This window comes from Pyxicephalus adspersus, chromosome 2 (genome assembly GCF_032062135.1).
Source record: "Pyxicephalus adspersus chromosome 2, UCB_Pads_2.0, whole genome shotgun sequence".
NCBI classification, from domain to species: Eukaryota; Metazoa; Chordata; class Amphibia; order Anura; family Pyxicephalidae; genus Pyxicephalus; species Pyxicephalus adspersus.
The window spans coordinates 148,573,309-148,645,397 of NC_092859.1; the positions used below are offsets into that span (position 1 = coordinate 148,573,309).

Below are 72,089 nucleotides of genomic sequence, written 5' to 3' on the forward strand. Positions count from 1 at the left end.
AAACTGACCTCTGCATCCACCTTGACAATACCTCTTCCAAGGACGCTGTAACTAGGCCTATCCAGATTTATCTGCTCTAGAGCAAACATTTCCAGCAGAGAAAGTTTACTGTAAGTGATATAAAGTATGCTACCAGATCACGTTTTACAAGCCACCATAACCCAGCTCTACTTTTATATTTAGCAGATCTTGTGTTAAGACCAATTCTAAAATATTGACAATTGTAGCCATCCCAACAGAGGTTATAGAAGCTTTAAGGGGAACATATGGACTACACATGCAAACAGTGCAGTGTTCGTCCCAGCCCCTTTTAGATGGGCACACCATCTGGCACTTTTCAGCAACCACCCAGCTGTTTTTGGATGATTACTGATGAGTTGGGTCATAATACAGGGGCTGCCAACAGCCTATTTCTTCCCACCCAGCTTAAAACAATTTCTGGGTTTAGCACTGTAGTGTATGGTTTAATATTTGTGCCTTCCCTGCCCGCTATATTACCTATAAGTTTACCTGTGGGTATTCTCTATAGTATTGGCCGCAGCTTCCTCCTACCAACTTCAGTCACTTTTTTCCATTGCTTGAATGCAACTTACACATCGCATGGATGCTACACAGTCAGGGAGGAACACTCGTCACCCCAGCTATTGGAGAAGTTTCTAAAGTCACCAGTAAGATATCCCCCCTTCCTAGTGTGTGATAGTTTCCTCCTCTTAGATTGTAAGCTCTTCAGAGCAGGACCTTCTGTTATTTGCAAGCCCTATTTTAATGTACAGGGTTGTGTAATATGTTGGCGCTATACAAATACGGTTTTATAATAAAAGGGCAAAAAACTGCTGTAAAGATTGGTTGTGTTGATGGGGCCATTAAGTGCTTAAAAACTTTTAAGGCTTAGTCTACATAAGAGGACAGCAAAGTTTTATGGCCATTTATGGGGTGGGCGGGAGCACACTAGGCTGACCCGACTTAATGGCTCCACCCACCACCAGGGAATGCCCCCGATTCGCATTCCCTATTTACCCCGGTGGTGGAAGTATCAATGCTGGCCGCAGTAAATAGGGAAGCAACTGCAAGGGGGTGGCACTGGAGCTCCGGTAGTTCCCAACGCCTCCTCCAGAGCCGCACGTTGCCGGCCGGCATTAGGCCGGATCGGCCAGGGGGCGTTAGGCCGGAGCAAACTACCGGCTAGGCCTATCTTGTCTAAAGGCCAATCCCTGGTCTACATGGACGTTTTCCCCAGCATTTACCCTGAGTCCATGTTTGAAATCCCCATGCATTTAAATGGGCTAATCTACACCAGCACCTTTACGAGCTTCATCTTAAAAAAATTAAAACGCTGGGTTAAAGCGGGAAAACCCAGATAAATGCTTCCATTGATTTCAATGGGGCGTTTTTAAGCATTTAAAACATTACCGAGGTAAAAATGTGGGAAAATGTGGCATAGATGTTTTCCAGTGTTTTAAAGACAAGCTTTAAAATGCTAAAAAAGTGCACAAAAATGCAGTAGGAACGTTTACATGTGTTTTTTTTAAACGTCTGTTTAGACCTAGCCTAAGGCATCAACTGAAGTAATGAATGTCGTCTGACGTATGCACAGGCTCATACACAAGGCGTCCAGGATTTTATAACCGTTCTCAAAGTATGCCAATCTTCATGACCTCTAAATTAATTTAGTATGCATATCTGAAGATAACACTATGTGACGATGTCACGCGAGACCTTTACACCATACTGCACCAGGATATAGCTCTGTGCAATTATTTTTGGCTCCCTAGACATGTCTGGGTCTAAACCTATATACCAGGCTATGGACAAGTCTCTAAAGGTCAGAGATTCAATGACAAGTGTACCATGGCCTAAGCCAAACTCCAGTCCCAATGTGCTCAATTTGAAAGGTCCACTTCCTTTTTCCTGTAAAGGGTCCCTTGATGTGTTCTGTATGTGCAGAAAAGTTTAATGCATAAAGCAGGACACTGCAGGAGCTGTACTTTGGTTTACGTTATAGGCTCCGAAACAACCAGAGCAGTGATCCCATATCACATCTCAGCCTCCCTCTCCAGGTCATTAAAAATCTAAGCCTTCGGCTACGAAGCCGTCAGATAATTTTCATCTGATAATTGCTCAGGGCTGATATCAGACGAGAAATCTGAAATGTACAGCGTTTGTCGTTCATGGATCCCTCCTGGCAGATCCATGGACGATGAACGATATAGTAATGAAAGTGAAGGGGAGAGAGTAGTGGGGTGCCACTCAGTCGTTCTTCCCCCTACAAAGAGCAGAACCGCACCATATGTACAGCATTCATTCATGAATTGTTTAGTCTTGTCGTTGGAAAGTATCGTGAAAGATTCTTTCCAACAACTATTGTGCCTAAGTAGCCATATACTGTATGAATTTGAACAAGCATTAAATACACAAAGCTCTACAAAATGATTGTATTTCACACGATGACCTTACCGGTTAGTCAGCAACTAACAGGCATGCAATGCAGAAGCCTGAAATATTTTCCATGCTACATTTGGTCATGTGCGGTCAGGGAGCATTGCTTAGTTTCCAGTAATGAGATGGAACACCAAAGCCAAATATATTACAGTGCTACAAAAAGACAACTACAAAGAAATACTCTGAACTTGCCAATTTATTTTTCCTACATGCAGAAGAAACAAGTTTTGAAGTCCCCTCTTATGTATGGTACATCATGAGGAGTAGTTACTCGAGTGTTAAAGCATCGAAAGCTGAAACATTTCGGAGTCTTGAAAAGTGGTACGTCCTATTTTTGGAGTTTGCACTTCTCTTCACTCCCAGAGACAACAGGACAATGCTAAAGGAGAACCCCCCTGAATGTACTGTCATCCCATTAAAGCAATCTCTTTCTAATTCCGTTCTGTAACATCTATAGTTGTCAGGTTTTCCATCAGTTTTCTGCCACCAACGACATGGCAGATCTTCCCCAACATGGACATTGCAATAAAAGCCAGAAACCCTTCCAACGCTTCTCAGCACGATACAGAAAACATTACAACCTAGTGGAAGCTGATTAGTTCTTAATGCTGCACAAGTTTATTATGGGCTTAGACAAACATATGGTACTTTGTATCAGTTTGTTGTAGGCGATGGTCAGTTCCCATAATTAAGTACACAGGTTGAATAGGGCAGTAACCTTGCCTGCTTTTGCTACCTAAAAACGTATAGAGTTTGGGTGCAGTGCCTGACATCCAGTGAGTTTCACAAAATATACTAATCAATAATAAACCCAGAGTACAGAAGTCTGGGGATCAGTTCTACAAACATGAGACATCAGGAGTACAGTACACCCAGAATGTACCCAGAGCTGAGCCTTGAAATGTCCAGCACGCAGAGCAGAATTGCAGGGAATTCTGGATACCGGATGGCAGGCACGGTGCCAAGAGCAGCAAGCAGACATCCCTAATCTACTGCATTGTGTAGAGGGTGCCAGACGCTAGGTGCTGCATCCAGGAGCATGGGCATCCAGGAGCATGGGCATCCCGAGTACAGGGTGCTAGGCGCTGCATCCAGGACCAGGAGTATCTCATGTACAGGGTGCCCAGCGCTGCATCCAGGAGCATGCGTACAGGGAGCATGTGTATCATGAGTACAGGGTGCCAGCTGTTGCATCCAGGAGCATGAGAGATGTGGAGCACAGGATGCCAAGCACTGCAGCCAGGTCAATACAAAGCCTGTGTACAAGCTGCCGGGCACTGTATCCAGGACCATGAGAGTACGGAGCACCTAGAATTATATCTATAACAGTTTAGTGGGCATGTCATTAAATGCAGAATACAGCATGTTAGGCACGTCATCCAAAACACTGCCCCATACATGGAATTGCAGAGCTAATGCCATGCATGCCATTGGTGCCAGGCCTTGCACCCAGGATTGTGCTGCACATATCAGGCAGACAATGCCCCCAGACTACCATGGGCTTCTTGCGATATAATGCAATAGTACCAAAGTTGCATTGTACAGCTTTTTTTTTTTTACTTTACCAGAGTTGCTCTGGGGCATTTGGACTTCGAGGCATTTGCTGGGCACTACCTGGCAGCTGCCAACCACTATGCAGTATCACCAACATGCTTGTTTAAAAGCTATTGACGTATCAATCTATTCAGGGTCATCTGTGGCTGGGAAGTACTACTGTGTATTAATACAGGTAGTCCCCGTGTTACATACAAGATAGGGACTGTAGGTTTGTTCTTCAGTTGAATTTGTATGCAAATCGGAACAGGTACATTATTTTATTAAATGCAATTGGGACAGATGTTTGTGCCAACAAATTATTAGGCAGCATGGTGTCCATTACTGTATAAAATCCTCACTGTGAGTTAAATCACAAACAAAGCAAAAAAAAAAATCTTTATGGAACCTAGGCATTCGATAACTTCTGGAGGAAACTGTGATATGACACTTTGATATGCAAAAAGAAACAACTGCAGAGTTCGTCTTGGTCATTAAAGGGTTACAAGAGCTTGCAGAAGAGCTCACCCCTCTAGGATCACCCAACCTCAGCTGTGTTTAGCAAAAGATTTCTTCTGCAACTCATGCAAACTGCCCCCTTCAAGCCTCTGTTCTGCACACTAACAAGCAGGGAAGCCCCATTCGTTCGTATCTAGGAGTCGTCTGTATGTCGGATGTCCTTAACTTGGTGACTACCTGTAATGGTGAGACTGGCATTGAGGTTGTGGTGCAGTTATTGCTACCTCATGCCAGTGGACTGCTTCCTAAGCTGAGACCCTACAAGTAGCTTCTACCCATGGCAGCCCCTTAGAGAATGAATAGGGGCATCAGTGAGCGTTCCAGTACCACTCTCTGACGCCAGCTGTCAAATCTGCAGACGCAGGATCTTTAAGAACTGGTGCTGCAGTGCAAGTAACTGAGGTGCCTGCTCCCGAAAGCCGCATGGGATTGTTTGATCCCAAGGGAAGCCCTGACCTAGCTTGAACACATTTTCGTTGTTTGAAGAGAGTATTGGACATTTTATGGAAAAAATGTCCAATTTGCCACCAGTGTAGAATAGGTCTCTGGCTATGTTCAGACAGACCAGCAATTTCCTCTTACCAATTTCACACGAAAACTACTACAGGATTTTTTTTACACTTGAAAACTGCTATGGCACCATTTTTTTCAGCACTGCAGATCTTTTGCATATGATGTGGAGGGGTCCCCAAATGTATCCATACCCGTCAGTGTAGAAAATCTTGTTTAGGTATGGCACCTGTCACATACACCCATTGCCCCGGTCATGTCCCTGCCTCCACCAAGCCATTCACAAAGCACTCAATCCCTGACTTCAATTTTTGATTGGCTAGAAGAGGGGGACAGGTACACAATTGGGCACATAAGAACCACAGCACTTAATATGATGATTATCGCTGGTAACAATCTTTTGTGATCGTTTCCAGTGTCAGATGTCAGAGCCAAACTTTTTCAGTCAGGGGCCACATAATAAAATTTGAAAGAGGGGCGGGGCGATGGGGGAGTGGGCGGGGTTATGCCATTATGACGCCACTGAACATGACGTCATGATGGCATAACCCCGCCCACTCTCCCATCGCAGATCTGAGCCTGTGATGGGGGAGTGGCCGGGTGGTGTGCAGGGACACGAGCCGGGACATGTTCCTCTGGCCGGTGTGCCCCCCCCAGCTGGGTCCTTCTCCTGACCCTGCCGGGGGTGGCACTGGCCAGGGCCGCATAACACCCAAAGGGCCAGAAAAAACACCATATCGGGCCGTATACGGCCCGCGGGCTGTAGTTTGCCCATGCCTGCCCTAGATTGTAAGCTCTTCTGGGCAGAGTCCTCTCCTTCTGTGTCACTGTTTGTATCTGTCTGTCTTTGCTATCCCTTTTAATTTACAATGCTGCGTAATATTTTGGCGCTTTATAAATCCTGTTAATAATAAGAATAATACTAATAACAGCAGTTTATCAATGAGAACATGGATTAGTCGGTCCTGAGAGAGGAGTGCTGTACACATACCATGGCGGATGAGTGAGCAGCACCCCACTATTCTCTCCTCTATAGGAATGACGTGTACAGCACATGGGCAAGAATCTGACGTGTACAGCAGTCACCCGACGTTCATGGATCCAACCTGATGGATCCATGAAAGACCGAAGGTGAGGGACCACTGTACTAGTCAATAGAGAAGAGCACAGTGGGGTGCTGCTAGCTCGTTCTCCCCCCTCTTCATAGAACAGTATGGCACTGTGTGTACACCACACGTTCATTCATCTGTCACTATCCTGTCACTGGAATCACGAAAGATCGTTTCCAGCGTTCAATGTGTACGCAGCCTTAGCTAGCAGCCACTAGTAAATCATTAACGTTATTCTCAATGACATCAGGGGACATCTGTACATGCTGTAGATTTCACAAATGATTGTTTCAATCAGAGAAAATCTATAACAATAAAAAGGGGCCCTAAAGAAGACTATAAAGGGTCCCAAGCCTTTTAGGGATCCAAGCTGCTAATTTCTGTATCTAGTGCAGGGAAAGGCGAAATTAAGCATGCATAGACTGAACAAAGTCAATAGAAGGCAGAAAAGGTGAAGGAGGTGTCCTAAACTTTTGTTATATTGTGAAGGTGTGTAATAAACTTGTAAATCACCAAAGATATACTCTGTCATCTCTCATACAATCCCAGTTCAATATTCTTTCAATGTCATAACCTTCTCCTAGTCTGATGGGGTGGAGTTTGCAAGAGAGAGTGAAAAAAAACCTCTGGAAATTTACATGACTTTTGCTGCAGGCCTGCCCAGATTATCCTGTGAACAGGTCACAGTGTCTTCAAAGGACAGGGCAAAACCTGATGCTTTAATCTTAGGTCACATGTTGCTTTTTCTACCAAAGCATGTGATGTAGAGCTATGTGATATTGCTAGCTATCAGAGGATACACCATGGTGTCTGCCTGAGCACTGTCTGCTTGTGTGCCTGAAGCTTTAGGTGAATGCAGTGCATTATGTTTAGGAGTGCAGAAAAAAAGTTGAAGCAGGCTGGAATGATGTTTTTAAAGTTGTTTTTAGTTCTAATAGAAGGTTTTATGTAATAGGATATGATCAGACAGGCAGCGAGGTGGCTGTGCAGTTATTGCTTTCTCATGCCCCTGGGCCAATTCCTAAGACTCTATGGACCTGTCACTTTCACCTACGCAAGATCTCCAAAATCCGCCCCTACCTGTCCCCAGAGACCACCAAACTCCTTGTACACGCTCTTATCATCTCTCATCTGGACTACTGTACAGGTGGTTAAAGCAGCAGCAGGTCATTACAGAGCGAATGTTGGTAGATAGATCTGGCATGTTAGTAAATACTGACCAACAATACACAAATTATATCATTTGTACTAATGATCTACATATTCTCAATTTTAACAGATAACCTTCGATGTACTAGTCATTTTCATTGATTGTATTTTCTTTTCTTTTTTTGTTCATTCACGTTTCATTAATTCTGTCAGAGAACAGAAACATCTTAGTATTATTTAACTTGCACAATAGGCACAAGAGGAATTTGTCAGAGTGTATTGCATGAATAGTTTGTATAATTGCGCAGGCATTCCTATAAATTAAAACAAAGAGGAAATAGCCTCTCTGGTGCACAGACTTGGATATGTCCTAATTAGGTCAAAGGTGCAAGTAAGAATTTGGCCAAACTCCAACTAAATAGAGAAACTCATATAGTCTTCTTAAAGGGAACTAAAGTTTGCAGAGCTTTATTGGAGATAAGGACAGAAAATTTCTCTTTTACAGTAACCATTCCTAGGCTACGTACACACGTCTTCTGATAATCGCCTCATGGCTGATATCTGGCGTGTGTACAGCGCTCATCATCCGGATAACTGTCCTGGGGGATCCATGGACAAGTAACAATCGTATTGAAATTAAAGGGGAATAACTACAGCCGGGTGCCGCTGCGTCTTTCTCCCCCTTCCCTCTCCATAGAGCAGAACGGTGCTGTATGTATAGCCTTTGTTCATGCATCATTCAGTCTTTTGTCATTGGACAATTATTGCATGTGTGTATGCAGCCTTACCTGCCTGATTGCTCTCCTAACGGTTTAAATTTACCGAGCTGCACATCTCAGCATTGGTTTCAGGGATACCTGGCCCATCCCAACTTCCCCAGGGATTGCCAATCAGGATGGCCAAAAATTGAACCAGCAGAAGAAGAGATGAAGATGATGGGAGCCAGGGACAGGTGAATGTTGGAGGGTTTAGTTTTACTTTAATACCAAAAATACCACTTAAAACATATATGGCAGCTGCATTTGGTAGCTGCAAATCAATATTTCAAATAAACAAGAACTAATATAGAAGAAAGCATTGGCTGATATAAACATACAGCAAGTTGGGACATTTAGCTGAAGGTACATCAATAACTCAGGCTCCAATTAAATCACCAATTATTATTAGTATTATTAATAAATCAGGCCCAATGTTTTGATCCCAGGTGAGTCAGTTTTGCAAAAGAGACATAAAAAAGTGCACAGCTTTTAAGAAACTTTGTGTTAGCCTTTTGTAATGGTGTGATGGTATATTAGTATGAAACTCAAATTAGAATGTGAAAAACATCTGGGGACATAAGGACTTTTTTCCTATAATTTTATCTAGTGACCCTCAGCTTTTATACTCCCCATTGGTAGTTTTACACTCTCCATTGTATGTATGGAGGGAGCCACAGTTGTCATCAGGCTGCATATTTGCCATGTCTGCCTTTGATTCAGGAAGCTGAATAAAATATTGCATTTCTGTTTTGGAGTTTAGATACACCTCAAAGTGTAGTTAAATCAAAATTCCTCCTGTTTTCTTTAAATGCTAATATTACTTCTATGGACAAAAGACTTAAAAATAGGTACCTGACATGGTTATTCACTTTAAATGAGAGAGAAAGCCATGTCATGCTCAGCTTCCCCCTGTGATGAGTTTCTTTTTGTAAAAAGAGCAGGAGATAAACTTCAAATTGCTGAATAAACAAACCACAAAGCCTCTTCCCAACACATGAACTGAGAAAATGTTTCTCACTTGTACAGCTCCCCCTCTGAGCAAGAAATAACATAAAAGGGGGGATTGTGTTTTAAATACAGATTCCTTTTGGACAGAGGCAGGTATGGAACTATAAGAAGTTGGTTGATTATTAGTTGGGTGGTTATTATTGTCTGCTTTACATGCTAAAGGAATTGTAACTCAACTGCACTATTGGTCTTTTGATTTCCTTTTGTGTTACCTCTTCCACACTGCACAAGCAGAATGAATACAATCCTATTTCCCCAGCCAAATTTGCATCTTTTTTGTGTCCCCCTTTTTTCCTCCAGACTGCTTTTGGGAAGGTGGATCAGTTTCATCTCTTTTTTCTGTTTCTCTCTGTTTTATCACAGAAAACGGTACACTGAAACAGAAGATATTGAAGTTGTGTGGGCTCACATAAATGTGTGAATCATAAGACTGAAAAAACAGAAGTACAAATCTTTTGGTAGGTTAAACCAATCATACATTGTCTATGTATTTAGCTGCTTGCTTGGATTTCCATTTTACTACAACACCAGCCATGGATTTATGTTGTCTGTCTGGCGTTTCACCTTCAGTATCTTTTTAATGGTAGATAGGAAATGTTTGTGCAATTCATGAATCCTCACCTTATTTACAGAATGATAAACAACTTCTGTAATAATCCCCGTCCCTTTTATCATTACAGTTTTACAATGGTATATCCTGACCACAGTCATAATAACACAAGTCAATTTTTAGTGGAGAGTCAATTGGCCTAAGCACATGTTTTTGGAATGTAGGAGGAAACCCATGCAAATACAAGTTCCATGCAGATAGTATCCTGACAAGATTCAAACCTGGGACGCAGCCACCATGCCACTATCCACTGAGGCTGTCTATGGCTTGTCCCTGTTAGCTATTGACTCATATAATCTGCTATTCAGTTGCAGGCAACATAATGCTGGGCATCACAAAAGGTGGTCATTCTAAAGCAATCATCTTGGAATGCTCATGCTTCTTCACTATAAAGTTAGTCACATGAAAACACAGTAAAAGTGATATGCAACACCTTAAAATATCCCCAATACAGCTATCATTATTATTACAATTATTTACCAAGCAATAAAAGTTATGTAAGGGGGAAATAATACATAATAACAAACTCAAAAAATGATAAGTAGTTAAGAGTGGGTTTATGGCATGTTTTGGGATTTTGTTGGAATGAAGAGGTGAGAATAGTCATAAAAGTATGAAACTGATCTGCACAGAGCTCATTATCCTAGGTCAAATGTTATCACTGATAGATCAGAGGCTTTTCTTTCTGGGTGTTTTTGACATTACTCTCAAAACACAATTTACATGTTTGTGTATGTTAACAATGCTTTCTATAACGTTTTTTAGGTTACGTTGGTCATTCACAGGTTGGATTGCTTCTGGTAATGTTTGCGCTCCAAGCAAGATAGCAAGAGACTCTGACTCTCAATCCACTCAAGCCAGCAAGGTACCCCCAGAGGCCAAACATCCAGGGGTAGGACACATAGGGAGGTACAAATTATGCATGAGGGCCATGGACCTTTCTCAGCCACCAGGGGGCCCCCAGTCAGTTAGGTAGGGAGACCCCAAGTCAGTTGTGCACTGGGGCCCAGTTTTGGCTACATCCTCCACTGTACACATTCTGTTATGACATAGCAATCAATTCTTTGCTAAATTAGACACAATAAGACAGCATGGTAGCTCAGAGGTTAGCACTCCGGTCTTTGCCGCGCTAGGTCCCTGCTTCGAATCTCGGCTAGGACACTATCTGCATGGAGTTTGCAGGTTCTTCCCATGTTTGGTTCTGTTTTCTTCCACATTCCAAAAACATGCAGTTAGGCTTCCCCCTAAAATTGACCTTAGACTGTGATATGGACATGTTACTATGATAGGGACATTAGATTGTGAGCCCTTTGAGGGACAGCTAGTGACAGGCCTATGGACTATAGACTGTAAAGCGAGCGATGTGTAATATGTTGGAGCTATATAAATACTGTGTAATGATAATAAAACATACTAATTACCTCAGCAGTAATCACCCTTCTTGGTGCATAGAAGTATTTTGCTTTTTATTCCCCTGCATTGTAGACTTTCCCTAGACCGACCCTTCATATTGTATAACAAGCAACCCCTCTTCCAAAAGAAAATTCACTTACCTACTCACTTACTGCAGTACTGGACTTCCATGTCAATGAATAATCTAAATGATGTAATATCTTTACTCAGCAGCCAAGTATATCTTATTTTTACTGACCCAGATACAACAAAATCAAATGATCAAGTGGACAGCTCCATGCAGGAGAATATACCACCTCTAACAAATTAGAATGGTACTCTTTATTTTCCTAAACAAGGTCAGAAGTTATATTGTTATAGAAGACACAGCTTTTATTCTAAAATAAGCTGATAGTATATACATAATTATCCATCCCACCCACCTCCATGCCAGGTCTGTACTAGTCCTACCCTACAGCTACCTTTGGCATGGTTATCTTCAATGCAGATAAATACTAAGACATTTGCAAATCTGAAAATCTTGGGCTTCATGCCTAAATTAACATCATTACCTATTCCGTTGAACAGATGCCAACATTTTTCTGCACAATGGATGACAGAATGTCCTCAGTGCTGCAGAGAGACAAATAAACACAATACATTTACTAAGAACAAAACGTGAACGTTAAAATCAGTGATTATATGATTGTTTGTAACGTTAAGATGCATGGTCAAGTACTGAAAATTTGTAAAAGAAAATAATATATGCTGTTTATCTAAAAAATGTAAATGTTATTATTATTTAACGCTAAGTAATTATATATGTATCTCACTACTGGAGGTGACACATGCAAAGGTTATTATTATTATTATCTTGTATTTCTATAGCACTGACACATTATGTAGCACTGTGTAGAGTCCATGTCACTATCTGTCCCTCAGAAGAGCTCACAATCTAAAATCCCTACTATAATCATATGCCACTAACCCAGTATGTAGATTGATCATGTGTAAATCATGTGTAGTATGAAGGTTAGTCAAATATCAATATAAATATATTAATATAAAAGGCAGTCAAATATTTTATAAAATATATATCTATACCATTGTAGTTTTAATGATTCCTTTTATGGGAGTGAAAAGAAAATTGCTGGCTAAAATAATGATTTACAATACTGAAATAATATTCTTCATTCCCTTGCAAATGGAAGAGCAGCTAATGTGATGTTCAGGATCTCTCATCCTGAAATATTTATGTCTCAGTCCACCCCTCCTCTGTTTTTGTGCTGCCAGCACAGCTCACAGCCAAGAGGCTCTTTGTAATACATAATCTCTGTTTTTGAATCCTAATGAGTGGTTGTTTATATTGTTGCTGAATTTGATTTTGTATCCATATATCTTCCTATTAGGTTTCTGTTTTTTTTTCTTTGAGAGTTGACTTTTATTAAAGGTGACCTAAACTCAAGATGTTTATTTTTCAAAAAAGTGTAGACAATCATTTTATATAAAGTATAACATTTATTTATTTTTTTTTTAAAAAAGGGTGCAGCACACTCCCTTCTCTGTCTTGATTGCCACAGTGGAGTGCAGAGCCTCCCGGGATACCTATGTCACACATCCTGGGAGGCTCTTGGCTGCTCCTTCAGTGCTTGCCCGATCTCATGCATGCGCAGTGAGACCAGCAATCTTTTTTCCCATCTACATCACCTGATCTTGCGCCTGTGCAGTGCAAGATCGGGTAAAGTACAAAGAAGAACCCAGAAGAAAAGCGCAGAAGATTGCGTTGTGGACGATGTGGGACCCAATCGAAGAAATCTCCCGATGGATTGACATATCTGCGGGAATAAAGGTAAGTGTGATATTTTATTTTGACTTTAGTTGCGCTTTAAAGAAAAATGTTTAATAACCCCATGAAGCTGTGTTCACTTTGAATACTTGTCATGTAGAGTGGAATAAAAAGCAAAACTGCTTTCAAAAAGTTTTAGTTTGAAAATTTGCCTTTGTCTTTATTAAGTGATGAACCTTCTATAATAAAACATACTTACCTACCAGATTGCTGTCTTTTTTGTCTAGCCAATCAAAATAGCTGAAGATCTGACACCCGGATGAGGAGAAGAAAGAAGATGAAATGAGAAGGAAGAAGGACAGGTGAGTATATTAAAAAAATTGCGAACAGGCAGGTAAGCTTTTTATATAGCAACAGGGACATTGCCTGTCCTTTCTTCAATAAAGGTCCAGTCTGGTCACAATTGTTTTAAAAAAAGTATTTTGGTTTAAATATTTTAAGTAGATATAAAGATGACATTGCAGATGACTTTGCACCTTTAAATAAGTCAGTAATGGAAGCTTTTATGTTTCTTGACACCAGAAGTGCTACTAGAATTGTGAGAAATTCGAGGTTAAAATGCATCCTTTATTGCAGGTCAGCGTGTCTCATTCATTGCACTTTGGTTGTCAGTGTCCCCCTACTAATGACTTCCTCACAAGCACGGATACAAGACTTTTCTAGAGCTGCCCCAACTCTCTGGAATGGTCTTCCTCGTCCTATTCCGCTTGCTCCTACTTTCTGCTCCTTTAAAAGATCACTTAAAACCTATCTTTTCAAATTGCCTACTTGTCTTCTTCTGTCTCTTAAACCCTCACTAGTCACTCACCATTCCATATCCCCCTCCTGGTGTTTGATACTTCCCCTACCTCCTAGATTGTAAGCTCTTCTGGGCAGGGTCCTCTCCTCCTTCTGTGTCACTGTCTGTATCTGTCTGTCATTTGCAAACCCTATTTATTGTACAGCGCTGCATAATATGTTGGTGCTATAGAAATACTGTTTAACAATATTAAAATTAACACTTATTTTAGACAAGCATGGCACTTTTTTCTGATTCCATAGTCTCCTGCAAAGTGACATCAGACTGTAATCAAACTGAAAGCCCCGGGCTAAATATCCATCCCTTGTAACTGTCTGTAATAGCTGCATCAGGCAGGAGACCTGGGCCCATGTCTGACAGGACCTAGACATTTTTTGTAAGTTATAAACTGTGTTGTTTAGTATAGGGACTCATATTTTTTTTAGCTCACTGTAGGAAATGAGAAGGATGGAATACGCTGTTTTGTATTATAAACTTGGCTGGTTTCATCAGTTAGTAATCTTCCAATAGTAGACAGTCATCTGCCAACATTCCAGTTTCACAAGGTTGGGTTGTTTGAGGACATGGCCTAGTGATCTACAGAGAGATAGAGAAGGGGGAGCAAAAAGCAGCATTTTTAAATGCATTCACTGGATGCTACTGATTTGGCAAACAGGATAGTTACCCAAATAAAAATTGAAAAAGACCAACACTATGACATTCATACAGTTGAAGTTACTATACATTTTGCTGTCATGCTTTTTAAATACTTAAAGCATTACTAAATCAAATATAAAACAGTTAAATTTTGTTCTGTGTGTTCAGTTTGTCCCATTGCATACCTTACATCAGTGATGCCCAACCTTTTGGAGCTTGCAGACCACTAAATGCACAGACTGCGGACCGCGCATGTTGGTGGGTGCACCGGCTATAGCCGCGGCCCACCTATTAGATGGCTTCAGCCCACTATTGGGCCAAGGAACGGGGGTTGGGGACCCTGCCTTATATCATATGCAGAAAACGGCATATCCTTAATGTCTGTAGCGTCCAATTCATGCTCCAGTCGGAATGTATTCATTTATAGCCTCCCCATTGTGCTGTAGAGAGCCGCCACATCCTTGATACACAATGGGCCTGATTTATTAACACTCTCCAAGGCGGGAGAGGATACACTTTCATCGGTGAAACTGGATGACCCAGCAAACCTGGAATGGATTTATTAAAAGTAATTTGCTATTTGTTTTCCATCCTGGTCTAGATCTATTCCAGGTTTGCTGGATCACCCAGCTTCACTGATGAAAGTACATCCTCTCCAGCCTTGGAGAGCTTTAAAAAAATTAGACCCAAAGTAATAACTCATTGTAGTTTTCTTATAAGCAGGAAGCAGACATTGCAGTTGCTCTGTTGCCTTCTAGTGTTCAGCCAGAAATTAAAAATACAAAATTGATGTCAAATTAGTACTTTTTTTTATAATGTTGAAGATGTTTCACTGGTTACCTTTACTGCTTCTTCAGTCTCAGGTGCAACATTTATATTGATAGAGGTGAAAATGTTTCAATCCAATCATCACAGAATGTGTCACTGAGCAGATATTGATTGTTCAAGAACATGGAAGGAGGAATAAAAGTTTGTGAAATGACCATTAAATACCATGGTGCCAGGGAATCTGGGGCATGTGTTATCTGTCCTAGTTCCATGTCTGAAAGTGTAAATTGTTGCCAGCTGGGTTTCAGATGTAAAAACAGCATTATGTGTGAGTAACAGAAGGAGTCTGATTTATTAACGTTCTCCAAGTCTGGAGAAAAAAGACTATCATGGAAGACTCTTGCTGATCCAGTAAACTTGAAATTGATTTCCTAAAATCATTTGCTATTGGTTGGCAATTGGTTTGCAAACATTTTCAATCCTGGTCCAGCTCCATTTCAGGTTCACTGGATCACCTAGTTTCTCCCACGATAGTCTATCTTCTCCAGTCTTGGAGAGCTTTGATAAATCAAGTCCATAGCATCAAAAGTCTTTATACCTGTTTAGGAATTGTTGTTTGAATTGATGGTCTTTTCATACCTGATATGAATCATTTGTCCTCTCTGTCCCAAAATATGTAACTCTCAGGTGTTTATTGGAGAAAATACATATTATGTCTTCTTACCTGCCAGTTCTGCCACAAGCTTCTGTAGAAAGTTGGAGGCACACATATCAGCCAATAGTAATGTCCAAAGATCTCAAGATGTCCCCAAGACAGGAAGGTAAGGAAGATATCTCTAAAGGTGTTCATACAAAGAAAACAAGATGTTTGTTCAACCATTTCAGTTTTGTCTTTAGATGTACATATGAAAAAATGTCCAAATGGATTAATATTTTGTATTTGAGGGCAACTATATTTGCTCATTAGATACACAAGCTCTGTATCCTGCTCTGCATTTCTACATAGTAGTTGTAATTTCCTGATCCTCCTTACGATGTCAGCCTATATTATAATAAAATAGAATATTTGCAGCTGAGTATGAACAATGCATGACCTGTCTAACAAGTAAGTTATGCCAACTGTTGTTCTAGATGGGCTGTTTGCTTTCCCTAGTGCAGCCCTCCTCAATCTTTCAACATGGGAAACTCCTACCAATTTTTATGATACTGCCATTTCATGGTACATTTGCCTAGTGGTCAATGGAATACATGTCTCTTACATTGCTGGCCAGTGGGAGAAGAATGTTACCTTTACGGATACCCAAATAGATCATTTTGTGTCAGTAGTACCTGACCTGAGAGTCACAAATTGCTCATTGCTCAAGGAATCCCTAGCAACCTCGGAAGGAACCCTGGTTTAGAAATCACTAAATTGAGAGATTTAGTGATTTAGAGATTTAGATAAAGTTGAGCGATCACTAAACTTATATGCAATATATAAAAAAAATAAATAAAAAAAGCATGTAAAAAAGTAAAATTCATTAAAACATTTAAAACTTGGGAAGGAAAAATGAAAATATATGTCCACTAATAATTAATTACACTTTCCCTTTAACAGATACACCCATATGGAATACTCCAAACATCCGTAGGTGATTTGTCCAGGAACCCTGACCAAGCTTGCAAAAAGATCTGACTGTCTATTTCTCCCAGGTAAACCAAAGAATAATTGTGATATCAACCTTTCATCAGTAACAAAAACAGGACAGGTTTGATAAGTGTTAAATGTACAGCGAGGGGCAGGCACAGTTCTGGAACAACGTGTTATGGACAAAATAAACAGAGATGGGAAACATAAATCTTGATCAAATAAAACCTTATCAGTATCTGTGGGCAAAAGCTTTACATTTTTTGTTCTCTGTGATTGGTATTTTTATAATTCTCTGTGTCCGAGATTGGGACAAAGTTCTAAAGCTTTGATCTATTTCTAAAGAGATAGATAAACAGATAGATAGATATATAGGAATAGATCAGCGGTCACCAACCTTTCGGACCTCACAGACCAATAAATTCATAAATTTAATGATTTTATTAATTTTTAAAAAAAGATAAATCCATTTGTAAAATAATGACCTAATGGTGCCTGACAAGGACTGTGGCAGCTCTGATTCATTGATCAGCTCACGGTTAAGTGAAGTATTACTATTGTTACTATTATCATTAGTTGCATTATCTTTGGTATTACTAAAGAAATGCAAAATATTTGTTTGCCTTTTCTCACTCATTATGGGTTTATTTCATTTGAATCTAAGACCAAACAAGAAATGATAAATATTAAAATCAAACTTTTTGATGCCAATAAATATAACAGTTATAGAAAATACACAGTTAAGGTCATACTTACCTAAAAGAGCATCTGAGAAATAAACAAATAAAATAAAACAATCGGATGAGAATCGGTATTGGCAGAGCGGGGTGACTGTTGTAATGGTGGAAACAATACTGAAGCATACGGCTCGGTACCGGTTCCCTCATACAACTTAATACTACACTGACGTCACGCTGCGCCTCCCCTGTTTTTCCGTCTCAAGTACAGTACGTGAATTTAGTGCAATATAAAGGCGAAAATTGTCATTCAGAACATTTATTAGAATATGATTTTTGTTTTATTACTAATAAAACATAAAATAATGAAAAATCACTTTTTCTGTGAACCACCACAATTTTCTCACGTCCATGTTACACTTTTACCAACTTAAAAAAGCTGCTGGTTGTTTACATTGGATTGCTTGTTAGCCTGCTATGATCTGTTGTTCATAGAAAACAGGCTAAGCCCATGATTTCTTCATAATGCCCAAAGGTACAAACAATTAATGAAGGAGTCTTTGAAAGTGCTTTTGTTGCTGATTCTGAATATGTAAACCTTTTTTGTTTGCATGATTTGTGCACAGCTGCACTTTACTCATTTATATTGGGGGATTTTGGATAACCTCACTCCTGCAGTGTCCTTGGACAAAGATAAGAACCAGTGAATCAGCTCAGATACAACTTTCCTTATACCAATGTTCTTTGTTTAACTTTTACCTTTTCCATATAACCTATTCCATATAAGCCTTCTGTGCATTAGGGCCTGGTTTACTGGCTACTAAAGGATGGCATTGTGCTATGAATAGGCTGCCTCCTGCACATGCAATTAGACATTCACTTCTTTTTGTTTACCTTTGCATGGCAACACATGCTGTAACATGCATTAGGGTAAACAATTCCTTCAACGAGGTGCAATAGTATGAAATTCATAAGGAATAGCACTTCTGCACAGCAACACTTATTACATGAGTTCCAGTACTGTATGTTAACACGCATGGTTCAGTACTGCACAGATGGACCCAGCTTAAATGTACATTTTTTGGTTTCATAATACCTCAAAAAAAGTTATTGCAAAAGCAGTAGACCCATTGGGTCTGATTTATCGAAGCTCTCCAAGACTGAAGATGATAGACTCTCATGGATGATCCTGGGTGATCTAGCTACATGGAATAGATCTGTCCCAGTACATATTAATGGCAAATGATTTTAAGAAATCTATTTCAGGTTTGCTGGATCACCCTGGTTCTTCCATGATAATCTATTTTCTCCAGTTTTTGGAGAGCTTTATTCAGACCCATAGTGTAAACGTGCATATTGTTCTGACCCATAAATGCCATACGGCTGTAAAGGTCAGAGCTTTTAAACATTTATTAACATACTACATAGCATCTTGCGTTCTTAGCTGGGCGTCATATTTTTAAAACTCTTCTGCTTCTCATTCTCTTACAGTATATGCATGGAAGCTACAATGGAGCATCCATGTGCCAATTACCCTTAAAGCCTCCTTCCCTGCAGAAGCTCAAATATTTGTGAATGCTTATTTGCTTTTTAGCAGACAATGAATCTTTCACCGCCATTCAGCTTTACCAGCATTTATCTAGCTTTTAGGAACTGGGTCTTCTTAATGATTACTCATGGACAGTTGCCAGTTTGGCTCCACTTAGATGTGTGGTTACTAGGTGTATGCCTTAACTATCAGCAGCAGTTAACTACGGGTAGCACGCTGGCTCAGTGGTTAGCACTCTGGCTTTTGCAGTGCTTGGTCCCAGGTTTCAATCTTGACCAGGACACTATCTGCATGGAGTTTGCAGGTTCTCCCCGTGTTTGCACAGTTTCCCTTGGGTACTCTGGTTTCCTACCACATTCCAAAAACATGCAGTTAGAATAACTGTATTCCCCCCAAAATTGAGCTTGGACTGTGTTAAAGACAAATGACTATGGTAGGGACATTAGATTGTGAGCTCCTTTGAGGGACAGCTAGTGACATGACTATAGACTTTGTACAGCTCTGTGTAATATTTCAGCGCCATATAAATACTGTGTATTAATAACTACAGCAGATGAGCTTTATAATGATTGTGACCACAACTGGGTGCAAAGACAGTACCCAAACAAATAGTTCCTATTGGTCCTTTTTTGTTATTCTTGTCTGTCAATTTCCATCATTCGTACTGGTTGCCTGGCCATTCATCAGATGTTACCAGTTAGTAGTCATTAAGCTTGTTGATCTTTACTTCCAAAAACTTTTATACCATGGTGTTTGCATAGGTGCTTAGGATTTAATGCTTTTTGGACCACTGAGTCAGAACAACTACATTGATTTGGAATTTTGACCTTTTTTGACTTTTTTCTGACATCATTTGCGACTTAGCGACACCGAAGCCAGGCAGAGCCATGGGGATAATACTTTCAGTAGGAGGACAGTAATACTATCTCCTGCATTTGTCTAGCAACGGGTGTACTTGAAGCATAAGTAAGAACTTGATGATACTGCCAGCCACACATTTTATGTCTTGGGGTGACAACATTCCCTTTACTGTACCTGGAACAGAGCAGCATTGTCACCTTAAGATGATTGCATCTGATGATATAACAAAAGAAAACTTCTTTGCTCCTTTCTACAACATGGGGGCTTGTTTTGTAGTTCAGAGGTAAACTTGGCAGAGCTGATAACACTGCTTGGGAATTTAGTGCAGCAGAGTGCATAGTACGTTATATACTTAGGCTACGTACACACGCCAGATGATTCTTATTCGATAATTGGCTCAGGGTTAATATCGGATTAGAATCTGGCGTGTGTACATCGTTCATCATTGGTCGTTCATGAATCCGTCCTGGTGGATCCATGAACAATGACAAACGATCGTAATGAAAGTGAAGGGGAGAGAATGCAGCGGGTGCGGCTCCGTCGTTCTCCCCTCTCCATAGAGCACTACGGTGTTGCATGTACAACGCTTGTTCATGCATCGTGCAGTCTTTTGTTGTTGGAAAGGATCATGAAAAATCCTTTCCAACAACAATTATTGCACATGTGTACCCAGCCTTACTTGGTTTCTGGCAGGATTAGAAGGTATTGTTCTCCACTTGCAACATGAAAACAAAGAAAATGGAGTCAATACTATAGATTTGCCCTGAATGAGTTTATTCACCATACATACACTTTAACACCAATTGGTTATTTGTTAATAAACAGACTAGAATTCTACAGTTATCCGCCACTTTGCAGCTTCTGTTTATGACCTGTGGACATTGGAATATATGGTCCTCTCCAGGCTCATTTACACCTGCAAGGTTTTACAGCTCGGAATCTAACTCATATTAAGGGTAAGCCATGAACTTTCCAATTCAGTAAGTTCTGGCACAATTCAACCTACTTTGTATTCACTGCGCCAAACTGCTGTTCTTTTAATGAAGGAATCTGGAGTTTGTGCCAAGCCTCTAATGAGTTACAAAAGACAGCTACTTCTGCAGTGTTACATTTATCAAAAAAAGCAAAACTGATATGATCTATATTACATAGCTGGACATACAAGTTTTTTCCTTTAATAGCATCCTAGGCAGCTGTAAAAATGATGCAGCTAGTTCGCATTTTTCTCTTCAAGTTGAGCCAAATATAATAAGTAGGTTAAAGCAAAAAAACTAGTAGAGTGAAGAATGCTTGCTCCTCTAGCGTAGCTCCATGATGTTAGTTTCTGGCAAAGGAATAAAAAATAATTAAAGGGGAATTTCACATGAATTTGTTTTTTCTTTCCAGCTGACAAAATCTTAAACTACTGACATTGTTTATATAGCTGTTCTCTTTGTTGCCTGCTAAGTTTCTCTGACAACTGTCTGTGATCTGAATGTAAAGTACACCTGTCATTTATCCCCAGCATCAATTTTAATGTGATTTTTGTGTGTTTTTGAACGTAAGCCGGGTCAAGGATCCTTTGGTCCTTAAAGCGGAACTAAACTCTATAACCAAGAAAGTATCTTATTGCAGAAGGGGCATTGCCTTCAATAAAATAACCTTACCCGTCTAATTGCAATTTTTCAAATACGCTCACCTGTCCCCTTCACGTCACCGGTGCCACCATATTTGTTCCTCTTCTCCTAATTTTGATATTTGGCCATCTTGATTGACCAGAATAACATAACTCCTGGTATCCCTGCCTCCTGTGTTGAGCTGTGCATGCAAAACAAGACGGTGATCAGGCAAATAAGCATGTTTATTGCAGAAGAACCATTGTCTACCCCTTTCTGCAATAAAAACTTGGCAAATTTTTGATTTGGAGCTTACACATGGCTAAGAACTGACTGCCTGCCCCCAATTTGACAGTGCAGGGCTTATTATCAGTATTGTCATATGTGAATAAATGGTGGGAGTCACATGCGTATCTCTTCACCCCAGCAGCAGAAGAGAGTGGCAGTGGAGAACAGAGAAGGAGAACATGCCAAGCTAATAAGGGGGTAAGTTAAGAGCATTTGTTGGTTCATCGTGTAATGTTTATCAATAGACCCATAGAATCTTGGCCTCCCCTCAGCATTCCATTATATTTGCACGCCACCACCTGAGCAGTAGGTTGTAATAAAGAAGAGATAAATCGGACCAAATAGTCATATAGGAGGGAGTCCATAAGATCAGCTTATGGATTTTAGGATTTTTTTTATATCCACCCCAAAGCCCCTTGTAGAGCATCCTTTGGGACTCAAGTGATTGGCCAAGTTGGGTTTTTTTCATCCATTAACTATTATATTCCTTGAGGATATAATAGTGGTTCCTCTGGACTCCAATCATGCATGTGGTTTGAAATCTGAAATGTGTACAGGGTTTCTGAACCTGGCAGAAGTACTGGCAATACTCCTAAAATATTAAACAAACCCTGGTTGTTTTTTCTGGCCAGTCTATTTTGTTTTCTGAAGACATAAGTTGGTTCTTGAGCTCCAGCTGAGGTCTACTGGTGGTTTTACACTGGGAACACAGATGATACTTGAAATAAGAAGCAATATGATAACCACAGCCCTTTAGTACATGTTGTGCCTCATACCTAACCCATTGTACCTAATACCTAATGTAAAAACCGAATGAGTCATTTTTTTTTTAATTTCTAAAAATCCATGTAAATGTTTTCAGTTCATTGGCCCTGCCTATATTTTTTGGAGCAAGGAACTAGGACAACCCAGACATGTCAGACATATTGGGCCTGATTTATTAAAGCTTCCAAGGCTGGAGAGAATACACTTTCATTAGTAAAGTTGGGTGATCCAGAAAACCTGTAATGAATCCGGTTCAGGATTCAAAACATTTACTAGCAAATAGCAAATGACTTTGAAGAAATCCATTCCAAAATTGCTGGATCACCCAGCTTCACTGATGAAAGTCTATCCTCCCCAGCCTTGTAGAGATTTAATAAATTAAGCCCATTGATCTAAGCTGGCTAAAGCCAATATTCCCGATATCTGTGCAGCCAATTAAATAAACGCCTTTTTTTTAGGAAGATTTCCCCTACCCACTGCAGGCACATGAATTCATTCTCTCAGTTCCTTGTATGTGTCACATGCTAGCTTTGTTTTAATGATTGCACATAACGGTTCAAAGTTTAGATTGTAGGTAAATATCAGACTAAAAATGCAAATAGATGACATTCTGCTTGGAAATGAAAGGTGCTGATACTTTGGATGCGTGTGACCTACTTTAGTGTCAATAAGCTTTGTTTTTCTGAACTTGATGTTAATGTAAAATACAACTTAAACACAGACCATTAAAATCCCACTGACTTTCATTGAGACGTGTACATGACAGCTCAGGCGCCGTGTTTGAACTGCTTTGTGCTGCACTTTGTATCTTTCAATGCAGGGTGTCCTCTTAAGGGACATTTAGAAAGCAGCCAAAGTAGGTCCAATATAGCCTTTCCTTGTCAAATGGCAAAGAGATCCTTGAGCTCCACTAGAGTTCATATTATTATTATACAGTATTTTTATAGCGCCAACATATTACGCAGCGCTGTACGAAGTCCATAGTCATGTTACTAGCTGTCCCTCAAAGGAGCTCACAATCTAATGTCCCTACCATAGTCATATGTCTTTATTACAGTTTAAGGTCAATTTTGGACGGAAGCGGATTCACTTAATTGCATGTTTTTGGAATGTGGGAGGAAACCGCAGTACATGGAGGAAATCCATGCAAACAAAGGGAGAACTCGCAAACTCCATTCAAATCGTGTCTTGGCTAAGATTAGAACCTGGGACCCAGTGCTTCAAAGGTGAGAGTGCTAACCTCTGCGATGTACTTCAAAGAAAGGCAATCAAATGAGTAAATAGGATGGTTGAACTACAATACAAGAACAGTTTATTAACACTGACTTGTAAGAAAATGCCTAATTGTGCCCTAAATAAAAGTCATCCATATTTTAGGGTGTTTGCAGGGATTTAGGTTTTCTTATAAAGAAGATTCAAATCGTAAGTAGGGCTTAGATCTTCAGCTGCAATTATGGAAGCAAGACTGCGATTAATGCTACCGCATGAACCTGTATCGGCAGAACATTTTAAAAATGGAAATGCTCTCCATTGTCATAAGTAAAGCATAATGTTGTATTGGTTTAGTCCAGAAATGTAATTTTATGTCATTTAATGCAGCAGTTGCCAAACTGTGGTCCACAAGAAACATTTGGTAGTCCGTGGCTCGCTCCTGTCTGTGGTTGCAAATGACAGACAGCTACAGACAGCTCTTATAAATGAGCAGAAAGTAGGAGCAAGCCGAATAGGACGAGGAAGACCATTCCAGAGAGTTGGGGCAGCTCTAGAGAAGTCTTGTGTTCGTGTGTGTGATGGGGTTATGAGTGAGAAAGTCAGTAGTAGGTCATTGGAGGAGCGGAGAGAGCGGCTATGGGAGTATTTTTGTGTAGAATGATTAAGTGAGTGGGTACAAATATACTACAAGGATTTTCTATTATCTCTTTTGGAAAAATTGAGGTCAAAATAAAAATAGTTCATTTGAGCTTCCTGCTGCCAAAATTGTAATATGATTAGACAATTATGTGGTCTCTGTTTTTAATTAAGAACACACTGTCAGTTTTTATAGTATTATTTTTTGTAAAACATGAAAATTAACGCAAGACAAAATCATTCCATGAACCAGTACTGTGTTCCAGGAACAATGGGTATTATCTGGACATTAAGAGAACCGAGTAGGCAGCAACATGGCATCAATTGTTCATTGACCTGAAGCTATTTTAGGGATGAGCAGTTGTGAAAATTGTCTTTCAGTCATATACATCATGCTCGTTCCAGCTTTGAGACTCGAAAGTATTGAAGCTAGACAGGCTGGCAAGTATCATTTTCACAAAAAAAGTTGGAAATGGAAGCCTTCTTATTTGTCATATAATGTCCCTGATTTATTAAAGCTCTCTAAAACTGGAGGAGATGCACATTCATCAGTGAACCTGGGTGATCCAGCAAACCTGGAATGGATTTCTTAAAAGTAATTTGCTATTTTCAATCCTGGACCAGATCCATTTCAGATTTTCTGGATCACTCAGTTTCACTGACGAAAGTGTATCTCCTCCAGTCTTGGAGAGCTTTAATAAATCAGGCCAGGCCTAATGGGTTTTCTTTTTACCTTTATATTTTAATAGGTAGTTAAGATGGATTGCAGCATCCTGTCCCATGATTATATCCCATGTAACCTGCCACTTATTACTTAGCAATTAGCTGCTGTGGAAGCTTCTGGAACCATGAAACCGTTGCACCTAATGATGACCCCAGTGAGACAAAATAAGGATATAATTATAACAAAAAGACGTGCTCTCCTGGACAGGATCATCTCCTCCTTGTGTCACTGTCTGTATCTGTCTGTAATTTGCAACCCCTATTTATTGTACAGAGCTGTGTAATATGTTGGTGCTATATAACTACTGTTTATTATTAATATTATTATTATTATTATTATTATTAATAATAATAATAATAATAATAATAATATTAATATTTAACATTTTCCATTGCATAATGATTAGGGGGGAAATGAAAGGAAAATATAAAAGGATTCAGCTTCCGCTTTAATTCTTCTTGTGTCTTCAAGAAATCTTCCCAGCAGGACACAGACGGCAAACAATCTGATTAAGGGGTTTTACACCTGAATGGACAAAAAAATAAGTTCTCTTTAAAATGAGAAAAAATGTAAGCGGCTTTTCTATTTATTGTTGCGTTTATAAAACTACTAATTATGTTAACTGAAAGTGTTGTTTATAATACTCATCGCGCCACACGATATTCAGGGGCCAAATTCTTAATTTTTACCTTGCCAAATAAGCTTCATGCCATAACATTTGCCAACAGGAGGAAACATAAAAGAGCAATTCTAGGCAAAACATCAAATTACTCAGTAAACAGAGCAGTATCCAAAAAAATCATTGCAGTAGTGCTAAAGTTAACAAGTTAATTCTCTTTTAAGTAAGTCCGTGCAGTATGATTCAAGAGATGAGCTCACATATGGAATCCCACAAATATGGCTGCTTCCTGACCTCTGTGCTGTGCAACAAATACTTTGCTTCATGTATCACTAGTTAAGCTTCTAAGACAGATTTGGATCTGTCTGGTAATGATAAACAACAGTTTATCATTTGGGGTAAAGTCAAGGGACAGAAACAGGTAACTTAAGTCTGCAGGGAACTTCCTAATGGAGATGCTCCAGGGATCACTTGGAAACATGAAGAAAATTGATTTTCTGTGTTCATCACCCACTTGGTAACAGGGCCGGATTTATACTTTTTTCTCCCCTAGGCCAGAAGCTTGCCTTCCCCCTCTCCTCAGCAGCATAAAAGATACAAAACTAAAGCTATCATAAAGTGCTGGCCTGTCAGATATTCATGACAAATAAAACAATATAATGCATTCTTTCAGTTATAGGTAGCTACTAACTTTTTTGAACCCCATAACTCTGCAATTGATGCTTCTAAAGAAAAGCAATTCATGTGACAGATAGCTATATGTTCTTACTACTACATCTTCAGGTCCCTACATCTCCCCGTTCCTGAAAAAAATGTGGATAAAAGAAGGTAAATGGGCCAGGTATGTGTAGGCAAGCTATTGGGGTTCAAGGAAGGGAAGCGGCAGGTATGTATAACAGGGCAGCGTGTTTTGATGGATAGAGCTTTTTATGTTCTAATGATGTCATAGTGAAGAAATTTTAGGATTGTTAGTGTCCCCAAATTACACCCACATTTTCAGTTTCCTGCACCTCCCTATTTCAGAGAAATTAGGGTTGAAGGAAGGGAAGCGGGCAGTTATGTGTAACAGGGCAGTGCATTTTGATGAATAGAGTTTTTTTTATATTCTAATGATGTTAAATATAGCAACGAAAGCTGAACCAATCCGGCCCTGCTTGGCAATTTAGACTCATGCCTTCTACTCTTGCGATGCACAGGGTCAGGCCGATGGCTTTCAGACATTGGGCCTGATTTAATAAAACTCTCCAAGGCTGGAGAGGATACACTTTCATCAGTGAAGCTGGGTGATCCAGCAAACTTTGAATTGTTTTATTTAAAGTAATTTGCTATTTGCTATGCAATTGATGAAAGTGTATTCTCTCCAGCTTTAAATAGTTTGAAAAAATCAGGCCTATTCAGAGACCTTATACCTGCTGTAGGTACCAATTTTCTTTCCTGAGCTGCAATTTAGGCCTTTGGCCCTTTCCTGAACTTACAGGCCCTTGGACCTTCTGATGCATTCACATGGTATTATATTCTTCATTCTTCCCTTATGAGATGTTTAAAGATACCACCATGCACACCTTCCACATTTATGAGAGGATGCTTTTTAGTACAAAGTATATAAGCAAAAAAAGACTCCTCCTGCCACATCCCCAGCTATGCAGATCACAAATAATTGATGCACAGTAAATAAGTTTTTTAAACTCCCCTAGGTAAGCAGCTTTGTAAGGTATGCAAAAATTAGGATGTTGGATAGACCACTTAAAAATCACATTTTATAGTGTGTATATTTTGTATGCTGTGGACCAAAAAGAGGGACAACAGAGGAGAAAGAAAAGGCATTTTTAGAATTTAGGGATGGTTGGAAGCAATGAAGTTGTCTAATCACTGTGCTTTGTGGAGAAGCATTGTGACAATTTAGGAATCATTTTGTATCTGAAACTTTTGGAGTTCTAAATACCAGTTGTGGGGCCATTCATGTGGAAAATAAAAGTTAAACATTGGCATAAGCCAATGCCCTTTTAGCCATATCAATCATAGCAGTCCTGGGCAGGGTTTGAACTAACATACACAAACTTCTTACTTTTTCTTACTGCACAGAGCAAGAAAGAATTATATGCTTCTTGAATACCTTTCTTATATTACAAAAAAATAGGCAAAATGGCCACTGATCTGTGTGAAGCAGCTTGGAGGACTAATCTTAATGCACTGCCAGCCAATCCGTTTCAGGCCTGCTCAGTGTTTCTCATTTTTGTAGTAAAGACCACCTAGGGACCACCCGGCCATTGTGTTTGCATTGGGCACAAGATCGCTTGTCCAAAGGAGACAGTATTCCACCAAAGGGTCTGATATAATAAAGCTCCCTAAGGCTGGAGAAGATACACTTTAAACAGTGAATCTGGGTGATCCAGCAAACATGTAATGGATCTGGTCCACGATTGAAAACATTTGCTAACAAATAGCTAATGACTTTTAGGAAATCCTTTCCAGGTTTGCTAGATCTCCCAGCTTTACTAATGAAAGTGTGTCCTCCCCAGCCTTGAGAACCTTTATTAAATCAGGCCCACTGTATCAACAGGCATGATTATTAAAAAGTTTTATTAGCTTCAACTGACAGGCGTGGGAAAGCAAACCTATAATCTAGGAGAGAGAAGAGAGGCATCAGGATGGTACAGCAGAAAGAAGCATGGGATGAAGCATAGCATGGGATATAAGTTGCCTGGGGTTTGAGGGTTTGAGAGAGGTAACAGGTGGGGAGATATATATATATATATATATATATATATATATGTATATTAGCTTGTACCTGATGGTACATAGCTATTGCTGCAGGGTTGCATAAAACAGCACCAATTTTAGATAAGTTTGGACCCTGTACAAGAATAAAATAGTACAGGTTATGCTGTGGGAAGCAAAAAAAGAAGCTCATTAGAAATGTTGGGGCCCTGGCTAATTACTAAATTTGCCCACCCCAAATGCCAGCGTTGGCATGGAACAAGGCCTGGGGTTGGGGACCCACAAGTTGCTAAAATATCCACAATCACTGCTCCTTTTCTCAGGCTACGTACACATGTCAGATAACTGTTGCTGAAAAGGACCTTTGGCGACAGCACCATTCATTCTCTTCTGTGTAGTCGTCAGGGGTAGGACGAGTGAGTGGCACCCTAATAAGCTATTCTCCATTGAAAACTATTTAATAGGTGATTGCAGGGGATTACTGTACACAGTCGTGCAACATTTGACTTGTGTACAAAGCCTAAGTATTTTCTTTTTTTGTTCTGGAGAGGTGGGGACCGCACCTGAAAAAATTGTTGTTGGGGGGTGGAATTGACTTGCAATTATGCCTTTGATCCACACATTACAACACGTGCCTTAAAAATGGTTTCCACTATGTTTACAAACAAAAGACCCACCATGACATTTGGGTGAATGGTTTCACTGACAAAGTTTGGCAACAGGTTCAACAAACTCCGGGACACTAAGAACTAACATTGTACACAATCTATAATGAGTATGGATTGGGGTTGTTGGACTAGACAGAATGCCCTATACATGTTAAATATTAACAACCACTGACTCGGAATAATCTCCCTAACCTTCTGGCAAATCCCAGAGTAAAAACTTTGTCCCTGGGAAAGTTTTATTATATACATTGGCTCATAGGACACAACTTCAGTTTAGATTGTTCATTCAGAATTCACCCCTGGTTAGCAAGTTGACATTCAGGGTTTTTGTTTTGGAAACTGGTGCTAATCACAGAGCACAACAAAGCAGTGTCAGTTTGTCTCTTTTTACAACCTGCTAGTTATCAAAACAACGGATATCATACCCGAGTACAAAGAAAGGATTCTAGTAAAATTCCATTACATAAAGTATAAATACTGATTTCCTTTATATGGGCTCAGCTGACTTCAGGCAACATTTGCTTTATATTATAATAAGAGAGGCCCGTAGCAGTAAGAATGTAGGCACAGGGCCTACATGACGGGGTGTGAGGCCTAGCCCAGGGATGTTAAGGGTTAAAAAATGTAGTAAGGCTAAAGGGGGCTGTGCTAGTGTGGAGCGTGTGGTAGGAGGGGATTAGGAATAGGATGAGTTAAAAGGGGCTGGACGGAAGTGAGAGGCCCTCCTTTGGAAGAAAAAGTTTCCCCCCACCCACCTCTTTTAAAGTTATAATTATATTTTGAAAGTGTGGGTAATTTTAGCAGTTGGGGTCTTGGAAGGCAAGGATCCATTGGTAAAGTGGTGGAATTTGGCAGGGGGGGATCCTCTTTGGTGGGGTCTCCCCCTTTATGGTAAACGGATGATTATGACTCCTGAGGTGGTGCTGGGCATTGGGGGCCAAGGTGGAGATGTTGGAAGAATTAAAGTCCTGTTGGGTGCGGATTTTGCCTTCTGAGACCTGCAGCCTGGTTGTTTGAGTGTATAACCGGGAGTATGGAGTTTGATAACATTATAGATATTGTTTTTATGGTTAGGTATTAATAAAAGGGAGGAATTAGGTTGTTGGTTAAATAGGTTATATTCAATGTAATATGTTTGCGTTATATAATCCCGGTTAGGTAATAATAACAATAATGGAGTGTTATTTTATGGTAATGTATGCTTGCATATCAAAAGTGTAAATGTATTTATTTATTTGTCATTTATTTATTATTGGATATTTGTTAATTACTTGATTGGTTCATTTATTTAATGCTGTTTAATTAAACAGCTGCTTGCCAGCCAATTTAAATCCAAGATTGGTGTCTGGGTATTTAATGGTGGTGGGGTGGCTGGTAAGCAGGTGGGGGTCGGGGGGAAGCGGAGGTTCTGATGGTGGTGGTGAAGGATGGGCTAGAAAGTCCGAGCTACCCTCGTCAAGAGTCTACCTTGGGGTACAATATTATTATTTTTATTACACAGTATTTATATACCACTGACATATTATGCACCGCTGTACAAAGTCATGTCACTAGCTGTCCCTCAAAGGAGCTCACAATCTAATGTCCCTACCATAGTCATATATCATTATCCCAGTCTAAAGGCAATTTTATAGCAGAATGGGGATTTTCCTAGTTCATATTTACCAGCTGTTCATTGCTAACGTTCTCTTTATTTATTGTGTGATAGATAGCAGGTGGAGTGTTTAGAGAATTCGCCCTCAGGGAATGAATAGGACAGCTTTTTATAATTTCTTTTTTTTTTTGCAGTTCTCCCTGTGTAAGTTGATATCCTGCTAATCAGGTATGTTCACAACATACAAATATCTGAAAGTCAGAAGGACAAACTTTCACACTCTTTTTAGCTCATTTGGAATGTATAGATTAGTTAGATGAAGAAGGAATGTGAGGTGGGGGTACTTACTTTTTTATCAGAAAACCCAGCATGTTCTGCAAGCTATTCTATTTAGGTAATAACAAAAATATACAATTGCTTATAAGCTTATAAACACAGGAAATGAAACAGAATTGACCAAAACTATTTTCCCTTTAATCGGAACACATACATCTTATGTATTAAAAAAATGAGACCGTTGATCCAGAGAACATCCGATTGCCTCATGGAATCAGGGAGGAATTTTTTTTCCCCTGTTGGAGCAAATTGTACCAGGTTTTTTTTTTTTGCCTTCCTTTGGACCAACTATGTCCATAGTGTTTTATATCTGGGATATGTTTTTTTTCCTAGTGGTTGCACTTGATGGACTTATGTCTTTTTTCAAACTGACTTACTATGTAACTATGTAACTGCTCCCATGCAGCTGGATGACACTGCAGTTGACTGCAAGTTTGAAATGGGCCTTATTGGACAGAAGAATGACAGCTGCCGAAACTCACCCTTGAATTTAGGGAACTCTGTCCCCAGTAATAAAGTGAAACTAATAGGTGCACAGAGTAAGTGTTCAGAAAAACAAAGGTTAAAACAATATGCTTTTTGTGGTCTCTGCTTTTGAGGCTCTTTTACACTAATGTAATGTGTTAACACATGCATGTCAGTGCAGAAACATGTGTGCAATTGCAATGCACAGCACATGCATGGGTATACTGCATTGCCATTCATTGTTAATGGCATTCTGAATGCACTGTAGAAACACACTGCAGAGTTTCCATGTAACAACACGCAGAATGTTACAAGGTATTAGGCAACTTCTTAAAAAAAAAAAAAAAACAGCTGTCTTGATGCATTGAGATGCAAACACATGTGCGTTTAGTAAAATTAACAAAATTGCTAAACTGTAAACACAAGCCCTTAAGGTGCGTACACACTTCCAATTTTTATCGTTCCAATCGAACGACGAACGATCGATTGGGCAAAAAATCGTTCGTAAAAAAGTAACCAACGACGCCGACGAACGAGGAAAGTCGCTGGAAACGAACGACCGGACCGGCGGATCGGATTGGACGACGATCGTTGAACATCGTTCGTGTGTACGGTTGTTCGTTGATCGTCCATGTTCAGAGCATGCGTGATGAACGAACGTCCGTTCACTTTCCTGTCGTGCACATAGTTCCTCTATCGCTTAAACGATCGTATCTATTGTGTGTACAATATCTACGAACGATCGTGTCGTTACCTCTATGTGCAGTATCGGTGCTATATGATCGTTCATATATATCGTGCAGGAACGTTCGTCGTTCGTTTTCCGACGATAATAATTGGAAGTGTGTACGTAGCTTTAGGCAGGACCTAAAGGTTTAAATTTTAGGATAGTCTTGCATTACACAGTTAATGAGTTACCAACCATCAAACATGTCATGCCTATGGGTGCAGCTGACATATATTTCTCCTGCAGATAACATGAACTGATTATTTTAGTAATTATATTAGCATTAGATTGTTCTTTCGCAAGAACAGTAGCTCTGGCAGAATCTGCATACATTCTCTTCTCCTCACCTTGGAACCCAACCTTCCAAGATTTTGTAGCACTTGGTAGTACTCTAAAGTTTACTTGATGAGTATACAAGAATCGATCTGTACGTCCAGCCACATATAGCACAAGTATATTAGCACCAGTGGTGTAGCCAATGTTGGGCCCCTGTGCAAAACTTCCCTCTGCCCTGCCCCTATACCCCTACATTATCAGTCTCACCAAGGCTCAGCTGCCCAAACTCTTTCACAGCCTCAAGCACAAAATGGCTCCATTACTACACATCATGCCTCTCTGGTCTTCCATCTCAGCATATGAAATACAGGGAGGAAAAAAGGAGGGCAGAGTCATCTTTCAAACTCCACAGACACAACACGGTGAGAAATGGAGGTGGTGGCCCCTGTGGGCTCAGGAGCGTCCTGGGCTCTCATGCACAATTTTCACCTTCCTATGCTGGCATTATCAATTCTCGGCAAACTCAGGTGACAAGGTGAGGTATCGTCAGTGCACCTCCCTGGTCTTTCCTCACAATCCAATCACAAATGCATGGTTAAGGCTAGGTATCTGGCGTGTGTACAGCGCACATCCTTGGAAAGGATCATGAAAGATCCTTTCCAACGATAATTATTGAATGTGTGTACATAACCTAAGGCAAGTGGACCTCACCAAAAGATGTAAATGCCTAAGGATGGTCAGACAATGGCTACACAGCCGGTTACATTGTATTGTCTATAGCCTGTCTTGCATAACATATCATTACACAGTTCAGTTTTGTGTTTTTGAAAACAGTAATTAGGTGTTTTGTGAAAAAGTACCTAAGATTATGTTGACAATAGCCTCTTTTAATACCTTTTGCAGCAGCACTATTATTATTATTAGTAAACACGATTTATATAGCGCCAACATATTACGCAGCGCGTGCATTAAATAGGAGTTGCAAATGACAAACAGATACAGAGAGTGACACAGGAGGAGGAGAGAACCCTGCCCAGAAGAGCTTACAATCTATGATTAGGAATTTGCCTCTAGATTTCCACAGGGAACCATTCAACATATGCACATGTTATGGCAAGGAAATATTGAGCACAAAAGAAGGACTCTACTGCTACTCCATCACTGTCCAATTGCATGGTTAAGGCTGGGTGGTGAACTAAAGTGAATGCAGGTCACCAATCTGGTTGTGCTGAGTGGCAGGGCTGTGTGAATCCCATTTCTTGGAACAGTAATAAAATCCTTTGTCGGGTATACATCTTCCATATATGTATTTCAATTGTGTATTCAGCTGCTTGACTGGAGTTTGGTAGTGGGTGAATATAAATGATACATTTACTCTGCTATTTTAAAATGAACATGTGCTTTGCCCATGTAAGTGTGTAAACCTTCATCCCCAACTTCACATATTAGGTTTCCATTTTCTCTCCCGCCATTCTGTTCATCCAACAGAAACAATGATAAGGTAATTTGTGTAAGATCCAAATCTCCCTACTCCCATTAAATAATGTAGGATGCCTGATCTACTAAATTAGCAAGCACTCATGCAGGGCTGGTTTTAAGGTAGGGCAAACAGGACAATAGTCCAGGGCCCCCACCTTCTCCAGGGCCCCAATTGACAAAATAGCAGAGATACAGGGAGCTGGAATGCTGTGCATTTGGTTCTCCCTATATTTTCCCAGGGCCCCATTCAGTCTAAAAATGTCTTTGCATCCATGCTGTGCAAGAATGGAAATTCAGTCACATGCTTTCCAGAACTACTATGTATACTGGTGACCAAATAGAATACAAGAGAAGTACAGGAAAGGTGAATATGTGCAGCTGCCCGGTGCATTCAGCCATTCTAACTATTTGCTTTGCAGCCACAATGGTATGAAATAAAAAATGAGCGAATTAGCCCATTCAGCCGGTCATTATTGCTTTTTTTTTAATGCCCCACTGATATGCTGCATGGATAAACCTGTCAGGATCACTGGCACCTGTCTACTATGGTTATTATTAATATTAATAATAATAAACAGGATTTAAATAGCGCCAACAAATTACGCAGTGCTGTACATTAAATAGGGGTAGCAAATGACAGATACAAACAGCGACAGAGGAGGAGAAGAGGACTCTGCCCGAGGAGCTTACAATCTATGAGACTGTAGCACTGACACAAACTCCTAGTGACATAATCCTTATTACTAGCTGATGTATGGAAAAGCCATTCCTTATCTTATCTTAAATCAAAGTAAAAGTTGCACAGAATAAATACTTGTTCAACCAGGAAAATGAAATAGACTGGACACAATGCATCTGCTGTACAGCTACAAAAGAAGCCTTTTAATTTATGCAGCACACACTGTCATTACTTAGCCTAAAAATAGATACCCTAAAATAGACGCTGGCTTAACATGCCGATCAGTCTTCTTCGTCTTCAGTAGCTGCATGGCTTACCAACAAAGTATTCTTCATGAGCAATACACATGCTGTGATCTCCAATACTTTATAAATAAAAGCCCCATACATAGGAGGCCTTTAAAATATTTCATCTTTACCAGTTATCTGAATCATACTGCTGTACCTAGTAGCAGATATTTGCTTAAATAATAGTGTAATAATAACCCATAACCAAATAAAAATACCTTCAATACAATGCAATGATTAACCGAGGAAAATTGTAGCCGTTCACTGGTAAATACCTATTCAATATGTGATAAATATATGGTAAAAACGTGGTAGAAAATAAAATGAAGCCATATTTTGGGGAATTAAAATTCTAATATAATATTGATAAGGAGCAGAATTTATAACTTAACACAGCTGTGTGTGTGTGTGTGTGAGAAGGGGGGCGTACTGTAAGATATGTGACATATCTCAAGTCTTTGTCCTGCACACAAGGGAGCAGGGATGACCATTCTAGGAATCGTCTGTATGATGAATGTCCATAACCCAAGGACTACCTGTATATAGATCTAATACCTTGTTTAAATAAAAAGTCAAGTATAGTAAACACTCCTATTTTTTTTTTTAAAAAGGGGGTCTTTTTTTGACTCAAAGTGCCTGATTTACTTAGGCTCCTCAAGGCTGGCGAAGATACATTTTCATCAGTAAAGCTGGGTGATCCAGCAAACCTTGAATGAAACTAATCTAGGAATAAAAACATTTGCTAGTAGATAGCCAATGCCTTTGAACAAATCCATTCCAAGTTTGCTGGATCACCCAGCTTCACAGATGAAAGTGTATCCTTTCCAGCCTTGGAGAGCTTTGATAAATCAGGCCCAATAAGAGGGTCAATTGGGAGGACGCACAGATGAGTTTGGTTCCAGAAGAGGGCTCCCCCTCCAAATGAGGGGCCGTTAGGTGCTACGAAAAAAACAAGCGTGCAAGAAAGACACTGATAACAGAAAACTCTGTCCCTTCGCCTGAAACAAGCCAGTTACATTCTGTGCTTTGCTCTGGAGGTGACTGGCTAAATTTAGAATAGGACTGAAGCATTTACTGGGAAAGGGATTGCTAAATGACCACGTGAGGTCTTAAACCCCTTGGCTGTAAGCCTGGGAATACATAGCAGCTGTGAGGTAGAACAAGCAGTCATACACTGGATTACACATTAACCTCTTCCAAAAAGAAATGCCTAAAGGAATATTAATATATATAGAGTTCTAGCCACACACGGTAAGATGTGTGAACAATTAATTCATTTTAAAAAAACAGCCAAAAAAATTTGGAAGGTAATAGAACTGATCATTAAAAATTAAAATACGAGTCTTTAGTCGGCTCTGGTTGTTTTACAAAGATCAACTCAAGTCATGCAATGTGCAGTCCTGCTGAAGACCTGACATTATGACATTGAATATAACAAGGTCTGTAGGATGCAGTAACCACAATCATTATTACTATTAATCAGTATTTATATAGCGCCAACATATTACACAGTGCTGTACATTAAATAGGGGTTGCAAATGTCAGACAGATTCATACAGTGACACAGAACGAGGAGAGGACCCTGCCCCGAAGAGCTTACAATCTAGGAGGTGGGGGAAGTATCACACAAAGGGAGGGGGATATGGAATGGTTGGGTAAGTAGTAAGGGTTTAGAAGACAGGAGAAGACGGGTAGGTGAGTAAGATGGGTTTTGAGTAATCTTTTAAATGAGCAGAAAGTAGGAGCAAGCCGAATAGGACGAGGAAGACCATTCCAAGGAGTCAGGGCAGCTCTAGAAAAGTCTTGGAGTCATGCGTGTGATGAGGTTATGAGTGAGGGTCAGTAGTATTTATCACAAACAGGTTCTCCTCCCCTTGTTTGTCGCCTGGTAATTATTGTTGTGAAGTAAATTCATTGTTATTTGTCACAAGGTATACAATCAGTAGTAGACCAACAGCAGTGATTCTCAGGCATGCTGAAAAACTGGTAATAGTTTCCATAAAGTTTTCCCAGAAAGTCAGTAAATGTATAATTTAATAACATTCCTAAAGTATATCTAAAGCCAAACCATTTTTTTTACATTTGGGTAGAATTTTAATGTATATATCTCATTGGGTAGATGAATTCCACCATAAGACACCTCAACAAACCTTTACCTCCATATTGGATAGAAGATAGATAGGCAAATGGCTTGTAGATAGAAGGCAAATGGCTTGGTATGGTAGAAGAAATAGGAAGCACACTCACTGTCTCCCCTTTCCTGGCCACCCAGACTACATGCGTGGAAGGTTGAGCTTGAAAGGAGAACCCCATTTTTTTTACACAATGTACAGTTTTAGGACATCCCCAAACATGGCCCTCAAAGTCACATGATGGAACCCTTTCCAAACTACTGAAAGTGTTTGAAACTTTTTTTTGCTACGTCTCCCATGGCTGTACCAACCTGTCCAAGGCTTTTTGTTGGCAATAGTTTGCCTATTATTCATTTGTAACAAAATGTATGATTTGCCCATTAACCACCATGTATTCTGTCAAGTTTTCTATGTTTCTAATAAGCAAAAAAGGCAACACATTCTCTAACAAAACTTTGTTAATCACTATAAAAAAAAACAGTTACCAGTCAAGGACACAGCTTCCATTCACTCCTGCCAACTTCTCCAAGATCTACCTAGGATCCCCTTGTGCCAATGGAAGATAGCTGTGTGGGTGACTCCTCTCCCCCTAAAAAAAATCAGCAGACTTTTTAACTTGTGCAAACTACATTAAACTATGAATTTCTGCTGAGCTTGCACCCAACATGGACATCTGCATAGCCCAGATACTCCATTTCCCTTTCTGCAACAGCCTCCTCCCTCTTTACCCCTCTCCTCTTTCCCCCTGAAATACAGAGATCACACCAGTTTGGGGTAAAATGGCTTTGCAGCGGTTTATTATCCAACACAATTTATTAACCAAAATAAATCTTAAATAACCAAATATATATATATATATATATATATATATATAATATAGTATCAGGGGTGTAGTCATAAAAAAAGAAGAGGGGGCACAGTACTATATTAATGGCGAGCGCACAGGCACATCATTGTTATGTAAATGTGCCTGCCCCACTACACTCCTGCATATGTGTCACTCAAAGAAATTTCCCCCAGAGGACGTCATGATACTAGAACCCGCCCAACGCCCTGAGCCCGCAATTCCATATAAAAGACATGGTCCCCTACTCTGGCCGGTACGCCCCCCAGCGGAATCCTTCTCCTGACCCCGCAAGAATTAGAAATACACAACACCAACTTTTTCAACCAGATAACACAAATAGCAATCTTTCTAACAGCAGGTGCACATTGTACCTGTAACCTAAAAAAGGAGATATAGTGGAGACATCCAGTGGCGAGTGCAGGAACTGCATCATTCTTTTAACTTGTTTTTATATAGCACCAGCATAATATGCACTTCTATTATTATTACAATAAAAATAAACAATAATTAAAGCGGCAACATATTGAGCTGCACTGTACATTAAATAGGGATTGCAAATGACAGACAGATGCAAACTATGATCACTCACTGTCCCTCAATCCAATGTCCTTGCCATAGGCATATGCCAATAACACAGTATGAAGCCAATTTACCTGTTTTTGAAATGTGAGTGGAAACTAGAATGCTTGGAGGAATCTAACATATGCAAATATGGGAAGAGCGTACAAACCCTATTCAGAGTCTTGGCTGAGATTCATACCGGGTACTATTGCAAGTGTTGCAAAGACACGAGTTCTAGTTACTGAGACTACCACCCTTTTAAAGAAGATCCATATCACTGCTTTAAATCTACATTTTTTTCCAGCCATACCCATTGGCACCTTCATGCATCACACACAACACAACATGATGCAAGGCTTCTGCTCTCATCTTACCGAGCCATGGTAAGCCATTGTTCTGGTAAGCAGTATCTATGAATCTGATCCCTTCTTTAATTGGCAAAGTTCAGTAGTCATTACCATTTTGTAAAAAAAAAAAAAAAAGTTTATAAAGCTTTTTTATATTTCTAAGAACATAATAAGTATTATTAATAATCTTCAAACATCTCTTTTAAAAAACACCATGTCCAAGAAAATATAAAGCATTTTCCAATGTTTTTTGTAGCTCAATATTCAGCATTAAGAAAGGGAATCTCTTAGTGGTCTTTTGGAATCTTTAAAAGGTTATCTTTTTTTAAGTCTTAGCTCTTAACTAATGTTTTCTGGAATAAAATGACAACACTGAAATGATGGATAAGGTTTGTGATATTTTGGTGACTGGCTGACCCTGAGCTTTCCAAGCAACCTTGATAAAAGTACTAATGGACAACTGACCGCGGTATGCATCCAAGACTTGTCACTAGAAATGTTTAACCAGACATTTTTGGCATATCGGGGCACTGGTGGACAGCCAGAACTATGCCAGGTATTAGTAGAGCTATGCCAAGAGCAAAAGGTAAAAATGACAGTATAGTAGTTAGAGATCATGTGACAGACATAAAACAAGTGATTTACATTTTGTATTATTATTATTATTATTATTATTATTATTATTATTAATATTATTATTATTATTATTAATAAACAGTATTTATATAGCTCCAATATATTACACAGCACTGTACATTAAATTCAGCCAGAACCTTCGAATAGGGAATTTAAAGGGTGGTAGGGATCCAGAATGGTTTTTAAACCCAAATGATTGGTGCCCAGCCCTTTCAGGGTGCTTGGGGGGCATAATGCATTTGCTCATGGCTATTAGAAGCAGTATACATGTTAGGAGGCTTGCTTTGCTGCTGTGTAGCTCTCAGATTTTATTTGGACATGGGGATTGGAATGTAAGCAGTGTACTAATGTTGATGTCATCTACAGGGGAAAGACAGGGGCCAGTCGGCATGAGTGCCATGATATCTGCGGCAGTCTCCTGATATGAAAGTGGTGCAGTCATAAGACCTGGATGATGGATTCAGGTGAGTGTAATCTACTTCACTATATAAGACCTGATTATTTGGGCAGCAACGTAGCTCAAAGGCAGCGCTAGGTCCCAGGTTCAAATCTCTGCCAGGACACTATCTGCATGGAGTTTGCAGGTTCTCCCTGTGTGTGGGTTTCCTCCCACATTCCAAAAACATGCAGTTAGGTTAATTGGCTTCCCCCCAAATTGACTGTATTAAAATATGACTATGGTACGGACATTAGATTGTGAGCTCCTTTGAGGGACAGTTAGTGATATGACTATGGACTTTGTACAGCACTGCATCAAATGTCAGTGCTATATAATTACTGTGTAATAATAATTTGTTCTTGTTTGATGAATTAGAGGGGGTGAAAGTCAGCGATGATCAAATTTTGAATTGTTGTCAGATTTAGGTCCTAAAACAGTACTCAAATATTTGCCTATAATCTGGCATAATATTGCAGTGAGTTCTTCTCCCAGTCATTATATCTTTGGGTACAAATAAACACTCAGCTCATATACAGCTCTCCAGTATTTCTGTTCAATGTTAGTGTATGCACTGCGTTTGAAGTACAAGAGATTTGACTTTATATCTGACGATTATGCATTTATTGTCTGCTTATCAAATATTTTAACCATTGGGTACTACAGCAACATGCATATAAAACAGGGATTCTCTCATGTATACAATACATGTTGAAGCTGTTCAACTGCAACAAAGTTCTCCCTTTTTTTTGGCTAGTACCTACTGTGCCGAATTCCAAATACTTACCCACTTATAGCATGCTGTATTGACCATAAAGGGGATGATTTACTAAAGAAATATAGGCTGTCCACTTACCAAGTTGAATTATTCCCTTGCAATGTAGTCACCCAATTATGTACATGAAAAAAACAAAACTGTATTTTCCTTGCATTAATCAAGCTGATTATTCTCCTTGCTATGCAAGCAGCTAATATTACCTAACTAAATCAACCCCATAGTTTTATTTAAAGTCAATCTTCTACATGCTGCATGTTTTGATCCTAACACATAACATCAGGTTTAATCAGTATTATTACACGGAGGTTAAAACAGACCAAACCTGAATCTTCAAACATTCTTATGATTGATCTATGGAATTTATAGAAGTGTTAAAAAGGCCAGAAAAATAAGGATAACCTGGAAAAGGAGTGGAGAGGAGGTTACTGAATGAGTCACAGACATGAGAATGGTCATAGGTTTCTGATTTAATGTAGGAAGAGCAACAATGAAATTATTATCTTTTTCTTATCTTTTCTTATCATTCTTTTCTTTCCTGAATGGTATTAAAACGTTTATTGAAAATCAAGACAATAATGCCATCTGCAGAGTGGTCTATTTGTGAGAAATGATTTTTCTTATGAGTGTGCAATTGTTATCTTCCTTGTGTACTGCTATCATGTATCTGTGCAGATGAATTCTGTATTTTACATTCTGGTTAAGGTGATTGTAACCAAACTATTGCACTTTCAATGAAACATGCGAGCAATGTCCATCATACTTTTTGTGTAATTAGAAATGTTTTTTTACAGCACAGGCAGGATTTTTATTGCAGAAGGGGTAGGTGATGTTCAGTCTGTTCACAGTTTTTATTGTAAATCTTGTATACACAGTTTGGCATTCCATGCTGGCGACTGAAGATGACGACCGAAGATCTGGAACCTAGAAAAGGATCAGAAAAAAATTGCTGTGATAGAGCATGGACAGGTGGATGCAAAAACTGCAGGTAGGTATCAAAAAAATATAAAATAATAATAATAATAATAATAATAAAATAAAAAATCAGGCAGATATGTTCAATTTGTTTCTCATATACCCTATGTAATAAAGGACCTGTCCGGTTGCAATTTTTATAGTTAGTAAGTTGCTTACTTAAGTTAGCATTTTAGTAAGTTTGTCATTTAATTTTGCTTTTATGCAGAACTAAAACAGTGATACTCACCTGTCCCTGTTCTCTTGCAGGGCGCCACCATCTTCTTCCTTCTTCTCTTCCTGAAGACGATCTTTGGCCAACTTAATTGGCCGATATGAGAAATCTGCTGCGCAGACATGGAAATTTATTTGTTCCCAAAACAGGCAGAGGAAGCTGGGATGGCCAGGTACCCTTGAAGCTGTGCATGCATAGCTCAGCTTTTTTGTAAGAAACTTGGAGTGATCAGGCAGGTAGGAGGGAATAATGCAGAAGGAACATCGCCTGATAATTATGCATTTCTGTATTTGTTTCTGCAACAATACCCTACCTGCTCATAGATAAAGTGGAACTTTTGTTCTGCTTCAAATACCTCTTAATCAATGCAACATTACTGGATGAAAATAGTACACATAGAATTGTACACTAGATGGCAGCACCTGCACATTTCATTCACTACTTGTGGTCACTTTTGTATTCTGAAATTTTATTATTTTATAAATTTTATTATTTTAATTAAAAATATTCTTTAAAACACAAATTTGCAGTCCCTATACATACATAATAAAGTGTGATTTTAGCTTTAGAACCCCCAATTTCTTATATCATGCATTTATACATTTTCTGCATTCATTTTAGACTTCTCAAAGTAAAGTACTCTTGCCTAAACAACAACTTTAAATAAAATGCTTTTGTTAAAAAAATTAAAAAAAACCTTAAACATAATTTTTTGCTTGTTTGATTGACTCACTGATTTTCTCAGATGTCTGCGCTAAGATACAATTTACATTTTAGGCTACCTTTGCAACAGGTGGATTCAGTTTACTGAGACTCTGCAAGAGCTCTATTTATAAAGCAGTGAATCTGACATTCCTTCCAACATTCCCTAGTGGGAATCTCCCATGTCCATGTGTTTCAATGGCAGTAATTGATTACCACCAAGGAATGTTGGAAGGAATGTCAGATTGTCTGTTTTATAAATACCATTTACTCATTCAAATGCTGCAAGCTTCCTCATTAGAATAATGAATGTGCACCAGGAGGTTGATCCTAAACCAGACCTTCTGATCTGCAAAGGACACAGGGAAACAAACAGCCTGAAACATTTGCAAAAATGAATGTATGACATTGCTGACAATTTTTACAAATTTTTTTTTTACTCAATATACTTTAAGAATTGTACTAAAGTAATTTTTTTTTTGTTTAAAACACTTTTTTAATAAAAAAAAAAATAACACTGTGAAGTCTCTATGGCAGTAAAGACAGAATGGGAGCACAGAGCCTCCTGGAGTACTCATGTCACCTTCTGCGCATGCACAGGGGCTTTTTCTTATATGAGAAGAAAATGCTGATCTCACGCATGTGCAGTGATATTGGCAAACTTTTTTTCCCCATTTACAGCAGGCTATGTCATCTGATATCACGTCTGTGCAGTGCAAGTGAACTCTTTCACAAAACCAGAGCCTAGAGCCTAAAGATGCTTATATTCCTTTATTAATTGGGCTCAAAAAATGAGTACACCCACTTGTCTCCTATCAATAGATGCTGAAAAAGCATTTGATCGTGTTAATTGGGTATTCCTTCAAGAAACTTTGATCCAACTAGGACTAGGTCCTGTTATGTTAGAAATCAAGCCTTGTATACAGGTCCGAGCTAATGGTTTACTATCAGAACCCTTTGGCATACATAACGGCACCAGACAGGGCTGACCATTATCCCCTATGTTGTATGTATTAGTGATGGAACACCTTGCCATAAGATAGAACCCTGATAATAAAGATATTGAGGTGGGAGAGGAACATTGTAAACTATTTGTTTTTGCAGATGATGTATCATTATAAGTCACCTCACATATCCATTCCTAATATTAGGCATGAAATGGAAAGATTTGGGGCGCTTAGCAATTTCAAGGTAAACTATGATAAATGTTTCTATCTCAGAGACACAAATATCATCACTTTCCCTTTCACTGGCATTAAATATTTAGGAGTACGTATCCCCTGGTATTTGCTTGGATCATACCAAAATCTTGTGAAAATCGTGAATGGGGAGAATTATTGTAATTAAGATGGATATATTACCAAAGGTCCTTTGTTACTTTCATACATTGGTGACCCCACGCTTTTTTATACCTCGTTTGGATCGGGCGATTTATTCCTTTATATAGGGAGGACAGAAGGCTAGGATTAATCACCAGATACCAGAAAGAAGGCGAATGGTGGTTTAGCTATACCTGACTATAAAGCTGCTAATATACATAGAAATGTATATTGGACCCATAATAGAGAACATAAGGCCTGGGTTCTCATTGACAAATATATGGCATCCTGTTTTTTTACCTCCATCCCCTTGGGTAACCCCCAAATTTAGAACCAAATCGGTATACAGGCCCCCTACAGTTACCCAAACATGGTCTCTGTGGGATGATATGACTAAACGGGGTCTACTCTCTACCAGGCCCAATGACTCCGCTATTCCACAATCCTGATTTTCCTCCTGCCCTACACACACCCATATTTTTAGGTTGGAATAGTACTGATAACCCTGGAGTGAGTCAGAGACTAACCCATGGACAGGTTCCATCTTTACCCCCAGTACCCCCAGCTCAAAGTGGTTCAGCTAGGTTAGCATACTTTCAATTGAGGAACTTTGTTCGCTCCATTACGCCCACTGGAGTGATTCTTAGATCCCCCACTGCTTTTGAGCAACGTATTTTGCATTTATACTATTTTACTAGATGAACCTCGCCCTGGTACTCCTCATTTTATTAGGTCATGGGAAAGAGAACTGGGACATGATTCAGAGCTGGAACAAATTACGAAATCATTTTGTTATGTTCACCAGCTATCTAGATCTTCCAAGGACCAGGAGCGTTGTTTTAGGATTTTAAACAGGTTGTATGGATGTCCACAAGATATTCATATATTTGACCCCTCTTATTCTCCTACATGTTGGAGATGTGGGAATTCTGTTGGATCAATGTTGTATATCTGGAGCTCTAGTCCTCTAATATTTACGTTCTGGAAGAAGATCTTTAACATCTATACTATACCATCACAACTGTGAACTTAGACCTGTGTCCCGAAATCACTATGTTAGCCATTCTACCAGGTTCAAATAAAACTATGAAAAAAAGGCTTCTTCGCCATTGTCATGTTACACATGCATGGTTTGCCTTTCATTATGTGTGTCCCTTCTCTCTTCCCCTAGCTTCTGCTTAGTCTCTTGTCTCCTCCCCTCTTCTTCATACTGTCATCCACTCTCATCTCAGTTGCATGCTACTGTTAGCTACCACATCATGATTTTTTGACCTATCCATCTGTTCATCGGTGTATGATCTGCACAGTTTGGAATAAACTTCTTCAAGATCTACAAGGTGTCCTTTGGATTGAGTCACTGTCAGCCAATTCACCTAAGACTGCAGTTATAGCCATCTCATCACAACTGTAAGTTATCGAGATCACACTGTAGGGTTTAGTCTGAAGAGGCAGAACAGCCATTTCATTACTGCAGGACACCGAGTCATTGTACGGCACTGGGGCTCCCCTGACATTCCTAATATGGTGGAATGGTTGAAAGAGATGGATGACATTGCCTAATTGGAGGCTGTGTCCCTGCACACAACCCGTCCACCCTCCCGCCGCAGGCTCAGATCTGTGATGGGAGAGTGGGTGGGGTTATGTCTCGTTCAATGGCGTCATGATGGCATAATCCCACCCACTCTCCCATCGGCCTGGCCCCTCAAATTTTATTTAGGATTGTGCCCCCTGACTAAAAAAATTTGCCCACCATTGCTTTAGGGCATCTTGGGATGTGAAGTCCTACCTTACCTAATAATGTTCCGCGGGTTACCTTTCATTATACAGGGAGATCCTCCCTGGCATCATTCCTTGATGTGGTAAGGTATCATAATTACCCTGGGACATATTGCTACCGCTATGTATGCTATGTACCGCTATGCTTATTATGAATGCAATATATTTGAAGATGTACTACTGAATGGTCATATGTTTGCTCTTTCTCTCTGTTCTCCTACCCTTTTTTTCTCTCTCTTTTCCTCTTCTTCTTTCCTCAACCTTTTTATTAATATTATTATACGGTATTTGTATAGCACCATCATATTATGCAGCGCTGTACAAAGTCCATAGTTGTGTCACTAGTTGTCCCTCAAAGGAGCTCACAATCTAATATCCCTACCATAGTCATATGTCATTAATACAGTCTAAGGTCATTTTTTTTAGGGGTAAGCCAATTAACCCAACTGCATGTTTTTGGACTGTAGGAGGAAACCGGAATACCCAGAGGTAACCCACACAGACATGGGGAGAACCTGCAAACTCCATGCAGATAATGTCCTGGCTGGGATTCAAACCTGGGATCCAGCACTGCAAAGGCCCGAGTGCTAACCACTGAGCCACCATGCTGCCCTTTTATTCTTCCTTCCTGACTTCTCTCTTTTCCATTTTCTCTTACCTTGTTTCCATCCACTTCACTTGCTAATAATGTACTTACTGTGTGCAAATTTATTTATCCCCCATGTGTTAGTTTTTGCTGTACATGTGTAGACACATCTAAGTACACATTCTTATTTTCTATATATTGTATATTCTCATTTTTGTATTTTTAATTTTATTATTGTGATTCCTTTGTTTTGTATGTTTGGACACTTTTTTTGTTTGAAAACTAATAAAGACAGATTATACATAAACATTCTTATATATGACTGGCAGTCAATAGTAGGAGATAATTATACCCAGAAAGTAATCTCCTCATTGGTGCAGGACATACTCCATAATCCCCTCAGCTGCGCACAGTGTGCTGTGAATGCTGGGATTGAACATATGGCTAAAGGGAGTCTGGGGGTGCAGCAAGCTGCTAAACAGATGAGGTGAAAGCAGAGTGGTAACATCCCTGGGTAATCCCATGCCACCTAACAAAGTGGCACGGAACTATTCACTGTCACCCCTATTCATTTACTACATGTAGGATCTCACCCAAGGCAGCGATTGCAACCACACTGCAACATCTTGTCCACTGTGAACATGGTTTGTACATGCTTTATTTAATACAAAAAAAGTGAAAAATAAAAAAATAAAAAAAGATCCGCTCTGCCAGGATTTTGCAGCCACCTGCAAACACCTGAAAGTCAGCACTCCTAGGCACCTGGCAAAATACTAATGTGAACCCAGCCTTAGTGCAGAGATATAGGGTATTGCATTCAGCTGTGTGTATTGCTACACAGGTAATTATATTCACCTGTAATGACTTTCCCTTTTTATGATTTGCAGGCAACACTAAAAGTAGAGCGTTAAGAGCTGTCAGCGTATGCAGAACCGTCATTCACCTCTATTGTGAACAGAGTTTCCATTAAACACACAGAACAAGAATGAACCAGAAAACCTTCTGACATGACGCCGTCCAGTAGGTACAGAATCTCTCTGCCTTTATGAATGTACAATTCAGCTTTGTCACTGACCTTTATGAAAAGTTTGCTTAAAGTAGATGTAAACTTTACTGAATGACATTTAATTTGCTAAATATCCGTCATAAACAATTGCTTTAGAGAAAAAATGCTTGTTTTTGTCTCTTTCACCCTTTGCATCTCTGTTTGCAGATATCAGATGTGGCTGGTTTTCCTGATGGTGACAATAGCGGAACATGTCTGCTTAAAAACAGGTCCATAAATAATTGAACAGAGACAACTTTTTTCTAATTTTGGTTCTGTACATTACCACAATTAATTTTAAATGAAACAGCGGGTTGAACAAAAAGATTGCATAAAAATGTGAGGAACTAAACTTTTTTTTAACACAATCACTTCATTTCAGGGGCTCAAAAGTAAAAAAAAAAGGCTTTAGTTCCTCACATTGTTATGCAATCTTTTTGTTCCGTCCACTGAGTTAAAGCTGAAAGTCTGCAGTTCAACTGCATCTGAGTTGTTTCATTAATTTATTGTGGTAATGTACAGAACCAAAATTAGAAAAAAGTTGTCTCTGTCCAAATATTTATGGACCTAACTGTATGTTCAAAAGGCCTGTATGGTGGGGGGGGAATGCAAGAACACCAGACCGTTATAGCAGTAACAACAGGTTTTATTTTAATATTATTAATAAACAGGATTTATATAGCGCCAACATATTGTGCAGCGCTGTACATTTATTTAAGTTAAAGCTGCAAATGCAAAACGATTTAAACTTTAGAATTTACATATGCAATGATTAAAAAATAATGAATAATAATGAATCTATAAATGATATAGAATGAATATTAATTCATAGATGAAAATGAGATGTTTGACTGCATCATAAAATAAAAACCCTTCAGAAAGATGCCTTATTACTGTAGTTCAGTATGTACACACCAGGGGGCAGCATTGTACTGACCTCATCACCTTTTCCCATCCTGAACAAAAGATGGAAAATGTTTGCTTTTCCCATTGTTCTTGGTAGCTGCGGAGACTCCAAAATATGTGCTGCCGAAATTCCTCTCATTTGTCCTTCTTTTTTCCCTCTTAGAATCAAAATGTTGTATAATGAATATAACACATTTCTACCAAGGCATAACAAAGGCTTTGATTGCCTTGAAAAGTGGGAAAAATTCTTTATTTTAGTCATTTGCTCACAAAAGTATATATATTTCAACAAGAGTATAAATCTACCGCTTCCTGCTGTGCAATCTTAAAAATTAAAAATAATTTATTACCTATAGGGCCTGATTTATTAAAGCTTCCCAAGGCTGGAGAGGATACACTTTCATCAGTGAAGCTGGGTGATCCAGCAAATCTGGAATGGATCTGATCTAACAAATAGCAAATTACTTTTAAAAAATCACCCAGCTTTACTGATGAAAGTGTATCCTCTCTAGCATTGGATCTGGCACAATTAATCTATATTTAATGGGGTGTCCATCAATTATTATTAATATTAATAAACAGGATTTATATGGCGCCAACATATTACGCAGCGCTGTGCATTAAATAGGGGTTGTAAATGACAGACAGATACAGACACAGAAGGAGAATATCCCAGCTTGGTTTGCTTTTGCAGTGGAAGGAACATTGTAACCATTTTTTTTTCAGATTGCAATACTATGACATTTATTAGTTTGTGTCAAGTTTACAGGGGCAGTTAAATCTTGCAATTTAATGCCCATGTTTTTACTTTCAATTCTTCCTTTACTTCATGTAAAGTACCAACCAAAGAAGTGTTTGTGTGTTACAGTTCTTTGCTGCAAAGAAAAAAAAGCCTGTAGCTTTGGTTGAATCTAAAATACTTCTAAACACACAGAAATGGTGATTGGATGCTTGAAATCAGCAGAACTTAAAGCGTACCTAAACTCAGAAATTTCACTTTACATAAAAGAGTAGACAAACTTTTAATTTAAAGTAAAAATTCTGTTGTTTGATTTTTTTTTTTGTGCTGCACCCTTTTCTTTTTTAAAAAAAAAAGGATGCAGCACCACCCCCTAATTTTCGATCGCCTAGGCGTTGGAGAATGAATGGGAGCGCAGACCCTCCTGGGATACCTATGTCACGCATCCCGGGAGGCTCTTGGGTGCTCCTTCTGCGCATGCCTGAGCATCTCAGGCATGCGCAGAAGGAGCCTTTTTGTGAAAAGGGAAAATAATTGCCAATCTTGCACATGTGCAGTAAGATCAGCAAGTTTTTTTCCATCCTACGTCACCCGATCTTGTGTCTGGGTCGGGTGATGTAGGAAGAAGAACTCGGACGAAGAGACGAAAATGGCGGCGCTTGGAGCGCTATCCCGAAGACGGATGCGGGGACGACACGGGACCCGACGGAAGACACCTCTGGATGGATCGGACTGCCCTGTGGAATTTAAGGTAAGTGTATTTTTTGTGTTTTGGGGAGTTTTGTGTTTAGATCCTCTTAGCATTCACTAAGTTAAGTGCCCTTTTCAAGACGATAATTTCCTGGTCTTAACCCCCCTCAAAAAAAGAAAAAGGGAAATAGACAGGTGAATAAAAAAAAAATAAAAAAAAACATGTGCAAATCAGGTGTAAGTAATATGTAATGCTATATTAAAACATGTCACATTTGCGACTTATAGGTCAGCCAATCAATCCATCAGAATATTTTCCAGATTTTGGAAGAGAAAAAAACAAAAAGAAAAAAAAAAAACGATCATCTTAATAGTATTGTGACAGTTTTACTTAGTAAGAGTTTGGAATCTCCATTCAATACATGAAGGTTGATTTACTAAAGGAATATAGGCTGTTCACTTAGCAAAGTGAATTATCTTCCTGCAAAGGATACTTCACTTCACTTAGTGAATGCGGTGAAGTTCTGCTGACTTCAACCATCCAATCAGGTGCAAAGAAAAATCATGTTTTTTTAAGTTTTCCTTACATACTATTGAGTATTATTATATCTGCCTATACATATACTTGTAATGAGCATGGGCAGATCTCTTGTCTTCTCTTATGCTTAGTGATCTATTCACATGCTACTACATTAAAAGATAGGTTTGCAATGTAATTTATCCGCTAAATATTAAAAAATACCAATAGAGGAAACATATTGTTTGCTATAACTAGGTATCTGTTCCCTTCCTAATGATATAAAGGTTCTGCCGGTAGCTTGTGAGCTTGATTCTGGGAAAAGCAATGTTATCCTCGGCTTCAAGTTGTCCATCTGTTCCAGGCGCCTAATACCGCTTGACATTAACTCTGCTCCATGTAACACTGATGTCTCACTACATTTCAGGGAATAAAGACTTCATATTCCACCTGTCTGCACCAATTGTTGTGTGCTCAATGTGAATATTCCAGTTTCCTGCACTGGCAGCTCATTAAGAACTAATTATTTCTCTGTATTCTAACACATATGATGACTGCAGCAAGATGAATGGCAAGAAGAAAATCAAACAATGTTATCAGGTTTACAGCTTCCGATCCTTTTTTGAACAAATATATTCATAATGAAATTTAAAAATGAGCTAAGGAACGTGTATTGGGAAATAATTAGCTGTCTGGAGCTTATTTTATATAAACCTGTCTCCATATTTTTAACATGATCCTTACCAGCAATCAGATATCCCAGGAAACACCAGATATCAAAATGAATTTATCATAGAATGTCCCCTACCCTGATCACATCATGCTTTTTATCCTAAAGAGTGCACAAATAAAATGCCAGTCCTGGCTTTCTTTACTCACCCCAATACATTACTCTGTGGACTATCCTATAATCCTTTGGTTGAAACCCAACACTCCTTACACCTCCCTTTATTATTATTATTATTATTATTATTAATAATATTAATAATAATAAACAGGATTTATATAGCGCCAACATATTACATAGCGCTGTACATTAAATATAGGTTGCAAATAACAGATACAAACAGTGACACAGGAGGAGGAGATGACCCTGACCTGAAGATCTTACAATCTAAGAGGTGGGGTAAGTATCGCACAATAGGAGGGGAGATATGTAGCAGTGAGGGTTTAAAGAGAGAAGAGGACGGGTAGGTGAGGTTAAAGCAATGGGTTTTGAGTGCTCTTTTAAAGGAGCAGAAAGTAGGAGCAAGCTGAATAGGACGCCCGATATTTGGCTGATGCCGATTATCGGGCGATAAAAATCTGACGTGTGTACGTAGCTTAAGTCCTCACATTGTTATTTGACACTGTAAAACGTTACAAACAAAACAAATGAAAACAGAAAAATATACATATCAATGCAAATCCGCACAGTAGTATTTGGAACATGCATGGGAGCACACTAACATTAGGAGCGCACTCTTGTGTGGATTTTGTCCATTCATTCACAATGTGTCTGATTTATTTAAACTCTCCAAGGCTGGAGAAGATACACTTTCATCAGTGAAGCTGGGTGATCCAGCAAACCTGGAATGTATTCCTTAAAAGTAATTTGTTACCAAATGTTTTCAATCCTGGATCACCCAGCTTCACTGATGAAAGTGTATCTTCTCCAGCCTTGGATAGTTTTAATATATAATAATCATTGTCTTATATTCAAATGGCTATTTTGTATAGGAATCACTGCACTCAGGGCCGTAGCAACTTTGTAAATGTAGTACAGAGCAGTAACAGAATCACCTTTGACATGTTTCATTCTGCTCCTATTCAATAATTAGGAAAAGTTTCTGCTCGGGGTGCAGTGATTCATTTCCTTTTCTATTTTGCACTGTGTTGTAACATTGCTAAAACAACATATTACTCACCAGCAAAGTGTTCAAAGATGACAGAACGAGAACAGATCTTTTGGAACCATACTGATACGACCAAATAAATCTTTTTAATATCATACAGCTCAAGATGTATCACCAGTAAATGCACCAATTACAAAGTAGACAACCATATATCCAAAAAACTCCAAGTAAAAAAATAAACAGCAAAAGCTAAACACAGAGCTAGAGAATATATCTGATAAGATTTATTGACATAAACTGCAAAATTGAAGGAAGTGGAGGCTTAGTGAGCATTGGAATGTCTTTGGGCTTGAATAAATGGGCCAATGTCTAGAAAGAGTGATTAGGAGGGACAGATATAGTGCCAAAACACCTACTTAGTTTGCATAAACTAAGAAATATATTCAGTATTTTAGCAGATTACTGTTAGGGTTATCAAAAGTTTGTAGAAATCCAGAAAAGCTGAGGAGTTGGCTATGCAACTTTGAATACTGATCCATCCTGAAGAAGCCTAAACTGAAACACGTTGGTACTCTGGATCCAGTTCTGCCAATATACCTTAATAAAATCAAGACAGTTGTAATTTATATAGCACAGTCCCTATCACCCTCTGAATTATTGAGAATGACACTTATAATCTCTGTCTACAAAGAATATATATTTGTTTTACCATTTGTATATATCCTATACAATCACATATAAAAAGATGAGCTTTTTAAAAAATCTTCTGCTGTTCTCTCCTTTTTGCTTCAATACTGGTCCACCCTTACCAGTCCCTGCATCTCCCTGCCACAGAATTCCCTATGATCAGCCACAAAGCATCGAAACTTACAATGAGCGCCCTGATTTTTCATGGGTCCTTTGGTGATCTCCAAAACTTTTAGGTTGCCACCTTTATGGTTTGGCTCAGCGGCTAGCACTCCAACCATTACGGCACTGGGGGTCTCAGTTTTGAATCCAGGACACTATGTTTGTGTGAGTTTCCTCTGTGCACTCCAGTTTCATCGCAAAAACATTGAGGTAGGTTCATTGGTTTTCCCCCCAAAATTGACTTTTAGTCATATGACTATAGTAGGGACATTAGATTGTGAGCTCCTCTGAGGCACAATTAGTGACATGACTATGAACTTTAAAGGGCTGCGTAATTTGTCAACGCTATATAAATAAAAGTTATTGATAAAAATAAAAATAATAATATACTTTACTAAAAAATACATTTCTGAAAAGACCTGTAAGGCGGTTAACAACAGCCCCCACTACATCCAAATCAGATGAATACATTTTGAGTTGACTGTGTGCTTAAATCTTCATTAAGTTTTGGCAATGTATTGTATATACATATTAAAAAGTACTTCCAAACATCTGTAAAAATAATTTAATTTTCTTTGTTTGTCTGTGTGGGAGGACTCAGCTGGCTCCAGATACACCGGCATATTATTTATTTCCGATTCGTCAACGCACCTGGAAACTACAGAAACAGCCTGCATTGTATTGTTCTGAACACCTATCTGTGTGATCAAATATTACGGGCTAATGTAGCCATAATCCCATGTGGGAAACATTTCCAGAGCCTGTGCTTGCCCTATAGATTAATCCACAAATATTGTGTAAGGGGCTGTTGTCATTGAACAGTACATCTTATTTTCCTAATACTCGGAGGTGTGGCTCGGTTAATAACTAAACTACATGGTAATTGCTCTCCAATTTAAAGCCTAGTTCAACTCAAAATTGAACAAAGCAAATTCTTATAGCAATCACAGTGATAAATTAATAAAAAGAATGTAAATGTAATGCGCCTGGGCACACAAACCACAACCAACTCCAGATATCCTTCTATCACGTTTTATTAATGTCATAAAACACGACAAGGGTTAAGTCCAAATAAGCGTAGTACAGGAGGGTAAGACAAAGGCAGGTCAGGAACAATCCGAGGTCAGGGCAGGCAGCAGGCAAGAATGGTCATTAACAATCCGAGGTCAGGGCAGGCAGAGTTCAGGCTAAAGTCAGGTTCAGACCAGGTCGCTATGGAAATGACAAATGTGATTAGCATAAACCAATACAAGGACGCACCCAAGCGCACTGTGTTCACAGAGGCTTATAGCGGGCAATGGTGTACAGGACAGGCTCCCCTTAAAAGGCCAGAGTGACCAATGACCTTGCGCCACCTGGCACCATTTGATTGGACAGTAACTGAATCCCCTGCAGCCAATCGGAATTCAAATTAACTATGTCCCGCCCCGCGGCGAAGCAGCCAAGTGCCACGCCCTGAGGGGGTACAAGAGGCACGCATGGTAGCTCGCACACCTCTTCCCACAGCACCCCTAGGACGTTCACTACTTTGCACATCCAAAGGAGTGCTGAGAACAGGAGTTTCTGTAACCACGTCCATAGAGATGCAAGGGATGCCGTCTGGCCGAACAGTAGTTTGGCCAGGACGGATCCCTCCGCCTGCAGAGAGAGACACGCTGAGAGTAGAGCAGCAGCCTCGGCCATACTGCCTGCTACAGCGGTGTCTCCCTCTGCTGCTGGGATCCCAAGGGACGCCGCAGGCTAGCAGGACGGGTAAGTTCCTTACAGTAAAGAAGCATAGCAGTTGGTAGAATATCTGGGGCAGGTGTGCTTCCATACTGCACTACAGCCATTTCCCCTATTACTGGTTTCGGTCAAGTAGGAAATTCAATCAAAGGCGACCTATGACACCCAAAGTAGGATGAACATGAGATGCCAGATGGCATTCCCAACATTTTGGTGGAAACTACATGAGAAGGGGCGACACTTGTAGCCACAGGAAGGACCTGACTATGTGGATAAGTGCACAGCTATAGCCAAGCAGATACACAATGGGGTTTTTGAAACTATAAAGTTAATAAACAAACACTTATCATTTATACTAAACAAAATGATTGTAGTAAGAATTAGCTTTGTTTGAGTTCGGCTTTAGTTGGGCTTTATCCATAAGAAATCCTTAAATTATATCACCACAAGAAGTTTGGAAACATTCTGTCTATACAATCTCAACGTCTATACGAACTCAGACATATCTGCCATCTACGTATATCACCATGCTCAGTGCCAAATAAATATAGCTATTGGCACTACTGAATGCCCTACCAGCCTTTGGGCTCATGTTCATGGGAACATAGTGAATGCCAAAGTTCTGTTATAGTACAACTTGCTTCCACCTGCCTTTTGATAATACAGTGTTACAATGCAACACAAGCCGATGCAAGTTACTAGGTCATATTCTAAAGTCCTGCACCAGCTTGCATCCAGCTCTGCCGTACATTGGATGGTAACATAGAAAGGTGGTCTGGCCTATAGGAGACAAATGAGCAGCTCCATTTTTCCCAATGAAAAACACAAAACTAGTACAACAAGAAGTATGGAATAACAGAGCCAATTGCTACAAGGCAAAAAAAAATTATGATAGCTAAAAGCAGAACTTGTACTCATCATGGTAGTCCAGCAGTTACTTACCATGGTGGCAAAAATCACCCTTCATTTATTTGGATCGGTGTTTCTTAACCAGGGATCCATGGAAGCCTATGCATAAGTTAAGCATAGTCCATGCAGAAGTTTGTAGAGGTTGCTTGAGCAATAAGCAGTTTGTACCTCTCAGGTCATTTTAAATGACACACCAACGATCTTTTTGTAAGACATTCTTCCTATAGGCCAGCAATGCAGGAGGAATTCTTCCCACGGATCACCACACTAATATACCGTGAGCTGTGGATATAGGAATTATAGCAGGGATTCCCTGAAGACTTGCTGAGTTTTACCATGTTAAAAAGATCAATAAAGTGGATCTTCTCTAGTCTTAGAGCTATAAAAAAAGCCCTTTGTATATTACATATATGGTAATATATTATACAGGAAGCATGGACTCTCCGAGGGTATGTACACACTGAAGATGATTCTTGCCCAATATGACTTGTCTCGGGGTGAATCTGATGTGTACAGTGATCATTCATGGATCAGAATGATCAGAACGACCACAATACAAGTCAATACAATAAAAGTCAATGAAGAAAAGCACAATGGGGTGCCGCTTGCTAGTTCTTCCCACTCCCCTCCCAATAGAACAGAACGACGCTGTGTGTGCAGTGCTCATTCATACATTTTTATCACTGGAAATGATCCTGAAAGATTGTTTCCAGAAAAATTGCCTAAGGCTGCATACACACGTGTGTGACAATATTTGTCGTTGGAAAGGAACTACTGCACGATGCATGAACGTGTGCTGTACATACAGCACTGTTCTGCTCTATGGAGAGTGGAGGGGGAGAATGACGAAGCAGCACCCCGCTGTGCGCTCTCCCCCTTCCCTTGCATTACAATCGTTCGTTGTTTGTCGGATCTGCCAGAACGGTCGTTCAGACAATGGACGACAGGCGCTGTACACACTTCAGATTCTCGTCTGATATTGACCCTGCGATAATCGGGCGAGAACCATTGGAAGTGTGTACGTAGCTTAAGACCGCTTCAGTTTTTAGGTTTGATCTGAACTGATTTAAACACTTTTGTGTGGCTTATCCTGTTATCTCAGCAAGATTGCACCCGGTGAAAAACAAATAACCAAAAGGGCACCATCTATAAATCTGTATATAAGACATCCTCATGTATAATACAGGAACAATTACATAAAAATTAAACTCATATCAGTTAATTTAAATGAAAGCTGATTACAGTATTGAATATGCACTGTAGCTTAATATTAGAAATAGGAAATGTAAAGATATCTCATCATATCATATCCTTAATTTGTGGGTCTTTTTTCTGGTGGCTTTTCCACAATTAGACAAACATATTAAAAAATCCAGTAATTTTTATTTACAAAAGCTTAAAATATCATATCAATAAAACACATAAATATAGTAAACATTTCTTTACCAAATACAATTTAACCCTCTATTACCTTCAGTATAAGCCAAAGAAAGCCCCTATATAGGGGAGTCAAAAGAGATCCTCCAAAATCATAACAACAAATTGTGAGGGGTCAGTAATTGATGAGTTTCGCAGAAAAAATTGCTTCATCCTTCATCCTTCATCCATCATAAGAATAGAATAGGCTGAAAAGATTGTCAGGTGTAAGTTATGTATCAATCGAGCATGGGAAGAGTTAGATATCAGGTTGACTACCCATGATAACACAAATTTATGGAAGGCAAATTATTCCAGAAGGAGTTCTTGCTAGTATCCAAAGGTCCTAGGTCAACCTAATATGTTCACTCCTGTACTGCCAAATAGTGACAATGTCAAAAAAATTATTGGGTTTCATAATATGTTTGTCTGAAAATTGTTAGAAAAGCCTCCAGAAAAAGTCCCACAAATGAAGGATATAAGCATGTTGCTCTAAGTTTTACATTCCTATTTCTATGTTCAACTAAGGGCTTGGCAATTTTGCATTTGGTCAGAACTATTATTATTATTATTATTATTATTAATAAACAGGATTTATATAGCGCCAACATATTACGCAGCGCTGTACATTAAATAGGGATTGCAAATGACAGACTAATACAGACAGTGATACAGGAGGAGAGGACCCTGCCCAGAAGAGCTTACAATACTTCTGTAGCTTAATAATGAATACCCTAATAAAGTATAATGTAAATATATAATTATTGGAAGCCTTTTCTGCTAATTCTATTCCCAGACTATTTAGTAAGTTTTATGAAGTGGTGACAAAAGTTTTCCCAGTGGTGAAAGTTTGGTGGTAAATCAGCAGAGTAAATTGGAGTCTATTGTATTATGTTTCATGAGAAGCAGATTAGAGATGTCACTGAGCTATACTCCAATGTTTAAACAATGTCTGCTGTATTTTTAGACACTGATACAAAGTGACAGCAGATATAATCAGCACGAGCTGTCTATACATATCTGTGTCATTGTTACACGCTGAGTGTTTTTCTTGGGGAAGAAGGAGCTTAGCACATTATAAAGCTCTGTCTGTCTCGCTAGTGAAAGGAGAATAGCACCCTGTGAAGCGGTCACCCCCTGTAAGTTGTGTTTTACAATTATAATTGGAAGAACTGAATTGTGCGGTCTCCATGAGTAAACTTCATTAAGGGGAAACTAGCTGTGATAGTGTAAAACTGTCAAAAAGTGGTTTGGTGGCTAGCATGCTTGCCTTTGCAGCTACAGGAATCTAGGTTGGACTCTAGATACGATTTAGTATTAACTACGAGGGGGTGCTGAGAAGTTCCTGGCTTTGCCCAGAAAGACAGCCAGAGTTATGAAATAACACATTTATTCAACATATTTCCCCCTGGGACTGATGCACTTGGTACAGCGTAGTTGCAGCTTTTCAAGACCGTTCAAATAAAAGTCCTTTGGTTGGGCCGTGAACCAGCTCTCAGCATCTTTGACGTCAGAAATGTCCTCAAAACTTTGCCACTTCAGGTGTTTCTTCAAATAAAAAACAGAGAAACAGATAATAGTTCGAAGGGGCCAGGTCAGGTGAGTAGGGGGGATGGTGGACCAATTGGAAAACCAGAGCATTCAATTTGGCAGCCACAACTTTGGACGTGTGCACAGGTGTATTGTCCTGCAAAAAAAAGAATCCCTTTGGTCAACTTTCCACAGCGTTTCATTTTAATTGCCTCCTTCAGCTGGTCCCGGAGGTTAGCATAATACTGTCTAGTGATACTAGAGCCCTGAGGTAGGTAGTCCACCAACAGAATACCGTCTTTGTCCCAGAAAACGAAAACCATGACTTTTTCAGCTTTGTGACATCTCAGTGTGAATGTCCTTTGCTGACTTTCCCTGGAGAAACAAAAACTTCATGACGGTCCGTAACTCCAACGACGTGAAACTTGCTTGTGCCTCTGCCATCACAGCTTCTCACTAAAAGAAAAAAACAGTTTTAAGAATCGCAAAGTACTGATATTTGCACAGTTACATACTAAGATATTAGGCTGTCATATGCCCCCACACTCATTTTTCAATTTCATCTGGAAGGGGGCAAAGCCAGGAACTTCTCAGCACACCCTCCTATATAAAGTGTAGCACAATAAATAAATAAATAAATATTATAATGCAAAATTCAGGGGGTATTTGGTCTCCCACAGTTAGGTCTGAAAGACCAGAGCCAGGAGGCAACATTTTAGCCTGGGCTGCAAATCTACAGCAACACATTTTCTTATGGCCTTATCCAAGCACCTAAATGCCTTTCCCAGGGAAAATGCCAAATACCCCTAAAGAGACTCACAATCTAATGTCCCTACCATAGTCATATGTCATTACCACAATCTAAGGTCAATTTTGGGGGACAGCCAATGAACCTAACTGCATGTTTTTTTGGAATGTGGGAAACCGGAATAACCAGGAGAAATCCATGCAAACATGAGGGCAACATGAAAACTCCATGCAGATAGCATACTGGCTGAGATTCAGACCTTGAACCTAGCCCTGCAAAGGCCAGAATACTATCATATGAGACACCATGCCAACCATTGTATTGGTTTCCGCCAGGCATTCCAGTTTCCTCCCACATCTAAGAAACATGCACTTAGCCTAATTGGGTATCTGCAAAAAAACTGTCCTTAGTCTGTGTTAATGACATGACTATGGTAGGGACATTAGATTCTGAACCCTTCTGGAGAACAATCAGTGATATGACTATGGGCTTTGTACAGTGCTGTGTAATATGTTAGCGCTATAAAAATATAATATACATAATAATAAAAATACAGCTGGCTGAAAATAGAAAATTTGTGGGTCATTATATGGGCAAACATTATTAGTGATGGGCAAACATTACACAGGTTCTAAAAACATTTTTAAAGTTAAATCGATTTGCTGCAAACCATAGAACGGTACAGTATTAATCCTGCATCACTCAGCCATCATACACTGTCATATATATGTGTTGTAGTAAGCAAACATATTTAGTAGATGCAGCCCTTGAAGGACACCCAATCAGCTACAATGCTTTATTGTATTAGTGTGAAGCAGCTTTTTTATTATGCAGTCTGCAATACACACAAATCTTTGCAACTTATCAGTGCTCAGTGTTATATTATAATTTATTTCATTTAATTCATTTAAATATAAACATTCTTGATCTCTACTATTTCTTGCAGTCACTGTACAAGATGATAGTATTTCAGCCGACCTGATGAAAGGTAGCAGACAATACAGTTCCTCTATAACACAAACACATAGCAAATCCTCTGTGTGCAATGATTTGTTTTCCAGCTGTCAGATATGTCTGTTATCTCCCCCAGGGCTGCCCAAAGTGCGGAGAGCCCTTGGAAAGTATTGCACTGGTTTGACTAATTGGGTGTAGAATTTGGCTATTTGTGACCACATTCCCAACCTATGTAAACTATAGCACAACTGCAGAAAACATTTCAATGTAAGTATTTTTGTTCCACTTCCTGTTCCTTTCTGTTCCACTAATCTTTCTGATGGCCATTATCATTCAAACTACTGATCTCAGCTCATCCTAGTACCACCCAGGACCTGTGAATGGAAAGTGAGAAAAGAAGCAGCACAGTGGTGAGCTCATCTCTAATTGGGTTTTAATACTGCTTCTTCCTCCCTGGGCTCTTTTACAAAAAGCAGACTCCAGGTCCAATAAAGGTAATTCTAATGCACGCATTTAAAAAATAAATTTAGTAATGTAATAATGATTACAGAACTGCATTCATTTGTGTATTTTTCCCCTAGAGCTCAGCATTTTCCTGTGTCAAATGAAAAATGAAAGAAATCCTATGGGGATATTTAAAATATTTTTTATTAAAGCAGAACTAAACTTACAAAGTAAAACCTGTGATTAGGCAGGTACTTTAACCTCCCTAGTGGTTCATTTCTTTCTGGTTTTATATGTCTAAAGCGGTATTGTTTTTCATGAAAATTTATTTTACAGTATAATATAATAGTATGAGTATAATAAAGTTTGAAACAGAAAATCATGTAAAAATAATAAATTGAATAAATTAAAAAAAATACATATTATACTTTTACTATTATATATACTGTCAAATAAATGTTCTTGAAAACAATGTACTGATTTTACATATATAAATCCAATGTATTGCATTCAAAACAGTATTTTTGCATTGAATGCAATACAAATGGTTTTTGAATTTCCCGCCCCGCCGGCAACGTACACACGCACCGACGTCACCGGGAACTCCCCGGTGACTCATCGGGTGCAGAAGCCGGCCGGAGGAAGAAGAAAGAACACAGAGATCGCGGCGATGGACTACGCGGGAAGCCAGCAGATCAGGTAAGGCTGTATTTACTATTACTTCCATAGGTTTACCTACCCCGAGTATGACTCGGGGTTACCGCTTTTAGCAACTTTTTTCTACCCCGAGTCGCACTCGGGGTTACTTCTAGGGAGGTTAATGCAGAAGGAAGAGGTTATGTCCCTATTGCAATAAAACAAACGTACCTGTCTGTCTGCAGTCCTAATGAACACTGAGCTGTGCATGTGTATAGTTGTCTGCTGGAGTAAATGAACTCCTGTGCGCATGCGTGTGAGATATATGACTGTGGCCTGGCTAAACAATGTGGCTGATTGTGAACCAAATGAAGATGCCACATCTGCAACAAAGCAAGTACAAGTTTGTGCACTTTAAAAAATTTCGATCAGGTAGGTAGGTTTATTTTATTGCAGAAGGAACATTGTTTGTCCCTTCTTTTTTATTATTATTATTATTAATAATAATAATAATAATAATAATAATAAAATTAATAATAAAAACCAGTATTTATATAGTGCCAACACATAACGCAGTGTTGTACATTAAATAGGGGTTGCAAATTACAGACAGACACAGGAGGAGGACAGGACCTTTCCCAGAGGAGCGTACAATCTAAGAGGTGGGGGAAGTGTCATACAATAGAAAAAGGGATATGGAATGGTGGGAAGTAGTGAGGGATTTAAGAGACAGAAGAAGACGGGTAGGTGAGTTTGAAAACAATGGGTTTTGAGTGCTCTTTTAACCCCCCTAGCGGTAATCCTGAGTGTAACTCAGGGTGGACTTTACCTCCAAAAAGCAGTCACACTTGGGGTCTCTTAAAACTTAAAAAAACCCACTTACCTTGCTCCGTTGGCGTCCCCCAGCGTCCTGCTGGTCCCCGCAGGTCCTGGGGACACGTCCTCCTCCTTCGATCTTTAGCCGTGAATTGCGGAGATGATCTTCCCGGTGACGTTGGTGCATGCGTTGGTGCGGGTGGGAGGATCGGCGGGAAATTTAAATCATTTTATATTGAATTCAATACAAAATAGGTGTATTGGGTTCAATACAAAGAAATCTTCATATAATATATATATAATTATATTATATGTATATTATTCATGCTTCTGTACAGTTTTTTTCTTTAAAGTTTATTATTAAATATTGGACAATCGTTCGGAGAGTCATGCCTAAGAATTATAGCCTACAATGTAAAATAATTTTCCATGCAAAAAAAATATAACCCTTTTTGCGTGGAAATACGGACAGAATTAGGAATGAGGATGAGGAAGACCATTGCAAAGAGTTGGGGCAGCTCTAGAAAAGTCTTGGAGCCGTGCGTGTGACGAGGTAATGAGGTCCTAACTGCAAAAAAGAACCTACCTGCTTGCAATCTTTAATTTGGTAAATTTACTTCCTCTTCAAAATGCAAACTATATAAGGAAGACATAAGAAATATTCAGCAACATTATATTTTGTAACATATTTGCATCTTGCTCATATAAACATCAGTTACACAAACCATGCAACTGTTCTTTCAATGCTGTGCACTAGAGCTAAATAGCCTAAAGGACAGGATTTGGATGTAATCTATACATAGCCGGCACAGAACATTTTAATCTGTGCAAGAATTCGCTGTACAAACACCAGACAAACACTAGGACAACCTTTCTGAAATCACTCTCATAAGAGGTACTGGGAAGGTTTGGGGTTAGCAGACATTTCTGCTGTCATGAACCCATCTCCAGGGACCGCAGTACATGGATTGGCTTTCATAAAGCCTCGTACATTGGAGACCAGTGATACTCACATAGTAAGTTGCAGTTGTTTTGCTGTTGATAAGCCAAACAATTCAGGATAAGTACAACTTAGACTTATGTACTTGCCACTCTGGTACAAATGTTCCTGCTGACAGCTATTCAGTCCTGTTATCAGGCCAGGGGAAAAATGAAGCCGACACATTGAGCAGAATGTATAATTGTTCTTTTGGGGGAAATGGAAATTCAGAATAACTGAAGTATTTAAAGTACAAGTGTAGACAATCCGCTAAATACAGCATTGAAATATATTTTTGTGACTTGTCTTGGTGATTGGATAGCAAACAAAGGCTGCTTCCCCATGACATAGGTTGTAAGCTCTTTAGGACAGGGTACTCTTCTCCTCCTGTGTCACTGTCTGTCATTTGCATCCCCTATTTAATGTATAGCGCTGTGTAATTTGTTGGCGCTATGTTTATTAATAATAATAATAATAATAATAATAATATTAATAATAAAACTGGGGAACGCATTTTTTGTTTTACATTTGTTTTTTTACAAATTTTTGGGTGGTGAATCCGGAAATGACCCTAGTTTTTTGCTATCACATCCAGTTTTTACGATACAGGGTACCCTCTATTTTTGTCAAAAAACATACAAATTTTACATACAGTGAACTTAAATTGTTCATACAAAGGATTTATTGTTACTCTATGACATTTTTTTTTACAGTAAAACATTTGAAAATTAATCGGGTAAGTGGTTAAGGTAAACATTTACGGGTATAGCTTTTCCTGGAGTGTTCAGTGTTAGGACAATCCCGCCGGATGCTCCAACAATAGTCAGCCATCATATGTACATCCCATCTAGCCCGATACCGTCCTTCCATGACCTTCAAATCTTGGTGGAATCGTTCACCTTGCTCATCACTGACTGCACCAAGGTTTTCTGGAAAGGTTAGAAAGCTGGCCATGCAGAAAATGCACCTTGATGCTCATATTGTAGCCAAGCATTTTGTAGCTCTCCAAGAGTTTTGGGACAATTTCTGTATAATTATTGGCTTGTGTGTTTCAAAAAAGTCCTTGACAATTCCTTGACAACAACAACCAAGCATTCTTTTCAACTTCTGACATTGTCCTGATGAAATGTTTATCTTTGATGAGCTGCCGAATCTGTGGACCATCAAACACACCGGAGGTACTTGAACCAGTCTCCTTCAGTTGGCAAAGCTTTAACAAACTGCTTCATCAGTCCCAATTTCATGTGCAGAGGCGGGAATATAATATTCTTTCTATCAACAAGTGGCTCATGTAGAATGTTTGGATCACCTAGTCTTAGGGCAGATCTTGGAGGCCACTTCCTTTCCACCCAATGCCTCTCAGGAGCTCTGCTGTCCCACATGCACAGATAACAGGGATACTTGGGGTATCCGCGTTGCTGACCAAGAAGGTCAACACAGATGACTCAATTGTGTTGAATATATTGCAACAACTCAATGACTCTTTGGCCCTAATTCATCAAGCAAAATCGGACGCTCGCTTGCGCATTCGTGATCTGAAATCGGAAGCCGTTGCGCAATTCAGCAACTGAATGAGCTCGCGGCCGGAGCCGCGCATCTCCGGCAGCTTTACACTGGCGAGTTTGCATTAAAAGTCACTGTTCCCCTAAAAAATCATTCTTTCTAATGGCACACATATTGTTCCCTTTGTCCACATCTGTAAACCCTCGACACACTGTTTGCACATCTTATGAGGGGCCCAAGACTTATCTTGATCACCAAGTTTAACTTTGAATATGCCAAATAGGCTTGCTCTACAAATGTGCTGATGTTCACCCTTTGACTGGGAATGGTGAAACTGCCACAGATATAACTGAATCAGGGTTGTTTAGGCACTTACAATGAAAAACAGCAGGGCCAGAAATGATCTGAAGGAAAGGAAATATGTGTGTAAGTAGAAAAATACATTTTGCCTATTTATTTGCTTACGTAGAGCAGCGTACAACCTCTGACCACACTGTCTTGCGTGTAAATGAAATAATATAGGCGGTAGAGAAAAAACCTGACGTGATTAAAGAAAACTAACTGCACTTTCAAAATCAGCATACCTATTTTAGTGTAAATAAGCTTAAAAATTGAAGTCAACAAAAAATGTGTTCAAAATTGTTCCCCAGTGTAATAATAATAATATGTATAAGGTCCTCAATGTGCTTTTTCCTCCAATGCAGTGTGTATATTATTTTATTGTGAATCTGCTCTAAAGCAGAACTAAACCCTGTGATACTCACCTGTTCCATTCTGTTGCAGGGCACCGCCATCTTCGTTCTTTATCTCTTACTGAAAATGTTCTGCAACCATCTTGATTGGGTGGGCTCCTATTCTTTCATTCCTGGCATGCGCAAAAAAAGCCAGGATTGTTGAGTATCTCTGGAAACAAATGCTAATCTGCGCATGTACAGCTCAATTAAATTTGACAGCTAGGCCGCGATCAGGCAGGTAAGAACAATTCTTGCAGAAGGGACATTTCCCTGCAAATAACCTGAACGATCACCAATTGTTCAGTTTCTTAACCTGGTGGTTGTGCCATTAACAGCCCTTACTGTTGCAGGATGGGAGCACTTTTGCTTTCAGCTTGTTGTGCAAGCTACTTTAGCTGGCCATTGGACTGCTGGTCTGATAGATCAATGCCCTACTAAATACGCCAGGGTGGCCATCTGGGAGGTACAGCTATTACTGCTCTGTGGGGACTGATGATAATGGCAGTGAAAAATTAGAGCACATTCCCCGGATGGAAGAATGGGTTGCAGATAATGATGGTGACTCCTATCTCCATAGTCATGGTCTACCTGCAGTTTGCACCATTCTTCGCACAGTTTTTGGCTCTCATCAATGGTTGAGACGTTGTGAGTTCTCCTTAGATCCATGGTTAAACCCTCTTTTCCCCTTCCATTTCCTTCCTTCCCATTTATTTTTCCCTCCCTTTTCCGTCTCTACGCTCCTCTTTTTCCGTTCATTGTTTTCTACTCTCTTTTCTTCCACTTCATTCTTTTACTTCTCAGATTGGTTGGTACTGATGTCTCTTATCCAATATCTGAAGGCAAAACTTTAGTCTTAACCCATACCCTATTTGGACCCAAGGCTACTTTGGTATTTTTCTATTGATTATAGTGATAATACCCTCTTCATGGCACTGCACATTACATTATATCATTTGGCCCTCTGCTTTTTCTTCAGATATTCATTCGGTTGGCATAGGTAGGCTGAAAATTGTGTTTCATTCTCTCCTCCCTATTTATGTATGTTTGAGCCAGCTCCCATGAAATGATATAATTCAATGTGCAAGGTAGAAAGAACAAGAAGAAAAGAATATTACATTCCAAAGGTTCGCATTTCAACATTACTTTTTTGTAGAACAATCATTTGTCAAGGTTAGGCATATAAAATGTACAAACAATATCCAAGTAATGTCCATCCGTATTGAGGCAAAAAGTACATAAGGCCACCCACATAAAATGGTGCCGATAGTCTTCCCTGATCAGAAGCTCATGAGATAATCCTTATTAAGCAAATATAGTTCATAGAAAACAGACAATGACTTTGGGGGGATAACCCCTTTCAGGGTCAGTATCCCTCCCTCCCTACCTGATGGGTTGGCTGCGCATATTCACCCTGTATATGTGGGAATGCAACTGAAGTCAACAAGTAAATGTAAAAAGAAAAGATAGAAAGATAGAAACATAAAAAAAAAAAATGAGAACCTGTGGAAGGGTTTGGCAGGGAAAGGGATTGGAGGGGTGGACAGGTCATCAAACATCGTAACAGTAGTATCCCCGTAGGCTAAGTGTATCACAAATAATGGTTCATTAAGGCATCAAACTTGTTTGGTCCCGCCCCACTGGCATATAATAGAGAATTATGTTTTTATGTTTGGTTTGTTCTGGACATTTGATATGACGTTTGATATGTTGAAGTTTGATATTTTCCAACCATGAATAAAGCCGACTGAGCAATCTAAAAACAGAAGACCAGGAAAAAAGTGGAAATGTAGCTGTTGGAGGTTGGGTGCCAACATTGCAGAACAGGAGGGGGTCTTTTTGTCTGGTAATCAGCAAACTTGTTGTGCGTACCTACAGCCTTTGGCAACAACCTGTTGGAGGAAGGCAAATGGAGACTTTAACCTCCCCGGCGGTATGAATAATAAGTATTTTTAAATGTCAAAGTAATACATTTAAAAATACTTATTTTTTTAAATTTCCCGCCTGGTCCCGCCTTCCAGCTGCACGCTCTCACTGCCCGGCCCGGCCGGCATTTGTGTCCCTAGCCTCGTGTCCCCAACGTTCATACCCCGGGGAGGCAGATGCCTGCATTTGTGTAGCCTGGTTATGCCCGGCCGGCATTGCCAGGGGAAGCAGATGCCGGGCATCGCTGGAGGGCGCCACAGGTACATGGGGACCAGGTAAGACTTGAAAACTCTCTTGCAATGCCATCCTAAGTATGGCTCAGGCTTACTGCTTTTGGTACTGAAAATTAACCCTGAGCCACACTCCAGAATACCCCCAGGAGGTTAAAGGCAGGGACTGAGGGTTTTTGTTTCTGTATAGTGTATCCATGTGATTTTTGAATATTTGAACATAGTGATTCCAAGAATATAAAATTCAGTTAACCCCTTACTGAGGTATGGTAACGCACAGCCTCTTTGTTCACCGTACCTTCACCACTACCTTTGTCACACCTGACAGAGGTCATTAGTCTACTTTACAAAGGTAACAATGGAACAATCAGTTCCTGCCTTCTGGACAAAAATAGAACATGTTATTATAATAGCACCTGACAGCTAAGTGGTGAAAAATCTACTTGTCAGAGACCTTTCAGCCTAACAAAGACTTTCATTCAAATGTCTGAAAATAAATTACTGTCTGTATATTTCTTTAATTATTTTGGTCTGACTTTATAAAACAGAACCATGCAAAATACAATTTCCAAGCCTATCTCAATTATTTGTACATCATTGTCCCTGATTTATTAATGCGCTCCAAGGCTGGAGAGGATACACTTTTATCAGTGAAGTCAAACCTGGAATAGATCTGGTCCAGGACACAACATTTGCTAGCAAATGACTTTGAAGAAATCCATTCCAAGTTTGCTGGATCACCCAGCTTCACTGATAAAAATGTATCTTCTGCAGCCTGGGAAAGTTTTAATAAATCAGACCCAATGTGTAATAAATAGGCATTCGTTATTACAATCTAGTAGTGTGATGTCTGTAAAGTGTGCAGGAACATTGAGGGCAGGTTCAGACCGGTTGCTGGAGCAAGCTATCTTGTGTGGCCCTTGGCGGTTGGCACCTTGCCAGCCACTTGGCCGCTCACATGACAGAGCTAAATATTAAAGAACCGGCATTTGCAGATTTGATAACAGCCGGCAGTGAGCAGTACTGAACCATTCACTGTCTCTGCCATTGATTCTCTATGGGGCTGATTCTGATGTAGCGTGTCCCATAAGGCAGTGGTTCAGTGGCATAAGGAAGTGGTAACCGCACCGCAACCTCACCCCCAGTCTGAACATAGCCTTATTGCTGACCACTACAATCATTAAGCAAAAAGTAAGTCACTTCCAATTTTTCCTACATTTTCCATGCTTTTCATCATGCCATCTTCTCTTACTTTTTCTTTCTAGAGTACAATGAGTTGTGATCTGTAGCAACCAATCAGATTTAATTCTATAAGGAATCTAAATGATTGCTCTATTTTGATCTAGTATTTATGAATCAGTTCTCTGAATCCCTTGAACTATTCCTGACCCTTAGATACAATTCTGTCTTTGCCCCATTCTCCATCACAGTATACAGGGAACCATACTTATACCTTCAATAGACTGTATTGGGAGAGACGGATAATCCGAGGGGAAGGGGTGGCTCTGTAGCAAAATATCTGCATGATAGATAGAGCAATAGTAAAAGAGAAACATGCTGCCAAAAAATACCCATCGATATTAAAGCTGAATTTGCTTTTATTTTGTTTTTCTTGGTTGCTCCTTTCTCCATAAACAACATGCTAACATTGTGTAAATAAAATCCTTTTTATTGCACATCTTAGATATCCCTTAGGTATTCCCGGTTCTCTATACAATACAGGCAGTTGATTACTGCTAGTAGGGTCTGTCAGGGTGCTATAATGACTTTTGGAAACTATGAACAGCATTCTACCAGCTCCTCCTACCAGCAATGGGATTTTCAGTTGCATACTAGCAATGGTGGATCTCATTTGTGATATACTGGGTTAGTGCCATAATACAGTAAATCTGATTGCCTGCTATTCCCTGCATGGTTCACAGCCATAATCAAAATCAGTGGGTGATGTACTCTGGTATCTATATGGTAAATTGCATGTGCTATATTGCACAAAGAATGGAGTTGGCACCAAGCGGTGATGATTCTCTGGTTGGGTTGATAAGTAATAGTATATCAGAAATTGTGCTGTCTTGGAATGACGAACCACATTGTGCCAAAACATCGATTGTACAATTTTGTGTATTTTATCATTCAGTAGTATGTGTTTCAGTTTTTCAGTGAGTAAATAATAGAACCGTGTAAGGCTTCAAGACTTTTCTAGAGCCACCCGACTCTCTGGAATGGTCTTCCTCGTCCTATTCGGCATGCTCCTACTTTCTGCTCATTTAAAAGAGCCCTCAAAACATTTTCTAACTCACCTAACAGTCTTTTTCCCGCTCTTAAACCCTCACTACTTATCCATTTTTCCATATTTTACCTCCTATTGTGTGTTACTTCCCCCACCTTCTAGATCAGGGGTCCTCAAACTTTTTAAACAGGGGGCCGGTTCACTGTCCCTCAGACTGTCGGGGGGCCGTACTATAGTTTGAAAAAAAACAGGAGAACATTCTTATGCACACTGCACAAAACGTATTTATTGTAAAAAAACACGAAAGAACAATACTATATGCACAGCACACTTGCCGATCATTAAAAAAAAAAGTGGCGTTTACTTTGGCTTTAAAATTGTTTGAGATTATTCCTTTGCATGGAAAATGCACAGATAAATTTGAATTTTCACTGTGTGTATTGAAAATGCAAATTTATCTTGCATTTTCCATGCAAATGAATAATCTCAAGCAATTCATTATTTGCTTCTTTTTATACACCCTACCCTACACCCAACACTACCCCACACTTTTTATTAATTAAAAAAGGGCTGCTAAAAAAACTTTGTCAGTGTCTTCTACCTGTCACTCACTGCTGCCTTCATACATGAATCACACTGCAGCACATGTGTACATGATCAATGTGCATAGTATGTTTATACTATTTACAAATGTACATTGATCATGTACATTTGTGCTGCAGTGAGAACCAGCCAGGGAATGAAGGCAGCAGTGAGTCTCTGCTCTGCTCATACCTTCTCTGCCTGATGGCTTCCGCCCGACAGCTCCAGCGTTACCCCGTCAACATTGGTGTCACGTGACCGGGTTTCCTGGAGTGCAGATGGCAGGCAGCCAGAACTCAGGCAGGAGAAGCAGCCTCGGCGGCTGGCAGGCCGGATGGACAACCTCAGCGGGCCGTATTCGTCCCGCGGGCCGTAGTTTGAGGACCCCTGTTCTAGATTGTAAGCTTCTCTGGGCAGGGTCCCGTCCTCCTCCTGTGCCACTGTCTGTATCTGTCTGTTATTTGCAACCCCTATTTAATGTACAGCACTGCGTAATATGTTGGCGCTATAAAAATATTGTATAATATAATAATAATAACCATCTTTACCATAAACATTGTGTAATGCAATTTCTTTCCTTTAACTACAACCAAAGTATAAAAAAATAAAATTGGATTATGCTATATAAAAAGCTGCTGATAACATTTTAGGACATAACTGTGAAATTTTCCAGACCTTATCGCATTTACCAATATTCCAGATCATTTTGCATTATCTGCAGGCTGCACATTACAGTAATTGTCAGCCTCTGCTGTTCTGAGTTATTTTCAAAATGAAATAAGCGGCATTGAATTATTCTGTTGCCATCTAGGTTATTTTTAGCGCAAACTTGCAGGATATTGGAATCTGACAATACATAGCAATAATACAGAGAAACTAAATGTTGGGATGTATAATAAGCTAGTTGTTACAATTTCTTAAAGTAAAAAAACAATCATTCATCTTTGTTTTATGCCATAGTGATACATTCCTCCTCCTGTTATGTGTTCAGTTAATATCCATAAATCTTTTCTATCCTTTGCAGAGAACAGCATATCCATAATGCCTGTGGCTACAATTCATGCTTCGTTCAGAGTGTCTTAATTCGTAGCCACCCTATTGTGCTACAGAGAGTCATTACTCCAGGTGTACACACCCATATTTATGATACACAATGCAAGGAATCATGGGGCATGGAGTTTTTTTAATAGGGAAGAAACTGACATTGCGGCAGTTCTGTTGCTCTCTAGTGTTTAGCCTGATATGGTCAAAGAAGTTAATATCGCTGGATTCAGATCTAAAGAACCAACAGGCACAGAAATGGTAAGTGCTTTCTTGAGTTTGTCATATATTTGGAATGCACCCCAAATGCAGGTTATCAATCTCATATTGGCTTTCAATGAGCAGTGCAGATGGCAGCTCAAAGGTTGCCTTTGATCTGTTTTGCATTGCACTGTTTCTTTGGACACTATGGACCTGATTTATTAAAGCTCTCCAAGGCTGGAGAAGATAGACTATAAAGTAATCCAGCGAACCTGGAATAGATTTCCTAAAAATCCTTTTCTATTAGTTGGCAAATGTTTTCAATCCTGGACCAGATCCATTTTAGACTTGATGGATCAGCCAGGTTCTCCCATGATAGTCTATCTTCTCCAGTTTCGGAGAGCTTAAATAAAATAGGCCCAGTATGTCTTGTTTATATGACTATGAATTGCAGGCACATGCAGCCTTTTCTTGTCAAATGTTTTGCTTTTTAAGTGCAAATGTGTTTCAATGGCAAACAGTATTTGAAGAGAATGCCTATGCAAGGTCATCATTGGCATGAGGGGGACAAGGGCTCGGATCAAAAGAACTTGACTTTTGCAGGGTTGTAACTTTAAAAATGGGGTTGGGGGGCTGGAACTTTACCTAGAACATCACTCAGAAACTTCTGATGGTGGACCTGTGCACATGAATATCCGGTGCCTTCATTTTCCCCATAATTCACCCCATGCCTCACGCTCGATCTG

The 72,089-nt window shown here is 39.5% G+C and overlaps 1 long non-coding RNA gene across 2 annotated transcripts; it reads left to right on the plus strand.

Annotated features, from left to right (window-relative positions):
• The first annotated feature begins 23,510 nt into the window (after positions 1 to 23,510).
• LOC140322212 (uncharacterized) lies at positions 23,511 to 47,334 on the plus strand. Of its 2 annotated transcripts, XR_011919176.1 has the most exons (5): positions 23,511 to 23,664; positions 39,748 to 39,845; positions 41,468 to 41,580; positions 41,817 to 41,953; positions 47,052 to 47,334. It is a non-coding gene; the product is annotated as an uncharacterized lncRNA (long non-coding RNA). The 2 variants fall into 2 exon arrangements; XR_011919175.1 differs by lacking the exon at positions 47,052 to 47,334 and having other exon boundaries at positions 41,817 to 42,434.
• The last annotated feature ends 24,755 nt before the right edge of the window (positions 47,335 to 72,089 follow it).